We start from the raw sequence: 72,089 nt of genomic DNA, 5'->3' as shown, positions 1-72,089 counted from the left end.
CTATTGTCCTCGGAGAATGAGGACTCACCACTCAAAGATCTTCTTGATCTCATCCGAGAAATTCTGGGGATCTTCACCAGTCTGCGATCCTAAGAACTCTGGAGGATTCATCCTAACAAAGTCACGGACCCTTGCTGCTGCTGATCCACCATTTGCATTCACAGGAGCTTGAACCCGCTGATTGTTCTGGTTAGCGACACTCTGAGCCAACATCTGAAAGGCATTCCTGAATTCAGCATTCGACACTTCTTGATCTGGAACTGGAGGAGCTGCGTTTGCGTTCTTGGCATTCGCATTCCTGACATAAGCTCTACGATGAGGCACGATCACTGAAACGTAGAACGTCTAGTTAGAATGGAATTAGATCATACCTTATGCACGATAAGAGTAACAAGAAAATGAAGATTTTTCCTAAAGACACTTTGTAGCCTCCCTCTCATTAGATGTGGTGCGCACTACACACCCATGAAAAGGACTCTACCTAGTGCGGCTTTTCAGACATCCTAGGACACTTAAACCTAATGCTCTGATACCAAGTTTGTCACGCCCCGAGCTACCCCCAAGACGCGGACACGGGACCTAGGACCACAAGTGATCCCAAGCTAACCCTGCTGGCATGATCATGAGCATACTAAAGATAATAAACTGATGCGGAAGCTAAATCATAAATAAATCTGAAGAGATGGGGAATACCCATATACTGTAACTGAGATATATGAAAACTGATGAGTTTAATATAAAAGAAATATCAAACTCAAAACACTAAGCTGAATCTAACTATGTCTGAAATAAGCCTCTAAACTGATTAGAAATGTTGGGACATGCCCCAACTAGATCTAGCAAAACTGAAACTAAAGACTAAAAATACTGAAAAGAAACTCATGACTATTGTCCTCGGAGAATGAGGACTCACCACTGAATCTGCTGAACTGGAGATCGGGAACCGATCTAAGCATGATCGGGATGCTGAGAACCTGAACCTACATAACGAGAAGATGTAGCGCACGTATACGTCAGTACTTGAAAGGTACTTGGCATGCATGATGGAGTAAAGCTGAAATAACATATAACTGAACAAAGCATACTGAGCAATGATATAATCTGAACATGATATAGATACTGAAATACTGAATACTGAGCTAACTGAATGCAATGACCAATTTATAACATGTTGACTGAATACTGAATGAACTGTAAATGTGGTCAATGCAATAGAGTCTGACTGAACTCTGGGAGCTACTAATAACTGACATAAAACCACATGAGCTAAATGTGGAGTCCGATGTATACGCCCCATCGAGAGGACCCAATATACCTTGCCAGAGGTATAGAGGCATGCTGGCGTGATCACTAAACTGATGTTGCCCACAGAGGGGACTTACACCTACGTGGCTCGTAGTTCTAGGACTATATGGGTACGCTGAAACCCTAGTCCAACTCGGTATTATGCTACTCCCAATGAATTAAGTGGTTAACTAGTTATGACTGAATTTCTGTAAATACTGGATAGCTCGAAACTGAACATGCAAACTGAGAATGCAATAATTAATCTGATAATGATGCATTCATAAACTGAGGCATGTAAAACTGAATACTAAAATATCTGACCTAGCATGTGTAATTCAAGAACTAAAGAAATACATAGCTAGGGTTCTGAAATTCATGTGATAAACTGAGCAATAACATGATAATCTGATTTGGAACATTTAAATAACTAATTCATGATGATCTGTTGAAATTCTAGAAACCCTAGGTCTGTTCATAATCATGGAATCAAGAATCTGACTGAATTCTAGGGACCTAATGGGCGAAAGGAACCCACTAGTGAAATCCCACATACCTGGTGACGAATTCCACAGAGAAATCTTTCGATTTCGGGGCTGGAACTGAAGGAAACTTGCTGCGTTCTTGAACTAGGGTTCTTGACTTCTTTTCTCCTTTTAGCGTTCTAATTCTTCTAAGTTTGATTAATGATTTGACTTAGGTAAGTTCTAGTTATGTTTCTAGGCTTAAACTGATTAAAACCTCATGATTTAGGGTCTAAACAGCGTATCTTAGGGGTTAAACGAAATAGGAAAAGACCAAAGGACCCTTGAATTATCTGTTGTCGGAGTGACCTACGGAGTGGACCTACGGGCCGTAGGTCAATCTACGGTCCGTAGATTGCGTCCGTAAGTCAAGCTTGCTCGACAGGCCTTCACTAAAACGAGCATAACGTTTTACTCGGAAGTCGGAATTTAGCAAACTCAGTGGCGTTGGAAAGATAATTCAATTATCTATCTAACCATAGGTGATGGGACACATAATTCATTTTGTGTTAAAAGTTATGACCATCTGAAGTTGACCCATCAAAATTTTCAGCTAACTGGCTGCTAACCTTCGATCTACGGTCAAACCTACGGACCGTAGATCGAACGACGGTCCGTGCTGGTCAACCGTAGTTCGTGTCAGAGGCTAGGTAAAGGAGGTCTTGATCCACGGACACAGACCACGGACCGTGGTCTGATCTACGGACCGTGGGTCTGTCCGTGGGTCGAGACTTAGCCAATTTTCTAAACTGGCTGGGGAGGGGTTGCAGTGGTGAACCACGGTCCACCAGCACGAGCCGTGGTCTGACCTACGGTCCGTGGATGGCGACCGTAAGTTGCACCTGCAGCTTCTCAAAATCTGCATTTTTGTCTATTTTGAATACGGGGTATTACATTATCTCCCCCGTGGGACCATTCGTCCTCGAATGAAGACTAAACTAGCTGAAATAGAGGGAGAGGGCTGCAATCCCTACCACTAAACACTGAGAACTGAATTTCTGACTGAACTGAGTTCCAAGAACATGCAAATACGCTGAAAATGCAAGTACAAACTGAAGGAACATGATTCTAAGACTGAATTTTCGCATGAATGACTGAAAAGCTGATGAGGAACTATTACCTCAAGCTGGAATGGAATCAGAAGGAAAGAGGTGAGGATACTTGGACTTCATGGCTGCTTCTGCTTCCCAAGTAGCTCCCTCTACTGACTGACTCCTTCACAAAACCTTGACTGAAGCGACTTCTTTATTTCTCAACCTTCTAACCTGACGATCGAGAATCTCAACTGGTACATCCTTATAAGAAAGGCTATCATTCACGGCCACACTCTCTAATGGCACCATGGATGCTGGATCACCCACACACTTCTTCAAAAGAGAAATGTGAAAGACTGGATGCACTGCTGCTAAGTCTGCTGGCAACTCTAACTCATAAGCCACTTTACCAATCCTTTTCAAGATCCGGTAAGGGCCTACATATCTGGGACTGAGCTTCCCTTTCTTGCCAAATCTCATCACCCATTTCATAGGTGACACTTTCAAGAAAACCCAATCATCAACTTGGAACTCTAGTTCCCTTCTTCTCACATCTGCATAAGACTTCTGGCGACTCTGTGCAGTCTTAAGTCTATCTCTAATGAGTTGCACTTTCTCCATAGCATCAAGGACCGAATCTGGTCCTATTAAGGCTGCTTCACCTACTTCAAACCAACCAACTGGAGATCTACATCTACGCCCATACAATGCCTCATAAGGGGCCATCTGAATGCTGGAATGGTAGCTATTGTTGTAGGCGAACTCTATTAGAGGAAGGTGATCATCCCAACTATCCTTGAAGTCGATCACACAAGCTCTCAACATGTCCTCTAAGGTCTGAATGGTACGCTCTGCCTGACCATCCGTCTGCGGATGAAATGCTGTGCTAAGATTAACATGAGTACCAAGACCTTTCTGAAATGACTTCCAGAAATGAGATGTAAACTGAGGACCTCTATCTGAGATGATAGACAAAGGAACTCTATGCAACCTCACAATCTCATTAATGTAAAGCTTGGCATAATCCTCCGCCGAATCTGTAGTCTTGATCGCCAAAAAGCGAGAAGACTTAGTAACCCTATCAACAATCACCCAAATGGAGTCATATTGTCTGCGAGTACGAGGTAAACCTGTGATGAAGTCCATGTTGATCACTTCCCACTTCCAAGTAGGAATGTCAATCTCTTGAGTCATACCTCCTGGTTTCTGATGTTCTACCTTAACTTGCTGGCAATTGGGGCACTTAGCCACAAAATCTGCTATATCTCTTTTCATACCATTCCACCAATAGACTTCCCGCAGATCACGGTACATCTTAGTGGCGCCTAGATGAATAGAATATCTGGATTTATGGGCTTCTGCGAGAATATGTTGTCTCAATTGACCCACATCAGGAACACACAATCTACCTTGATAGCGACTACACCATCTCCCCCTTGGGAGAAAACCTCCACTCTCTGATTGTGGACTGCACCTTAAGCTCAAGCAAGATTGGATCACTATCTTGCATTTCCTTAACCTCTACTACCAAAGAAGATTCTGCCCCATTCTGAACCGTTACACCACCATCTGATATGCTCATAAGACGAACTCCTAGGCGAGCAAGTCTGTGAACATCCTTTGCTAGCTCTTTTCTTTCTTCCTCAACATGTGCTACACTACCCATAAATAGTCTGCTAAGGGCATCTGCTACTACATTTGCCTTACCGGGATGGTAATGCACACTCATATCATAATCTTTGAGGAACTCAAGCCACCTTCTCTGGCGAAGATTCAACTCTTTCTGGGTCAACACATACTGAAGGCTCTTATGGTCTGTGAAAACATCTACGTGAAGAGCATACAAGTAATGTCTCCAAATCTTAAGTGCAAACACCACTGCTGCTAGCTCGAGGTCATGAGTTGGATAATTCTTCTCATGTACCTTTACCTCGTTGCATCAACACACAACATAGGCCGACTCTGGATGCATCACAATAGATCACATAACCATCTGAACCCTCTGGTAGAGTCAAGACAGGAGCTGTAGTCAACCTAGTTTTCAGTTCTGCAAAGCTTTTCTCACAATTATCTGACCATTGGAACTTAACCTTTTTCTGAGTTAACTTAGTCAATGGAGAGGCTATGGATGAAAATCCTTCCACAAACCTTCTGTAATAACCTGCTAGACCCAAGAAACTTCTGACATCTGTAGCAGAGGTAGGTCTGGGCCATTGTTTCACTGCTTCTATCTTCTGGGAATCTACTCGAATTCCCTCACTAGACACAATATGCCCAAGGAAGGCAACTGATTGTAACCAAAACTCACACTTACTAAATTTTGCATATAACTGGCGATCTTTGAGAGTTTGTAGAACAACTCTCAAATGACTCGCATGTTCTTCCTCATTCCTAGAATAAATGAGGATATCATCAATAAAGATGATAACGAACAAGTCCAAGTACTGCTTGAACACTCTGTTCATCAAATCCATGAAAGCTGCAGGAGCATTGGTTAGTCCAAATGACATAACTATAAATTCGTAATGACCATACCGAGTTCTGAAGGCTGTCTTCTGAATGTCACTATCTCTGACTCTAAGCTGATGATAACCTGATCTGAGGTCTATCTTTGAGAAATGACTAGCACCCTGAAGTTGGTCAAACAAGTCATCAATCCTGGGGATATAATACTTATTCTTGATTGTGACTTTGTTCAACTGCCTATAGTCAATACACATTCTGATAGAACTATCTTTCTTCTTCACGAACAACACTGGTGCACCCCATGGCGAAATACTGGGTCTGATGAAGCCCTTATCTAGAAGGTCTTTCAACTGCTCTTTCAATTTCTTAAGCTCAGCTGGAGCCATTCTGTAAGGAGGGATAGAGATAGGCTGGGTATCTGGAAGGAGATCAATTCCAAAATCTATTTCCCTTTCGGGAGGAACTCCAGGAAGATCTTCTGGGAACACTTCTGGAAACTCACCGACTACAGGAACTGACTCAAGAGTTGGGGATTCGGAACTAGAATCCTTAACCCGAACTAGATGATAGAGATAACCCTTAGAGATCATCTTTCTAGCCTTAAGGTAAGAAATGAATCGACCCATAGGCGCTAAGCTACTACCCTTCCATTCTAGAATTGGTTCGTCTGGAAACTGAAAACGAACAATCCTAGTTCTACAATCAACTGAGGCATAACATGAATGTAACCAATCCATGCCTAGAATGACATCGAAGTCTACCATTTCTAACTCTACAAGATCTGCTGAGGTGACTTTCTGAGAGACTGTGACAGGGCAATTTCTGTATACCCATCTTGTTATAACTGGGTCACTGACTGGAGTAGAGACTGAGAAAGGTTCTGAAAGGGTTTCTGGGCTAGCACTGAATTGGACTGCTATATAAGGAGTTACAAAAGACAAAGTAGCCCCTGGATCTAACAATGCATAAACATCAAGATCAAAGACTCGTAACGTACCAGTGACTACATCAAGAGAATCTTCTTGATCTTGACGAGCCTGAAGAGCATAAAGCCTATTTTGGCGCTGTCCGCCACCAGTACCAGAAGAGTTACCCTGCTGAGTCGGGCGACCTGCTGGTGCTGCTGAAGTTGTAGACTGAGCTCTACCATTATTTCCTCCTTGACCTTGTCTTGAAGGACAATCCTTCAATCTATGACCAGATTGGCCACACCCAAAGCATCCTTCCTTACCTGCAAGGCACTCGCCCGGATGGTTCCTACTACATTTCGAGCAAGTTGGGTAGGTTTTGGTGCCTGAAACACTACCTTGAGACTTAGAGCCTAACGCCCTACCTTTCTGATCATTACGGAATCTTGGGGATGGAACACTAGCTGATGAAGGGGCTAGAGTCGAAGACTTCTGCTGAAAATGCGAGCGGTTTCCACCACCCGATTTCTGGTGAGAATACTTGTAGTTACCTGTTCTTGCTTTCTTAGTCTCCTTAGCCTGTTCCCTAAGCTTATCACCCTCAACCTGCTGAGCATGAGTCATGAGCCTAGAGATGTTCATGTCTCCCAACAACATAGCATTCCTGCACTCTGTTTTCACTAAGTCTGACACTCCATAGAGAAACTTATTCATCTGATCCCTGGAATCTGCAACCATGTGAGGAGCATACCTGGAGAGTTGGTTAAACTTGAGCCCATACTCTTGGACAGTCATGTTACCCTGCCTTAAGTTCATAAATTCCTAGGCCCTTGCTTCTCTCAACTCTATGGGGAAAAACCTGTCTAGAAAGGTTTCGCTGAAACATTCCCAAGTAATAGGAGCGGCATCTGTACCCCTGTTCTCCTTCCACTGAGTATACCAGATATGAGCTACATCCTTAAGTTGGTAAGATGCTAACTCAACCCGATCATTCCCAGTGACTTGCATCACCTCAAAGATCTTCTTGATCTCATCCAAGAAATTCTGGGGATCTTCACCAGTCTGCGATCCTAAGAACTCTGGAGGATTCATCCTAACAAAGTCACGGACCCTTGCTGCTGCTGATCCACCATTTGCATTCACAGGAGCTTGAACCCGCTCGACACTCTGAGCCAACATCTGAAAGGCATTCCTGAATTCACCATTCGACACTTCTTGATCTGGAACTGGAGGAGCTGCGTTTGCGTTCTTGGCATTCGCATTCCTGACATAAGCTCTACGAGGAGGCACGATCACTGAAATGTAGAACGTCTAGTTAGAATGGAATTAGATCATACCTTATGCACGATAAGAGTAACAAGAAAATGAAGATTTTTCCTAAAGACACTTTGTAGCCTCCCTCTCATTAGATGTGGTGCGCACTACACACCCATGAAAAGGACTCTACCTAGTGCGGCTTTTCAGACATCCTAGGACACTTAAACCTAATGCTCTGATACCAAGTTTGTCACGCCCCGAGCTACCCCCAAGACGCGGACACGAGACCTAGGACCACAAGTGATCCTAAGCTAACCCTGCTGGCATGATCATGAGCATACTAAAGATAATAAACTGATGCGGAAGCTAAATCATAAATAAATCTGAAGAGATGGGGAATACCCATATACTGTAACTGAGATATATGAAAACTGATGAGTTTAATATAAAAGAAATATCAAACTCAAAACACTAAGCTGAATCTAACTATGTCTGAAATAAGCCTCTAAACTGATTAGAAATGTTGGGACATGCCCCAACTAGATCTAGCAAAACTGAAACTAAAGACTAAAAATACTGAAAAGAAACTCATGACTATTGTCCTCGGAGAATGAGGACTCACCACTGAATCTGCTGAACTGGAGATCGGGAACCGATCTAAGCATGATCGGGATGCTGAGAACCTGAACCTACATAACGAGAAGATGTAGCGCACGTATACGTCAGTACTTGAAAGGTACTTGGCATGCATGATGGAGTAAAGCTGAAATAACATATAACTGAACAAAGCATACTGAGCAATGATATAATCTGAACATGATATAGATACTGAAATACTGAATACTGAGCTAACTGAATGCAATGACCAATTTATAACATGTTGACTGAATACTGAATGAACTGTAAATGTGGTCAATGCAATAGAGTCTGACTGAACTCTGGGAGCTACTAATAACTGACATAAAACCACATGAGCTAAATGTGGAGTCCGATGTATACGCCCCATCGAGAGGACCCAATATACCTTGCCAGAGGTATAGAGGCATGCTGGCGTGATCACTAAACTGATGTTGCCCACAGAGGGGACTTACACCTACGTGGCTCGTAGTTCTAGGACTATATGGGTACGCTGAAACCCTAGTCCAACTCGGTATTATGCTACTCCCAATGAATTAAGTGGTTAACTAGTTATGACTGAATTTCTGTAAATACTGGATAGCTCGAAACTGAACATGCAAACTGAGAATGCAACAATTAATCTGATAATGATGCATTCATAAACTGAGGCATGTAAAACTGAATACTGAAATATCTGACCTAGCATGTGTAATTCAAGAACTAAAGAAATACATAGCTAGGGTTCTGAAATTCATGCGATAAACTGAGCAATAATATGATAATCTGATTTGGAATATTTAAATAACTAATTCATGATGATCTGTTGAAATTCTAGAAACCCTAGGTCTGTTCATAATCATGGAATCAAGAATCTGACTGAATTCTAGGGACCTAATGGGAGAAAGGAACCCACTAGTGAAATCCCACATACCTGGTGACGAATTCCACAGAGAAATCTTTCGATTTCGGGGCTGAAACTGAAGGAAACTTGTTGCGTTCTTGAACTAGGGTTCTTGACTTCTTTTCTCCTTTTAGCGTTCTAATTCTTCTAAGTTTGATTAATGATTTGACTTAGGTAAGTTCTAGTTATGTTTCTAGGCTTAAACTGATTAAAACCTCATGATTTAGGGTCTAAACGGCGTATCTTAGGGGTTAAACGAAATAGGAAAAGACCAAAGGACCCCTGAATTATTTGCTGTCGGAGTGACCTACGGAGTGGACCTACGGGCCGTAGGTCAATCTACGGTCCCTAGATTGCGTCCGTAAGTCAAGCCTGCTCGACAGGCCTTCACTAAAACGAGCATAACTGTTTACTCAGAAGTCGGAATTTAGCAAACTCGGTGGCGTTGGAAAGATAATTCAATTATCTATCTAACCATAGGTGATGGGACACATAATTCATTTTGTGCTAAAATTTATGACCATCTGAAGTTGACCCATCAGAATTTTCAGCTAACTGGCAGCTAACCTTCGATCTACGGTCAGACCTACGGACCGTGGATCGAACGACGGTCTGTGCTGGTCAACCGTAGTTCGTGTCAGAGGCTAGGTAAAGGAGGTCTTGATCCACGGACACAGACCACGGACCGTGGTCTGATCTACAGACCGTGGGTCTGTCCGTGGGTCGAGACTTAGCCAATTTTTCTGAGCTGGCTGGGGAGGGGTTGCAGTGGTGAACCACGGTCCACCAGCACGGGCCGTGGTCTGACCTACGGTCCGTGGATGGCGACCGTAAGTTGCACCTGCAACTTCTCAAAATCTGCATTTTTGTCTATTTTGAATACGAGGTGTTACACATTGGTTCTAAAACACTATGATGAGATATGTTTTGATGATTATATCGAAGGAAAATGGCTCTGGCAATGCCAAAGTGAAATAGTTCCGATGATTGATGATTGTGCCGAAGGAAAATTGTCTCAACTATGTATGCCCCTAGTAGCTCTAACACGATAACAAAAGAAGTATCCAATATCACACCACATATAACTTATAAAAGAATATTCACTGTTCTTCACAAAATAACATATATACGGCTAATCAAAGACTCCGGATTCTCCCAAGCATACGCTCGTCCCAACACATGGACCAAGTAGAGGAAAAATACAATTTTCAAAACAAGTTTGAAAAGCAAGAACTAAAGCTTAAAGTCTCACTTACCTCGCTAATGACAAGTTCCACAACCTTGCACGTGTATAACACCAACCAAAATAGCCTTTGAATTCCTCAATCTATGAAAAATATTAATTAACCATATCAATTGTACTAGTTAGGATCAAGTCTCAATTTCCTACCTTTTAAGATTAGAGTTAAACCTTAATATCTCATACCTCAAACCATGAATTAAAGATGAAAAAAATAAGTAATAGATATCTTAAGTAGAATCTTCATATATTTTCCAAAAATTTCTAAGATTTGCACTTATAGTATGCTGGTCTACATCCTAATGAACCACTGAAGTTGATATATAGTCATTAATACTATACCATGTTTCCCTCTTATCATTTACCAATCATTGGTTCCATTTAAGGCAAAAAATTCATTAAGAAGATAAATAAACAGAAATGCTGAAAACTAGTTGCATCACTAAGGAACAGGAGTAATGATTTCTACTAGCCTTGAAAAATCAATATCTTATAGATAACTCCACTATCCACAAAATTATTGCCCAATCATTGTAAATGTATAGATAAGAAGATCACTTTCTGCACCTCCTATGAAATACATACATATATATATCACTAAAATAGAAGTGATGCAATTACCTGATGCTTATACCCTCTAACAATGGCCCAAGGAATTCTTTGTTATCGTCTATGAAATCTCTAAAACTTCCTCTCGTGGTTTTCTTTCTTTCTTCTAGAATAAAGAGTAATTGCCCTAAATTTTCTACTACTTCAAAAACTAGGGCATAACTAACATCAGATAGAAGATGGGCTTGGCCCACTCTTTCAAATTCTCTTAATAAAACCTATTATTGATGAATTTATCGACTAACCCTTCATTAAAAAAAGTAATTACATTCTCCCCTACTTAAAATAGCTTTCATCCTCGAACGAGTCTAGAACCATACCTGAAGTGTCAAATAGGTAAGGATACTTATTGTAATGTCTCGAGGCTATCCCCTTGACGTAACACAGGACCTAGGATCACGAGTGACCCCAAGCTAATCTTGCACTGGCATATCATAAGCATACTTAAATATTTTACTAAAAATAGAAAAACTGAGCGGAAGCTTAAACATGATATAAAATGAAATGATAGGGAATACCCATTCTAAGTCTGAATATATAAATGATTGAGAGTTCAATAACAACTAAAAGATCAAACTGTAACTAAAATTGAATCAAACTATTATGAATAAAAGCCTCTAACAGACTAGAGATGTTGGACATGTCCCCAACTAACTCTAGCTAAACTGAAACGAAAAAGACTAAAAATGAAAGATAACATGTCCATCGTCCTTAAAAATGAGGACTCACCACTGATACTACTAAGATAGAGAGAAGGAACCGATCTATGCATGATCTGAATGCTGAGGGCATGAACCTACATCATGAGAAGATGTAGCGCAAAGTATTGAGATAACATGCTGAAACTGAATATTGAGATATAACTGGTAACTTGGTCAATGCACTAGAATCTGACTATGGGAGCTACTAATAACTAACATAAAACCACGTGAGCTAAAAGTGGAGTCTAATGTATCGCCCCATCGAAAGGACCCAATATACCTTGCCATGGGTATATAGGCATGAATGGCGTGATCATTAAATATGTTGCCCACATAGGGGACTTAACCTACAAGGGTACGTAGTTCTAGGACTATGAGGGTGACTGACCCTAGTCCACTCGGTATTAAGCCTACTCCCAACTAGAATGTATAAAATACAACATAATTGCAATAAACTGGATAGTTCGAAATTCTGATATCCTAACTGAAAAATGCAACATTAAGTACTAATAATGAAACATTTGTAAACTGATGCATGTATATCGGTATAAACTGGCCTACCAAGTGTAATTCATGAACTAAACGAATCTACACAACCAGGCTTCAGAATTTCATGCAAGAATTAAGCAACATAGTTACGAAAATGTAATATTATAATTTGGATTAGTCTAACATCTAAATCATAATAAGAATGTAAAGTTTTATAAGTCTAAACATAATTAAGGGAATCAAGAATCTGACTCAATTCTAGGGACCCAATGGGTGAAAGGAACCCACTAGTGAAATCCCACATACCTGGTGGTGAATTTTACGAAGAAATCTTTCTATTTCGGGGCTGGAACCGGAGGAAACCGTATTGCATTCTTGGAGAGGGTTGGTCAACTTTTTCTCCCTTTTTTGTTCAACTTGGATGAATTGTGGAGAATGGGTTGACCTGGGTAAAGTCTAATTAAGTTACTAGACTACAACTGACCAAAACAACGTAGTTTAGGGGTTAAACGACGTAGTTTAGGGGTTAAACGATGTAGTTTAGGTGTCCAACACATAGGGAAAAGACCAAAACGACCCTGACTTAAAATCTGACGAGGCCACCGACGGCTCATGATCGATGGACTGTGGATTGACCGATGGTCCATCCTGGTCAAACGTCGTTCGATTTCAAAGGAGGGATGCTGAGGGTCTCAATCCATGGACCAGGACCATGGCCTATGGTCCGGTCGTGGGTCGACCCTTAGCTGAATTTTCTGGAGTTTCTGGGGAGGGGTTGCAGGTGGCCAACCACGGACCCTACCTATGGTCTGTGGGTCACCCTACGGTCCTTAGGTGTCCCCGCTGGTGGCACCTGCAACTTCTGGAATTTCTGTATTTTTTCTAGAATACGTGGTGTTACATTATATCCTCCTTGGGAACATTCGTCCTTAAATGAAAACTAAACTAGCTGAATATGGAGGGAAGAAGATGCAAACCCTACCACTAAGTATTGGAAACTGAAATCTGACTAAACTAAGTTCTAAGAACATGCAAATACGATGAAAATGCAAGTAAAACTGAAGGAACATGACAATAAGACTGAGTCTACGCATAAGTAACTGAAAGGCTGGAGACGAACTATTTACCTCAAGCTGGAATGGAATCGGAAGGAAAGAGACGAGGATACTTGGCCTTCATGGCTGTTTCTGCTTCCTAAGTAGCTCTTTCTACATACTGACTCCTCCACAAAACCTTCACTGAAGCGACTTCTTTGTTTCTCAACCTTCGAACCTGATGATCAAGAATCTCAACTGGTACATCCTCATAAGTTAGACTATCCTTCACAACCACACTTTCCAATGGTACTATATATGTTGGATCACCCACACACTTCTTCAGCAACGAAATGTAAAATATCGGATATACCGCTACTAGTTCTGTTGGCAACTCTAACTCATAAGCCACTTTACCAACTCTTTTCAAGATCTTGTAAGGGCCTACATATCTAGGACTGAGCTTTCCTTTCTTACCAAATCTCATCACCCCTTCATAGGTGACACTTTCGGATAAACTCAATCATCAATTTGGAACTCCAAGTCCATTCTACTTACATCTGCACAGGACTTCTGGCGACTCTGGGCTGTCTTAAGTCTATATCTAATGATTTGAAATTTTTCCATAGCATCATGAACCGAATCTGGCCCTAGCTGCTTCACCTACTTCAAACCAACCAAACGGAGATCTACATCTACGCCTATACAATGCCTCATAAGGGGCCATCTGAATAGTGGAATAGTAGTTATTATTGTAGGCAGACTCTATAAGAGGAAGGTGATCATCCCAACTACCCTTGAAGTCGATCACACAAGCTCTTAACATGTCCTCTAATGTCTAAATGGTATGCTCTGCCTGACCATCCGTCTGTGGATGAAATGTTATGCTGAGATTAACCTGAGTACCAAGACTTTTCTAAAATGACTTCCAGAAATGAGAGGTAAACTGAGGACCTCTATCTGAGATGATAGACAAAGGAACCCCATGCAACCAGACTATCTCATTAATGTAAGGCTTAGCGTAGTCCTCCCCCGAATCTGTAGTCTTGACAGCCAAGAAATGAGCGGACTTAGTAACTCTAACTACTATCACCCAAATGGAGTCATAATGTCTTCGAGTATGAGGTAAACCCGTAATGAAGTCCACGTTTATCACTTCCCACTTTCACGTAGGAATGTTAATCTCTTGAGTCATACCTCTTGGTTTCTGATGTTCTACCTTCACCTGCTGACAATTAGGGCACTTAGCCACAAAATTTGCTATATCCCTTTTCATGCCATTCCACCAAAAGACTTCTCGAAGATCACGGTACATCATAGTGACGCCTGGATGAATAAAATACCTGGAGTTATGGGCTTCTGTAAAGATTTGTTGTCTCAACTCACTCACCTTAGGAACATATAAACGACCTTGATAGCGAAACACACCATCTCCCCCGAGAGAAAACCTCAACTTTCTACTGATGAACTGCACCCTTCAGTTGAAAAAATATAGGATCACTGTCTTGTTTTTCTTGACCTCCGCTACCAATGAAAAACCTGATCCTATCTGGACTGTCACACTACCATCTGATATGCCTATAAGGCAAACTCCCAAGCGAGCAAGCCGGTGAACATCTTTTGCTAGTTCCTTTCTTACTTCTTCAACATACGCTACACTACCCATAGATTGTCTGCTAAGACCATCAACTACTACATTGGCCTTACCAGGATGGTAAAGCACATTCGTATTATAATCCATGAGTAATTCAAGCCATTTCCTTTGGTGAAGATTCAACTCTTTCTGGGTGAACACATACTAAAGGCTCTTATGGTTTGTGAACACCATACAAGTAATGTCTCCAAATCATAAGGGCAAATACTACGACTACAAGCTCGAGGTCATGAGTCAGATAGTTCTTCTCATGCACCTTAAGCTGTCTAGAAGCATAAGCTATAACATTACCTCGTTGCATCAACACATAACCTAGGCCGACTCTGGACGCATCGTAATAGATTACATAACCGTCTAAACCCTCTGGTAGAGTCAAAATAGGAGTTGTAGTCAACCTAGTTTTCAGTTCTGAGAAGCTCTTCTCACACTCGTCTGACCACCAAAACTTAACCTTTTTCTGAGTCAACTTAGTCAATGGAGAAGCTATGGATGAAAATCCTTCCACGAACCTTTTGTAATAATCCGTTAAACCCAAGAAACTTCTGATATCTGTGGGAAAGGTAAGTCTGGGCCATTGTTTCACCACCTCTATTTTCTGATAATCCACTCTGATCCCTTCACTAGACACTATATGCCCAAGAAAAGCAACAAATTGCAACCAAAGCTCACACTTGCTAAACTTAGCGAATAACTGACGATCTTTGAGAGTTTGCAGGACAACACTTAATGAGTTGTATGCTCTTCCTCAACCCTAGAGTAAACGAGGATATCATCAATAAAGACGATAATGAACAAGTCCAAATATTGCTTGAACATCGTGTTCATCAAATCCATGAAAGCTACATGAGCAATGGTTAGTTAAATGACATAACTATAAATTCATAATGAGCATACAGAGTTCTGAAGGTTATTACTATCTCTGACTCTGAGCTGATGATAACCGAATCTGAGGTCTATCTTTGAAAAATGACTGGCACCCTGAAGTTTGTCGAACAAGTCATCAATCCTGGGATAGGGTACTTATTATTGATTGTTACTTTGTTCAACTGCCTATAATCAATGCACATCCTGAGAGAACCATCTTTCTTTTTCACGAACAACACCGGTGCACCCCATGGGAAAATACTAGGTTTGATGAAGCCCTTATCTAGAAGGTCTTTCAACTGCCTTTCAATTCCTTAAGATCATCTGGAGCCATTCTGTAAGGAGGAATAGAAATAGGTTGGGTATCTGGAAGGAGATCAATTCCAGAGTTAATTTTCCTTTCGGGAGGAACTCCGGGAAGATCTTTTGGAAACACTTCTGGGAACTCATTTACTACTAGAACTGACTCAAGAGTTGGGGTTTCAGAGCTTAAATCCTTAACCCGAACTAGATGATAGAGATACCCCTTAGAGATTATCTTTCTGGCCTTAAGGTAAGAGATAAATTGACCCATATGCACTGAGCTACTACCATTCCATTCTAAGACTGGTTCACTTGGAAACTGAAAATGAAAAATCCTAGTTTTACAATCGACTAAGGCATAACAGGAATGTAACCAATCCATGCCTAGAATGATCTAGAAGTCTATCATTTCTAACTCTAAGAGATATGCTGAGGTAACTTTCTGAGAGACTGTGACAGGGCAATTTATGTATACCAGTCTAGCTATAACTGGGTCACCGACTGGAGTAGAGACTGAGAAGGGTTCTGAGAGGGTTTCTGGACTGGCATCAAAGTTCATTGCTATATATGGAGTTACAAAGGAAAGAGCAGTCCCTCGATCTAACAAAGCATAAAAATCTAAATGAAAGACTTGCAACATACCAGTAGCCACCTAAGGAGAATCTTCCTGATCCTGGCGAGCCTGGAGAGCATACAACCTGTTCTGGTGCTGACCGCCACTTATACCAGATGAAGTACCCTACTGAGTTGGCTTACCTGTTGGTGCTGCTGAAGAAGTAGACTGAGCCCTACTAATGTTACCTCATTGACCTTGTTTATAAGAAGGGAAACCTCTCAACATGTGACCAGTCTGACCACACCCAAAACATCCATCCTTTCCTGCATGACACTCGCCCGGATAGTTCCTACCACACTTTGGACAAGTTGGGTAGGTCCTAGTACCTGAAACACTTCCCTGAGACTAGAGCATGATGCCCCACCTTTTTTATTCTGTCGAAACCTTGGGGATGGAGCACTAGCTAATAAAGGTGCTGGGGTTGAAGATTTCTGCTAAACTGTGAGCACTTTCCACCACCCGATTTCTGCTAAGAGTACTCATAGTTTCTTGTCCTAGCCTTCTTGTTGTCATTATCCTATTCTCTAAGCTTATCTCCCTCAACCTACTGAGAATGAGTCATGAGCCTAGAGATAGTCATATCATCTAACAACATCGCATTTCTACACTCTGTCTTCACCGGGTCAGATACCCAAAAGGGAACTTACTAATCTGCGCCCTGGGATTGGCAACCATATGTGGAGCATACCTGGAGAACTTGGTGAACTTAAGTCCATACTCTTGGACTAACATAGAGCATTGCCTCAAATTCATGAATTCCTGATCTTTAGCCTCTCTCAACTCCCTTGAAAAGAACCTATCCAGAAAAGCTCTGGTAAAACACTCCCAAGTCACATGAGCTGCATTCTCACCCTTGTTTTCCTTCCATTGCGTGAACCATATGTGAGCTAAATCCTTGAGCTGGTAGGACGCCAACTCTACTCTATCATTTCCAGTGACCTCATCAATAAAGTTCTACGGATCATCACCAACTTGCGACCCTAGAAACTCAGGTGAATTCATCCTAACAAAATCTCAGTCCCTAGCTTTCACTGGTCCACCATTTCCATTAGTAGGAACTGGCTGATTGTTCTGGTTGGCTACACTCCAGGCCAAAAGTTGAATGACATTCCAAAATTCAGCATTTGAAACCTCATGACTTGGGACTGGAGGAGTTGCATTAGCGTTGCGGGCATTAGCATTCCTTGGGTAAGCTCTACAAGGAGAAATGATATAAAAAAGCATAACGTCGAGTCATAAAAATAAGATCATACCATGCACGATAAAAATAACAAGAAAGTGAAGTTTTTCCTAAAACACTTTGTAGCCTCCCCCTAATAGGTGTTGTGTGCTTCACACTCATGAAAGAGACTCTACTTAGTCTGACTTTTCAGATATCCTAGGACTCCTAAACCTAGTGCTCTGATACCAAGTTTGTCACGCCCCAAGGCTACCCTTTTGATGTAACACGGGACCTAGGATCCGAGTGACCCTAAGCTAACCCTGATCTGGCATATCACAAGCATACTTAAATATTTTACTGAAAATAGAAATACTGAGTGGAAGCATAAACATGATATAAAATGAAATGATGGAGAATACCCATTCTAAGTTTGAATATATAAGCGACTTAGAGTTCAATAACAACTGAAAGATCAAACTCTAACCAAAACTGAATCTAACTATGTCTGAATAAAAGCCTCTAACTGACCAGAGATACTGAGACATGTCCCCAGCTAACTCTAGCAAAACTGAAACTAAAAAGACTGAAAATGAAAGAAAATATGTCCATCGTCCTCGAATAATGAGGACTCACCACTGATACTGTTGAATTGGAGATCGGGAACTGATCTATGCGTGATCTGAATGTTGAGGACCTGAACCTACATCACGAGAAGATGTAGCACAGAGTATACGTCAGTACTTGAAAGGTACTGAGCATGCATGATAGGATAAAGCTGAACAACAATACATAAGTGAAATAACTGAGCAATGATATGAGAATAACATGATGAATATATTGAGCATACTAAACATGAACTAAACTGAATGCAATGACCAAGTACATAACATGCTAAAACTGAATACTCAAATATAACTGGTAACCTGGTCAATACACTAGAATTTGACTGTGGGAGCTACTAATAAATAACATAAAACCACGTGAGCTAAACATGGAGTCTGATGTATCGCCCCATCGAGAGGACCCAATATACCTTGACAGGGGTATAAAAGCATGACTGGCGTGATCACTAAATATGTTGCCCACAGAGGGGACTTAACCTACGGGGGCACGTAGCTTTGGGACTATGAGGGTGAATGTCCCTAGTCCACTCAGTATTAACCCTACTCCCAACAATAATGTATAAAATACAACATAACTGCAATAAACTGGATAACTCAAAATTCTGACATGCTAACTGAAAATGCAACATTAAGTATTGATAATGAAACATTTGTAAAATGATGCATGTATATCTGTATAAACTGACCTAGCAAGTGTAATTCATGAACTAAACGAATCTACACAACTAGGGTGATGAATTTCATGCAAGAATTAAGCAACATAGTTATGAAAACGTAATATTCTAATTTGGATTTGTCTAACATCTAAATCACAAAAAGAATTTGAAGTTCTAGAAACCCTAAGTCTATACATAAGGAAGGGAATCAAGAATCATGCTGAATTAAAGGGACCCAATAGGTGAAAGGAACCCCTTAGTGAAATCCCATATACCTGGTGACGAATTTCATGGAGAAATCTTTCAATTTTGGGGTTGGAACCGGAGGAAACCTTGTTTCATTCTTGGAGAGGGTTGGTAGACTTTTTCTCCCCTTTTTGGTTCAACTTGGATGATTTTTGGAGAATGGGTTGACTTGGGTAAAGTCTAATTAATTTACTAGGCTAAAACTGACCAAAACGACGTATTTTAAAGGTTAAACGACATAGTTTAGGTGTCCAACGCATAGGGAAAAGACCCAAATGACCCATTCTTAAAATCTGACGAGGCCACCGACGGTCCGTCCTAGTCAACCGTCGTTTGGATTCATAGGAGGGGCGTTGATTGCCTCGATCCATAGACCAGGACCACGACCCGTGGTCTGACCTACGATCCGACCATGGGTCGACCCTTAGCTGATTTTTCTAGAATTTCTGGGGAGGGGCTGCAAGTGGCCAACCACGGATCCCACCTACGGTCCATAAATGGTCCCGTTGGTGGCACCGGCAACTTCAAGAATTTTTGCATTTTTTGTTTTCTAGAATACGGGGTGTTACACTTATCTCAGATGTCTGCCTCAGACTCCCAAGTAGCATTCCCAATTGGATGATTGTGTCATAACACTTTGACTGAAGTTGCCTTCTTCAATCTCAACTGATGCAATTGCCTATCAAGAATAGATATTAGAACTTTCTCATATGCTAAAGTCTCATCAAGCTCCACCTCTTATAGTTGAATCTTATGGCCAACGTCATGAACATATTGTCTAAGCATGGACACATGAAATACCAGATGTATAATAACCAATCCAGGAGGTAAAGCAAGTCGATATTGTAATGACCTGGTCGGTCATTTATTGTTTTTTTATGGAAATTACTATTTTTTTCCTCCCGATATTGACCCCGAGTCATTTTTGATTGATTTTGAAAAGTTGGTTTTTAACTTTGAGTTAAAAGTTGAGAATTTGGTAAATTTTGAGTTTGAAAGGCTAAGTCGATAAGAAAGTAGTTTTTGGTGTCTTTTGGAGTTTTGAGTGTCAGAATGGGATTCTATCGGTTCCATCAGTCGCAAAATGTGAAATCTGATATGTGAGAGTCATCGGTTTAGTTTCCAAGTCTTTTTGAAGATTTGAGGTCCTAAGTTGTGAAATTGTGGAATTTTAGTCTTTCGATTGACTTTGGTCAATTCAAGGTTTAGATGCTCGGATCGAGATTTCGAGAGTTCTATTAAATTTGGGGTATGATTTTAGGCCTAGGTGAGGTCTTGGTTGATTTTTTAGATGTCCGAAGTTTGTTTTAGCCTTTTCAGGCATTGAGTTAATTTTTTGTGGTTTTCACGGATGTTTGGTCAAGGGCACCTCAGATTCATATTTTGACGGTTCCATTGAGTTTGGAGCATCGAGAATAATTATTTTCATATGTGGTTTGTGTTTATAGGGTTTCGAATGAATCCTAAGGGTCCTTTTGGTATTTTTGAGTTGGCAGATTTTTCTATGTTGTAGTGCAACCCTCCGCGTTCGCAGAGCTTGTGGCATATTTGCGGTGAAGAGGGGGTGAAAACCCCGCATCAGGGTTCTCGACCGCGTTCATGGGAGGTCAAAGTGTTGACCTCTGCATTCATAGGAGACCTGTCGCATTTGCGGAGGTCCAGTCATTTAAAATCCACGTTTGCGGGTAGGGGGTTCGTATTCCTGGAGGACCCGTGGCAGTGTTAAGCCCAAATTTCGGGGTTTCTTCCCCATTTTTATTTTTTGAATCTTTGAAAACTCGGTAGAGGCAATTACAAGTGGGTTTTTCAAAATAAAATTATTGAGTAACATTTATTAACTCTAAATCTTCGATTACCCATTATTATTATTATTGAATTAATGAGTTACGTCAAGATTTTGGGTTGACAAATTGGGAGTTCTTCATGAACTTGAATTATTAAGTAAAAGAGAGTTATGAAATGACTTTCAAGTCCATTTTTGAAATGATTTTCCCTAATGAGTTCCTAAAGTCTTGAGTAATATTTTCAAGTATTGTTTTTCCAAATTTAAACCTTAATTTTTGAAAATGGGTATTCTATTGAATGACTGAAATTTCAAGGGAATTGTTGTAGGTGTTGTCTTTTCCGAAATGTGTTTGTGAATACTTTCTTATTAATAGATTGTGTCGCTCCGAAAGTGATTCAGAAGGGGAAGATTCAACTTTTAGGGTGATTGTTTATTGATTTAAGGCAAGTAGCTTCCTAAACCTTGTATTCTAGTTTGAATTCATATGCTTCCTTTGTTGATTGTGTGTTAAAAGTAATGGGAATTAGGTGAAGGGTTTAAATTGTCCACTAGCTATATCTAAATGAATAAAAAGAGGTTGAAATGAAAAAAGCTATGTGTGATGATGTGAATTTCCTTGATGTAAGGATTGATTAATGAAATGCTCATAAATGTGGACTTGAATTATGCAAATTGTTGTCTCTTCTATGTGGTGTGATATTGCTTGTGTGCTTTGATAATTGAACATCGTGATGAGACATGTGATGAATTATTATGTCGAGGTCTTTACCGGCGAGTATTATTAGGCCGAGGTCTTTGCCGGTGAGTGTTATGATGTCGAGGTCTTTGCCGGCTAGTTTTGTTCGGTCGAAGTCTTTGCCGGCGAGTGTTATAAGCTAATGGGAAATGGTTCTCTCTAGTGATGATCATTTTTACTTGATACACTTGATGTTTATGAGTGACTTACTTGTGAATTGTAATTGATGTTCTTGTTATGTGCGACTGAACTACTTGTCATTGAGATTGACTTATTTGATTTGTTAGATTGTTGATTTGTGAAGGTTGAAATGTGAATATTGGGTCTGTGAGCCATGTATTTTAAAATTGCTAGGTTGGGCTGATTTCTGTGCAGGTTGTAGTTTGAGGAGGTTCTGTTGGAGTGTAAGGGGTATTTAATTTCTAGCTAGTTGTTTTATTTAGTAGGTTGTTGATTTGAACCGTAAAGCTACCTGAATCTTTCAGTTTGGTGGGCAACTTATTTGGGATTTGGGAGTTGCACTCTTCAGTAAGTGCTACAGTTTCATATTCAGTCAGCCTCGTCTTGTTTGCCACGATCTCATTCACATACTTCGCATTCCTGGGTATACCCTGCAAAATATCTACCAATGGCAAATTAGTATGAACTTGCTTTAAAAGAGAAAGAAACTTACTGAAACATTTGTCCTCTTTCTGTTTTTTAAACTTTTGAGGAAATGGTGGAGATGGTTTCACTATTGGTTGCACCCTTTCTTCTTGTGCAACAGTCTCACTCTCTTTGGGTTCACTCTCTTTGCTAGCATTTTCCACATTTCGTTTCTTTGGAGCCAACTCCTCCAACTACAACCCGTTGCATGTACCTACCACATTCACTTGCTTGGGATTAGGATCAGTGTTTCATGGCAAACCTCCTTGAGGTCGTGAGTTCTGGGCACTAGCAAACTTCCCAAATTGTTTCTCCAAGTTCTGGTTAGGTAACTGATTATGTCTAACGTCAGCAGCTACATGAGCTTGATCAGCCATGATCTTCTTCAGCATCTCCTCCATGCTCATGTTACTTTGCTGATTGTTGGGCTGCTCCTGTTGAGCCTGTTGTTGGTACCCATGTGAATCCCCCTGGGGTCTATATTGATTCTGGCCAAGGGCCTGAGTTCTGCTTTCCTCCCCAGAAAAAATTCGGATGATTCCGCCAACTAGGATTATAGGAGTTCCAATAGTTCTGATGACCTTCTCCACATTGTGCATTTCCTACAAAATTTAAAGAATCCGGGTTTGCACCATATACCTCTGCATTGTGATCTTCTCCTCCGCAAATTTCACACCATATGGGTGGCTGTTGGACTGCATTCACCTGAGTTGGTTGTTGTCCCAGCGATAGGTTGTTGAAGTGAGTGTTCATCATGTTCTGCATTGCAACAATTTGTGCAGTTAATGCAGTCACTGCATCTACCTCCACCATTCCAACAGTTTTCTGTATCACGGGTTTAGCTCCTCCTCCATTCCACTTGGGGTTCCCTTGTGAAATCTTGTTCAACAGGGTGAACAACTCAGCATAAGTACTCTCCAAAGCTTGTCCACCTGCAGCTGAATCAAGTAAAATCTTGGTGTTAGGCTCCAATCCTTCAATGAAGGTATGGACCAACACCTTGTTAGCCTGATGATCATGCAGAGAGCTCAACAACATCGATTTGAACCTGTCCCAAGCACGGTACAAGTTCTCTCCTCCTTTCTGTAGAAAGCTCAGTATGTCACTCATTCGCTTAGCTGTTTTCCCAGATGGGAAAAACCTAATAAGGAACTTCTGTGCAAGATCTAGCGGGCTCAAAATTCAACCATCTTTTTGCTTCCCCAAGCAGAGAAAAGGGAAATAGCATGAGCCTCACATAATTTACGTCCATTCCAGCTGGAGTGTAAGTGTCACTAATCTCGAGGAAATTTTGGATATGAACTTGTTGATCCTCGTGCGATAAACCAGTGAACTGTCCATTTGTGTGCAATAGTTGCACCATACTCTGCTTCAGTTCAAATCTTTTACCAGCTTGAGGTTTCTGAATGCATAAAGTTACACTGGTGGTAAGTGGGATTGTCGTGTCTCTCACTTTCATCTCAGCCATCAGTATAGGTTCTTCTCGCTTAGTTCTTGCTACAGGAGTTCTGGATTCACTAGCAGCAAGAGTGATTGGGTAAGTGCGTCGTATTTACCTTCTCCGGTAATGAATGAATCTTTCTGGATAAGCTAGAGGCTCTACCAAGTCCTGATCATCTTCCAGTTTGAGAATTCAACACAACCTGCGAAATGAATAGCTAAGATCAAGTTGTCAACACTTGCTTTTTAACTTCAGAAATTAGACTAATCAAATGCTTCCTAATTCTAAAGTCCCTGACAGCGGCGCCAAAAACTTGTTGCGCCTAGTCGCGCACGCAAGTGTACGTGGTCGTTCAAGTATTAAAGTAGCTCTTATTAAGAGCGAGTATCGTACCCACAGAGAATCACGATTAATATAATTTGATTTTTCCAATACTTTCAATTAAATACAAGTGTTATCAAGGTTAAAAGAGTGATTGATTTAGTAATCTAAAATTTAATGAAAAGCTAAACAAAAGCGATTCAATTTTTAAAGGGTTTGAACAATGATTGGGTAAAGTCCAGGGATATAGCTCACATGATAGCTCAATAGTGATCAAGCATGAAATATGAAAAACATGAACATAAGAGAGACTCATATGATAGTTAATGTCAATCAATAAAACTTCAATAATTTACAATCATCTTGTAGCCGCAGCCCTAGAACTACTTATAATAGGAATTTCGAAAGTAGAAGAGTTTAGGAATGAACCCTAAAAACAGATGAAATAAATCTCCAAATCGTGGTTCTTCAAAACCCAGAAAAAGAATAATTAATAAATAAAATATTAGTCTATTTATAGTTAAGTCGAATTGGCCAAATCTGACATTTTGGGGTGCGACACGGAGGAATTGTTAAACTCAAGTTTGAGGACTTCTTCTCTTCTCCGCAACGCGGGGGTGTCACGGACCATTCTGTCCCAAATTGTTAATTCATGCAAATTTAGCATTCAGGACACAGACCACTATGTTTCACTTTCCTTTCTTGAACCAATGATAAAATCCCTCTCCGGATCCTTCTGGATATTCATTTCTTCATTCTTCATTCTTCTTTCTTTCTTCTTTTCAACTTGGATCCTTTCGTGTTTCCCAATGCCCATTTCAATGGTCGTTCTTCATTTAAGCTCACCTACACAACTAATCATGTTGGTTAGTATATATGTAATCAAAAGACTCAACACGACTATAAATTAACATAAAATGATTCCAAACTTAGCCACAATGAGGGTGTTATTTGGTTCATAGGCATAGAAATCCACCTAAGATCAGTTGCTTGTTGGGTATTGTGTTGTTGGTACTCACCCTTGCTCTACACTTGTGTAGCATTTGATCCCGGATACGTGTGATGTTTTTTCCTTCTATTGATCTCGACGCTCGTCAAGGACTTGAAGAGGTAGTTGTTTGTCATTCAGCGGGCCCATTTTTCATTTTCTTACACTTTGTTCTATTTGAGAAACAAAGATTGAGATGTGTATTTATTTCTTAATTTCGCACTTATGTATTTAGTGGCTTGTACACGTGTCAACCCAATTTTCGAGGTTTTAGTAAAAGAACAAGTTTTTCGCTTTATCTTGCTCTTGTTTTTACTATTTTCTTTTTTTCTTTCATGTTCGTTGGGTTGAGGCTGACTTGTCTTTGTGGAAAAGTCAGGTGCCATCACGTCTATTTTTGGGTCATGAAAAAATGGTATCAGAACCCCAGTTTCATAGGTCTCATGTGTGTACAAGTCTAGTATAAGTAAAGTTTTGAGGATCGGTACAGAGATGTCTGTACTTATCTTCAGGAGGCAACAAAGATTGATAGAAAACTTCTTTTAATTCATCATTTCTAATCGTGTGTGGTTACCTTCACTAGTGTTGAGTTGTCACGTCTTGTTTTGGCAATGTCGAGGACCCGAGCTTCTATTTCTGGAGGCAATCCCCGAGGTTGTTGTGCAGGCCCCAGCTAGAGGTAAAGGTAGGGCCCGAGATAGAGGTCATTTTCATAGATTAGAACCGGTTAGAGGTCGTTCTCGCGGGGTGGCACCAGCCAGACGTAGAGCTAGAGAGGTTTCTCTTAAGCCACATGTTGAGATTAATAAGGATCAGGTTCCTTTCGAGTTTGGAGCTCCGTTATTTTAGGAGACTTTGTTAAGGATTTTTGGTGTGGTAGGGAACCTTTCTCTCGAAGCGCAGACCCCAGGTCGACAACAAACTCTAGGGGTTCATATTTAGGTAGGCCAGCCACTCGTGGTTCCTACACTGGATGTGGGCGTAAAGTTTGCTCTTTAGGTTATCCTGACAGTGGTTGATCAACAGTGTTATGAGAGGTTAGAAGATAAAACCACCCAAGTTTCAGGGTGGTAAGAGCGAGGATGCTCATGAGTTCTTGGCTTTGTGCCATAAGATGCTTGAGGATGTAGGTATGGTGGATGCTCGTGGTGTTCGATTTGTCGCCCTTCAGCTTCGTGGTCACGCCAAAGAGTGGTGAAGGACTTTTGTGAGGTCTAGACTAGTTGGATCTCCTCCGACAGAGTAGGATGTGTTTTCTAGTGCTTTCCAGGACCACTTCATTCTGTGGAGCGTGAGAGAGGAGAATCGTCTAAGATTTGAGAACTTGGTTCAAGGAAGTTTGTCTGCGACCGAGTATGATGCCCAATTTTTGAGCTTTCTAGGCCTTCTACGACTATTGTGTCGGATGAGGCTGATAGAGTTCATAGATTTGTGAAAGGGTTGATTTTTTCTATCAAATATTATATGTTTAGGGAAGCTAGAGAGAGGGCTTCCTTTGAGTCCATTGTGAGCACCACCAAGGAGGCGGAGTTGATGTTTTTATAGAAGTTTAGGCAGCCCAAGAGGGCATGTTCTTCTAGGGCCTCATCTGGAAGTAAACGTCCACATAGAGGTAGTGGTTCCTTCCAGTGTCGTGGGTCGATTAATACTTTTATGCCAGCATCTAAGAGTGGACAATCAGCCCGAGGATCCTCTAGTTCTGGCCGAGGTGGCCATGCTAATTCGTATGGTTCACAATAACAGTTATATGTGTTGAGATCTTGTGTCAATTGTAGGGATCTAAGTCATATTATGTAACAGTGTCCTCTACAGACTCATTTAGTACCTCTAAGTTCTTATTCAACTGCTCCAGCTAGGGATTCAGCACCTCTGAGTAAAGGTCGAGGCAGATCTCAGTCTGGTAGAGATGGCAGGACTACTGTAGGGGTACTCTATCTCCACAAGGTGAAGGTAGAGGTTCTACTCAGACTATAGGCGGCCGAGATGGCCAGTGTTATGATTTTCCAAGAAGGCCTGAGGTTGAGACTTCTAATATTGTGATCACAAATATCGTCTCAGTTTTCCATCGACTTGCGTCTATATTGTTTTATCGAGGATCTACTTTCTCATTTATGTCTACCTATTTTGTTGTTGGGTTTGATATGTTTTTTGATTGCATGCATGTGCCTATTCATGTTTCTACACCAGTGGGTGAATCCTTAGTGGTGGATCTAGTATATCGATCATGTCTTGTTTCTTTGGTCGGGTATGATACTTGGGTATACCTATTCATTTGGGGAATGGTAGACTTTTATATTAACTTAGGTATAGATTGGCTTTCTCCGCATCATGATATTCTTGATTATTATGCTAATATTATGACCTTAGCAATGTCGGGTGTCCCGAAAGTTGAGTGGACGGGTGCTAGTGGTTCTTACCCTAGCAAGGTTATCTCTTTTATTAGAGCTTAGAGATTGGTTGATAGAGGGTGTTTTCCCTACTTAGCTTTCATTCAAGATACTAGTGTTGAGCTACCTCCTATGGATTATGTTTCCCTGGTTCGAGAGTTTGTAGATGTCTTACCTACTAATCTTCTAGGTGCTCCTCCAAATAGGGATATTGACCTGAAGCAGGGCACCAAGTCCATTTCTATTCATCCTTATCATATGACTCCAGCTGAGTCGAAGGAATTAAGTGATCAATTGTAAGATTTGTTGAGTAAGGGGTTCATTCGCCCTAGTGTCTCTCCATGGGGTGCTCCTATGTTCTTTGTGAAGAAGAAAAATGGATCCATGAAGATGTTTATTGATTATCTACAATTGAACAAAGTGAAAGTGAAGAACAAGTGTCATTTTCCTCGTATTGATAGTGTGTTTAATCAGCTTCAGGGTGCATCTCTGTTTTCTAAGTTTGATTTGAGATTTAGTTATCATCAGCTAAAGATTTGAGCATCGGATATCCCTAAGACAACTATCATGACTCGTTATAGTCATTATGAGTTTCTTGTGACGTCGTTAGGTTTGACTAATGCCCCCGCAGCGTTCATAGAGTTGATGAACGGGGTGTTTTAGATTTATTTGGATTCCTTTGTGATAGTGTTCATTGATGACATCTTGGTGTACTCCAAGATTGAGGAGGATCACGATCAACATTTGATGATTGTACCCCAGAGATGAGGGTAGATAAACTTTATGCCAAGTTCTTGAAGTATGAGTTTTGGCTTGAATACGTGGAATTTTTGGGACACGTGGTGTCCAATGAGGGTATTTGGGTTGATCCAACCAAGATTGAGGCAGTGATGGGTTGGACCAGACCTCTATCGATTACTGAGATTTGGAGTATTGTGGGACTTGCGGGCTATTACCGACAATTTGTGCAGAGCTTCTCAATTATTGCATCTCACTTGACTAGATTGACTCATCATAGTGTGAGTTTTTAGTGTTCTGACGAGTGTGAGGAGAGCTTTATGAAGCTCAAGACCTCATTGACATCGACTCTTTTTTAGACTTTACCTGAGGAGGGTGTGGATTTCACCGTTTATTGTGATGCTTGTGGAGTCAGGTTAGGCGTTGTTCTATGCAGAAGGATAAGGTGATTTCCTATACTTCTAGCAGTTGAAGGCCCATGAGAGAAACTATTGTACCCATGATTTAGAGTTGGTAGTCGTAGTGTTTGTGCTTTAGCTATGGTGAGAATATTTGTACAGGGTTTAGTTTGAGGTCTTCAAGGACCATAGGAGTCTTCAGTACATTTCCACTCAGAGAGATCTGAACTTGAGGTAAAGCAGATGGCTTAAGCTATTGAAATAATATGACATCACCATCGTGTATCATTTAGGGAAGGAAAATGTGGTGGTCGATGCTTTGAATAGGATGACTTCTAGCATGGGGAGTTTTGCCCCTATAAGTGTGAAGGAGAGACCATTGGCTATATATGTTGAGAGGTTAGCCACCAGTCTCATTCGATTATATTTTTTTAGGATACAAGTGGTTTGATTGCTTTTATTGAGGTTTCTTATTCCTTAGTTGAGCAGATTCGTGAGCGACAATTTGATGACGAGAAACTATGTCTCACTTGAGACAAGGTAATGAGAGGGGAATCCAAAGAGGTTGTCCTTGATTCTTAAGGTGTCTTACAGGTTGGAGGTAGGATTTATGTGCCTAAGGTGGGGGAGTTGATTAGACTGATTCTTGAAGAGGCCCATTGTTCCCGATATTCTATTCATTTGGGTGCGGGGAAGATGTATCATGACCTGAGCCAACATTATTGGTGGTGTGGTAAGAAGAGGCATATTGCAGATTTTTTTTGAGGTGTTCAACTTGTGAACAGGTCAAGTGTGAGCACTAGCGACCTAGAAGTATATCTGAGAGGATGCATATTCCTACTTTAAAGTGGGAGTGGATCACTATGGACTTTGTTGTGGTACTACATACCACCGCGGGTGTTTATGACTTCATTTAGGTGGTTGTTGATAGGTTGACCAAGTCCGCCCATTTCATCCCAATTCGAATGGTATACATCGGAAAAGTTAGCCGAGCTTTATATCAGTCAGATTGTGTGATTGTGTGGAGTCTCGGTTTCTATTGTCTCTGATCGAGGTTCATTATTCACTTCCCATTTATGGAAGGCTTTGCAACATAGTTTGGGTACTCAGTTAGATATGATTACAACCTTCCACCCTCAGACAGATGTTCAGTCCGAGCGGATGATTCAAGTGTTGGAGGACATGCTTCAAGTTTGTGTGATTGTTTTTGGTGCTAGATGAGATCAATATTTTCCCTTAGCAGAGTTCGCTTACAACAATAGTTGTAATTCCAACATTCAGATGGCCCCTTTTGAGGCGTTCTATGGAAGACGGTATAGATCTCTGATCGGATGGTTTAATTTAGATGATATGGATTCATTAGATACAGACTTGCTTAGAGATGTTATAGAATAGTTTCATATTATCTAGGGTAGACTGTTGACAGCTTAGAGTCCACAAAAGAGTTATGCGGATCAGAGAGTTTGAACCCTAGTATTCATGGAGGGTGATCGTGTTTGGCGCTGAGTGTCACCCATGAATGGTGTGATGAGGTTTGAAAAGAAGAGCAAGCTTAGCCCTAGATCCATTAGACCCTTTGAGATTTTGAGTCGTGCGGAAGAGGTGGCATATAAGTTGGCTTTGCCACCTAGCTTATCAGTTGTACATCCTGTGTTTCATATTTCCATGCTTCGGAAGTACGTGTCGAATGAGTCCCAAGTACTTTCTCTTGATTTAGTTGAGTTGGGTACAAACTTATCTATTGAGGATGAGCCTAGAACCATTTTTAGATATGCATGTCCAAAAGCTTAAGACCAAAGAGATTGCTTCAGTGAAGGTGAAGTGGAAGCGTTGTTCAATTGGTGAGGCGAGACAAAGTCTGATATGCGTGCCAAATAGCCTCATCTTTTCGAAGCTCCGGGTACTTTCTTTTGCCTTATGTTCGAGTACGAACATGGTTATTATTTGTTACGGCCCCTAAAACTAGAAGCCTAAGCTAGAGCCTAATGTGTAAACTAGTAGCCTAATTTGGGGTTAACACAAAGGTTAGAGTCGTAAAATAACCTCTGGTAGTCAATATAAGTATTTTTGGGTGTAGACGTCAAGGTATGACCCCCAAGGACCAACCAAGGGTCCTTGAGGAGGACCTTGAGACAACCCAAAAAGTTGTCAAAAGACAACCTACCCACGAAGGGCATCCACGATCGGTGGATGGAACCATGCCCCGTAGTTGGGGGTCGTGGGTCAAGGCTGGACCTCCCCTATTTTTCTAAGCTTCTAACTAGCACCCACATTTGACCAGTACGGTCTGTGGACCCACCCATGGTCCGTAGCTGGGGGCAGTTTTTGGTCATCAGTTATTTAGTTGGGGGGTTAAGAGAGGGGCATAGGATTAATTAATTAATTAAGTAGGGTCGTTTAATACTAGTTAGACTACCTATATAAACCTAATTTACCTCTAAACTAAGGCAATTAATTCATTCTTTTCAAGACCTCAAAACAAACTCATTCCCTCCCAAATATTTCTCTAACTAAAACCTCCATTGGAGAAGAAGAAGAAGTTGAAGTCTAAGGTTCAAGAACCCACCTTTTCTACCCAAATTCATGGGGAATCTTCATCTAAGGTATGGTAGTCTTTGATTCATGGAATGTTTTCTTCCACGGAGTCCTCAAACTTCCAATTTCAAAGTAGAAAATTCACCAAAACATAGGGTTTTCACTCCAAGTCATGGATTCTTTCTCAAAACATTTTCAATGATTTAATTGTTTTATATTATGGTTTAATTACTGTTTAATGGTGTTTTTATGATAAATTATCTCATGAATTCATGAAATCCCCATAACCCTAATTTATGACTTTTGATATGGGTGAATTGTAGTAAGGTCAATTGTGTGGAATTGTATTGTAATTTAGTTCTTTGATCATATTATTATCCATGTTGAATGTAGTAACCCTAGGTTAGTTGGGAGAATGTGATCCTTGATCTAAGAAGGGTAAAACATGATAATTATGCCAAAATTTGGGCTTCATGCATATACACTTTATGAATATGATTATAATCTAATTATTGTGTTAATTGAAAGTTCATTCTCATAAACACATAATGATCATGATGTGAAAGTTCTTCTCACTATACGATGGTTCTAAGGTTGAAATTCCATTCTTACCTATTGAACCTATGAGCTATTATTATGAATTGTGTTGGGTAGAAGGTAAGACACTCCTTCATGCACGTAAATTCAATTTAAGACTAAATATGAAATTGTAGGAAGTAATGCTTAGCACCAAGTGGATATTGATTATGAGATAGAGGCTCCTTCGTTAAGAAAGGTCGGGTTTCTAAGGTAAATCTCATGAGATGGAAGTCCCCCGTTAAGTAAGGTTGGGTTTCTAGTAACAATCTTCGTATCCCATAACTATGTTCCCTCATAGTTCTTTAGCTAGTAGATCCACCTAAAAGCTAATGCATTTAGTTCTACCTTAGGAAAGTAGGACACCTCTTTTCAGTGTGGGGCATGACACCGGATTCCATGTTAAGCTCACATGGTCTATGTCGGTTAAGGATTATTCCCAATGTAATTAAAGATGAATTATTAACTATGGTTGCTCAAGGAGTTCTACTTAGCATGGGTAGGATTATGGGATCTTACTTATGCATGGCACAAGTAGACTTTGAGGGTATTCATAGTAGGCTTCTATTATGATGTGATGACTTATATATTGAATATGCTCACAAATTATGCTTTCACTCTACTTTTCATGATGATTTTCAAACTTGACAAAGTGCATACTCTTCAACTAAATTGTCCCTTTTTAGCATATTTTCGTGGTTTTGTGCATGACTATCATACTTGGTGCATTTTTATACTAACCCATATTTCTTCTACATTTTTCCACAAAGTGTAGGTTCCGGCGTTTGAGGTGATTTTCCTTCTTGTTCAAGCTTGGATTGACTATTATCCAAAGCTTGTGGTGAGTCCTCATGGATTCGAGAACGAGTGATGTTTAGTTGTTCCTGCATAAAGGGAAGATCGCTCGGGGTGAATAGAAATGCATTGTTTTCCATATCCAAAAATAATAAGATTATTTTTTCTTTTTTCATTTAATTGTACTCCATATCGGATGTCTATTGTTAGGGCTGTGACCCTATTTTGAGACTTCGATTGTAATAGATGGCTAAATGAGATAATGTCTAGACTTCCGCTTTGCTTTTATGAAAACTTCCTTAGACTTGAAAAATGTCTTTTTACTTTTTATTGTTCTTTACTTATGTGATGATGATGCTAAGTGGCTTACATGGTGCCTTTAGGGGCATTGTGTGCCTTGTTACGTCTAGGGGGTACCCTTGGGTCGTAACATTATTGGTGGATAATGTAATGACCAGTCAGTCATTTCTCATTTTTTGTGGAAATTACCATTTTTTCCCTCTCAATATTGACCCTGAGTCGTTTTTGATTGAATATTAAAAGTTGGTTTTAAACTTTGAGTTAAAAGTTGAGAATTTTGTAAGTTTGGAGTTTGAAAGGTTAAGTTGTTAAGAAAGTGGTTTTTGGTGTCTTATGAAGTTTCGAGTGTCAGAATAGGATTCCATCTATTTCATCAGTCCCAAAATGTGAAATCTGGTCCGTGAGAGTCTTTGGTTTCAGTTTCCGAGTCTTTTTAAGGATTTGAGGTCCTAAGTTGTGAAATTGTAGAATTTTAACCTTTGGATAGACTTTGGTCAATATTTTGGGTTCAGATGCTCGGATCGGGATTTCGAGGGTTCTGTTGGATTCAGGGGATAATTTTAGGCCTAAGTGAGGCCTTGCTTGATTTTTGAGAGGTTCCGAGTTTGTTTTAACCTTTTTCGACGTTGAATTAGTTTCTTGTAGTTTTCACAGATGTTAGGTGAAGAAGACATTTGATTCATGTTTTGACGGTTCCATTGGGTCTAAAGCATCAAGTATAATCGATTTGCATATGTGGTTTGTATTTACGGGATTCTGAAATCCTAAGGATCTTTTTGATGATTTTTAAATGGCTGATTTTTCTGTGTTCTGGTGCAATCTTCCACCTTCACGGAGCTTGTGGCGCGTTCGTGGAGGGGAGAGGGTGAGAACCCCATGTTCACAGAGTCTCGACCACGTATACGGGAGACCTATTGCGTTCGCGGAGGTCCAACCTAGGTCTTTACCGACAAGTTTTATACTCCGATGTAAAATGGTTCTGACTAGTGATGATCATTGTGACTTAATGATTATGTGTGACTTACTTGTGAATTGTAATTGATATGCTTATTATGTGTGACTGAACTACTTGTCATTGAAATTGGCTTATTTGATTAGTTTGATTGTTGATTTGTGAAGGTTGAACTGTGAATATTAGGCCCGTGAGTTGTGTATTTTAGAATTACTAGAGGTTGGGCTGATTTCTGTGCAGGTTGTAGTTTGAGGAGGTCTAGTTGGAGTGTAAGGGGTATTCGATTTCTAGCTAGTTGTTTTGTTTAGTAGGTTGCTTGTTGGGTACCTTGTTGTTGGTACTCACCCCTGCTTCTAAACTTGTTTAGGTTTCGAGCTTGGACTCATGTGATCTCTTTCTCTTTTATTGATCTTGAGGCTCGTCAAGGACTTGAAAAAGTAGTTGCTTGTCATTCGGCGGACCCTCTTTTTCCTTTTATTACACTCTCTTGTATTTGAGAAATAAAGATTGAGACTTATATTTATTTCTTAATTCCGCACTTATGTATTTATTGGCTTGTACACGTGACAACCAGATTTCGGGGGTTTTAGTAGAAGAATAAGTTTTCCACGTTATCTTATTCTTATTTTACTGTTTTCCATTTTTATTTCATGTTCGTTGGGTTTAGAGTGACTTGTCTTGGTGGGAAAACACAAGTGTCATCACATCCTTTTTGGGTCGTGACAGATGCGCCAACAATCCAATCTGATCTAAAATCTCATAAGGCCCAATGTATCTAGGACTTAGCTTCCCTTTCCACCTGAATCTCATAACTCCTTTCATATGGGAAACTTTCAGAAAAACCTTTTCGCCCTTCATGAACTCTAAATTATAAACTTTCTTATCTCTATAGGACTTTTGTCTACTTTTTGTTGTCCGTGGTAGTTCTCATATCAATGCAACTTTCTCTTAAGCTTTCTCAACCAAATCTGTACGTAACAATTGTGCTTCGCCAGGTTCAAACCATCCAACATGTGATCAACACTTGCGACTATATAAAGCCTTATATGTTGCCATATGTAACTTGATTTAATCAAATTCTGTCAAAGGTAACTGATCATCCCAATGACCACCAAAATCAGTTGTACAAGCTCTAAGCATGTCCTCTAAGATCTGAATAACTCGTTCAGACTATCCGCTAGTTTGGGGATGAAAGGTTGTACTCAACTCAACCTCTGAATCCAACGACTTCTGAAAAGACATCCAAAACTCAACAATGAATTGTGCACCTTGATATGATATTGTTGAAATAGGCACCCATGAAACCGAACCATCTTTCGAAAGTAAACATTGCTAACTGCTTCGCGGTATAAGAAACTGAACTTGTATAAAATGAGTAGATTTTGTGAGTCTGTCCACAATCACCCAAACTAAGACTTGTTTCTTGAAAGTATTTGGCAACCCAACAACAAAGCCCATAGTAATCATTTCCCACTTCCACTATGGGATAATCAAGTTTTGCATTACTCCACCTGGTTTCGATGTTCATATTTGACCCCTTGACAGTTTAAGCAACTAGTTACATGTTTCAAAATATCATAATTTGTACCTTTCCACCAGTATAATCCACATAAGTATTGATGCATCTTCATAGCACCTGGGTGGATGAAGTATTGTGAACTATGAGCTTCTTCAAGTATTAGTTGCTTCACATTACCCACCATGGGAATACATAATCTATCATTTCGATGTCGAACACCCTCACCATCAATAGAGAATGACTTTACACCCCTATTCTATACTCGATCTCGTAGCCTAGCAAATTGGGATCGTCATATTGGCAAGTCTTGACTTCTCCAATCAAGGATGATTGCACCACCATACTTGCAAGAAACCTTATAGGAAATGTATGATCAATTCAAACTCCATGATTGGTTAAAATCTAAATATACATAGCCACAAGTCACCATTCCGCAACAATCCATGCCAAGCTAGCCATAGCTTTCCTATTCAAGGCATCTATCACCACATTTGGCTTTCATGGATGATACAAAATAGTCAGATCATAATTTTTAAGTAGCTCAAACAACCGTCATTGCCTCAAATTTAGATCTCTTTTCTTGAATATGTATTGCAAACTCTTGTGATCAATATAGATTTCACACGGCTCACCATAAAGATAGTGATGCCAAATCTTGAGTGCAAATATGATTGCAGCCACTTATAAGTTATGTGTTAGATAATTCTTCTCATGAATATTTAGATGTCGAGAAACATATGCTACCACTTTACCATTTTGCATTAAGACACAACCCAAACTGATTCTAGATGCATCGCAATAAATGTTGAAACCACCCTCCATGGTAGGTAAGGTCAAAACCAAAGTTGTAGTCAATGCAATCTTTCATTTCTGAAAACCTTCTTCACATCCATATGACCATTCAAACACCACACCTTTTTGAGTTAAACATGTCAATACCAAAGGTTTGCTTAAGATCATTTATGATCCTAAACATCGATCACAACTAGGATGCAGACTCAAATCGTGACATCGATCATGTTTTGATAAGTGAATACCTATAGCGACTTAATAAGACCATTATAGACAACTTGCTTTATTGTGATTAGACTTAGCTATAGTAAAGTCTTTTATGTTACTTGCTTGGGCACAATCAAATGTTTTAAGTTGGGGGTGTTGATGTGCCTTAAAATTAGAGCACATATGATGTCTTTTACTTAAGTTATTTATGTCATTTTGCATGTTTCATGTGTTTTTAATGTTAGATTGTTGTTTTATAGGTATTCAGAGTCAAAATGGACAAAATAAGGACAAATTGAGATTCTTTTTTTCTAGGAAGTGTCTCAACTTTTCCTTGTTTTGGTTATTTTGATTCTGAATACCTTCAAAACAATATGCTAACACAAAAAACATACCAAAAAAATGCAGAAAGGATAAAGAAAACTCAAGTAAAAGACATATTATGTGCACTCATTTCAAAACATATCACCTAAACTGACCCCGACCCATCCCCTTTCGTACATTGACATGTTAAAACTAGTAGCTCAACTTTTTAGCACTTCAACACACGATACAACACATGGATCATATGTCAAGCATATGGTTCATATGTTGTTTTGTATATGGATACTTGTAGCCTCATGTTATAAAAGAAGAGGCGGCAATAGGTCATACATATTATATATGAAATGATTTTTGGAAAACCACTTAGATTGCTGAGAAGATATTGTGATAATTGCCCAAAATCATATATACTGATGTATGTTAAGCTGACTTGGGTTGAAGTCCCATCACACCATGTGAAACTGACTTGGTTAAAGTCCCGTCGCACCGGATTAATCAAACTTGGGTTAAAATCCCTTCGCATTCAGATAAGTTGTTAGATTGAAGTCTTGTCGGTCTCTAATCAAATACCACCTATTACAAGTGCTATCGCTATCGGCTCATGATACGAGTTATGATATGTACTCACACACGACATTATGGTAAGACTACCTATTTCGATGGGTGAAAGATTGGACACCATGTTGTATACATATAGTAATGTTATTGTCGCCATTTAGGTGATTCCCACATAAAAAGCTTATGCTTATGATTTTTTATTTCTATTTATAAATGCCCTATTCTTAATTAGATGAACTTATATTTATTGAAAGGTTTTCTACACTACTATGATACTTGATTTTATGAGGTAAAAAGTATATTTATTTTCAAGTTTTGAGGTTTATTTGAAGTAATGACTTAGAAGAGTATTGGTTCCACTCTATACCTTATTCCTCAAGTTTCATTATAATTATGTAGCATGTTCTCTTTATATGATATCATATTCCCTTATTGAGTTGATTATATCTTATCATACAATTATCATTTTACGGTACTTACATTTTTTGTGTCGGGGGTGCTGCACTCAGAATGCTAATTTTGGTATTTAAGACAACACATTTCCTCGATTGGCATTCCTCTCTTAAAGCAGCTCCTATTGGTGAGCCTCACTTACTATATGAGGACAATTCATGCCACTTAGTGTAATTAGGTCCTTTGGGTACGTTGAGACCTGTTCTGATATTTCTATTTTGAAACATGTCTTAGAGTCATCATAGTCAATTGTACTCATATTATGCACATGCTTTGGAAACCATCCCACATGGTCTTTATCCAGAATTTTAGTTATGTATATGTTGAAAAGTTCTTTATGCTATTTTATGAAAAAGTAGGCTCAAAGTATGCTTGTCATAGTGTTTTAAATTTATAAAAGAGGTATCTTATGAGACTCAAGTCTACCCGTCTGCTTAAAAGTATATTTTCTTAAAAAATACTATACCATTGTATGCATGTAGAAAGGTTCACTCGATCATGTCAAGACGTCGGTTACCTTTTCGTCCCACCAAGGTTCAAGACATGATATTTCTTACATTATATTTATATTAGACAGTTATAAATATACCAAAAAACATAAACATATACTTGATTTATACATTAAACTATACCATCTAATGTCCCATGAAATATACGTAACAAGGGTTGGGAAAAGGAGATTTTAAGTGTTATTTTCTTATACAAGGTAAGGTGGTATAGGAAGGCGTAGAAAGGAATTGAGTGTTCATATAAAAAAGGGTTGAATAACTATGTGAATGATCTAACTTGTTCTTAGGTATTGTCGTTTGCCTATAAAGGCTATATCGAGCTACTTTAATAATCATGGGGTTAGGAATTATATACTTTTTTAACGGAAGTGAAAATGATTTTTTCTTCTTTTTTCATATAGTTGGGGGGGGGGTATTCTTGAATTTGTAACCTACTAAGTATCACACAAGTAGCTACATGTAATTTTGAGAGAAGCACAATAGGCTAGTCAGGACCGTCTCAACAGGTTTGGGGGTCTAAAGCCAAACTTTATAGAGATACCTTATTTTTTGTAGTTGTTTTATATAAATTCAACAATTATAATATACTCATTATAATTCTACAAGCGAAGTTTTGAGAAAGTAGAATGAACACATACTTTACGAAGTAAACATGTAAATAATGAAAACTTTTAATGACAAAATATAATATATGTTAGAATAATAAATCCTGACTCAAAAATTTAAAAAGTTTATATAATGATATTGAAATAGTTGCGTTGAATTTGATAAGTTGATATAATGATATTAAAATAATATTGATTTGTTGCAGTGCTTGAAATTTAAAGAATACACCAAAAATTCAATTTATTTATTTTTATAAACACACAACAATAGATTTTACATAATGCAAAAGATTTGACCGTTTGATATACTTTAGAATACTCAATAAAAAGAGAATAAAAATAGAAAGGGTGATAAAAAAGATAAAATGCATAAATAGTAATGTTGGTTCATGATAATTGCCAAGATATGAATAAGTCAACAAATAAGGTAACCACATAAGAAATGATACGACAATTAACTACACACTATTCCATTTCTCAATTATTACAATGACCTCCACATTAAATAAAATAAACATTTACTATTATATTTTTTACCCAATTTTTTCTTTTAAATCTATCAATATATAACACTATCCCATTTCTCAATTATTATAAGGATTTCTATATTTAATAAAGTAAACATTTACTATTATATTTTCTATCCAAAAAATTCTTTTCAAATTTATCAACATTTATATATAAAAAAAATTGGGGGCGCCAAATGATTGCTTTAATGCCTAGATAACATGAGGCTAGTTAGCATATTGCTAAAAGCAAGAGTTTAGGGTATAAATTGCCAAAACTTATACAGGTTTTGGGTGCGAACTACATTCTATCCAAAAGTTTTCTGCAAATCCAAATTTCGGCGCTTGTAAATTCTATGTGGTAGTATTGTTTCTTCCGAAAATTCATATTTGAATGATCAAAGGATTTCTTCAGAACTTGTAATTTCACAGTGTTGTTGTTGTTGTTGTTATTCATATATCTGGAATTACATGGCATGTCATCAACTGTTACATTGTCAAATTCAATCTCTGTGGAGGACTGTATTTCACTTAGGGAGTAAGCTACGTAGTTCCCATTTCCGAAGGTTGCATCCCATTTATCCTCTATCAACATCTCTTGATAAGGTAAATTGAAAAACTTCATCTTCATTTAACAAACCCCTTTTACTTCTCAGTCTAATGCTTTATTTTGTGATATGTGTTAGGGTTACTGCAGGGTTTCACAACCCATTTATGCAAAAAATATTGATACAGACCAAGTGTTACGCAGAGATGGGCTTTTTGATTCTCCTCATACTGAAATTAGGTCAACCAATATTGATCCTTCCAATGGCAAACTCATGCTCATCGACGGAACCTCAATAATATACCGAGCTTATTACAGATTACTTGGTATGTTTTTTTTTTTTCTTGTCTATTTTTAGCTTTATAGGTTATGTTTACTTCAAGTTCTGACTTTTTGTACTCTTAACACTTTATGTACTATATCATCCTTTGTTGGATATTCTTGTAGATGTTTGTGGTGTATTCGATCTACTAAGCATCAATAACTTCTGCTTTAGTTATGTATTCCTTATCTTGATGACCTTAATTTTCCAACAGTGAAGAAATTGTTATACCATCTGAATAGTTTTGGAAGTTGGTGTTAGGTCTCATAGAAGCCACCCCAAAAGGCATTTTGTGATGCTTAAATGGTATTTAGGTTAATGATACATTTGGTTTGATTACTTCTGCAATATGAAAATATAGAAAACTAAGGGAGGGGAAGGGGTGGACTAAAGTAAAGAACAAAACCGATAGAAGTTAATGGACAAATCAATATATTGAAAGAGAAGAAGATTCTGGAAGAAAGGATTACTGAAGTTGCTTAATGAGTTTTATGGTCTCTTGGAGAGTCACATTTTTATGCAGGCCTTGTACGTGGGAAATTTCGCCATTATGTTGATAACCATGTGTAAAAGGAAAAGGTCTTTGGTTGGAAACATCAAGTATCAGTAAGTTTCTTTAGGAGTGAATAATGCATTGATCATTCAGTTAATGATGATGACAGATGTTTGAACTCATCACTGAACACAACTACTACGAAATCAAGTGATTGTTGAAGAAAATCCTGTAATATATTCTAAAACATAAGAAACAAGACATCCTGAAAGTGCTGAGTCCTCAATTAATGGGTTTTCCAGGCTAGAACCATACGCTCTGAAGTTCCACCGATAATGAGAAGTAGCAGAAATCTATATTCAGCTAACAACTACACATTTGAAAGCTGCTTAATCAATAGTAGATCATATTTACCTCCTTGAGCTCCCAATAATTTTGTGGTGCCAAATACTCTCTATAGGAGCCTCTAGGACCTTCACATTAGTTATTATTTTGTGAAAAGAAGTATTTGTTATGTTTGTTGCTGTAACTTCTTTTCTTCCTGCTGCAACTTGCACAAAAGTTCTTTTTCTTTTTTTGTTAGCTGCATATTTGGAGAGGACTAGGAGGGAAACGAAGAGAGATGAAGGAACAAGAGGTAGAAGAAAACATGAAGAAAGAAGTGAATGGACATTTTCTTTCCTATCTTTGCTTTAAGAGGATATGAAGATATAAATAGAAAGGATATTAAGCAGCAGGGATAGTTACCAATATATATCATTCGGCCATCTAGTTTACCGAACATGACCAAAATGTATACACTACATATATTCTCGGTTGTATATGTTGTGTATATGTATGTATATTATATATATATAGGTATGTATATTATTTGTATAAGTATGTATAGATATGTATAATATATGTATAGGTATGTATAGTATATGTATATGTATGTATATTATATGCATACTAGTATAGAATATATACTACCATTGTGTATATATTTTGTAAACTAGATGACCCAAAGGTATTTGACTGTAATTTTTTCAGAGCATTGACTTATTTCCTTTAGTCACTAAGTAGGTGGGTCAATCAAAAAGGAATATGACACTTTTTGTGTCACGGTGAAAAAGGAAAAGAATTTTGTTGATATAAAAACTTCTCTTTCCCTTGTTTTCTATTTGCTTGCCTCATGACTAGGTAGGATGCGTTGAATAAAGGAACGATAAAAACTTTTAGTTATATATGGAGCATTGTATGGGATCAAAGGCCCAAACCAAGAAAAGCAAAAGGTTTAGCAAGAGGCCTCTTTCCTTTTTTTGGGTGGATAAGCAAAACACGATTTCTTAATATGGTACTGTCATTTTGAGTAATCAACTTTAGTTTTATGTGCCTGCATACAAAATTTGTGAAGAAATTTGCTTTTCTTGCTTATACATTAGTATTAAATCTTGTGGTGTGGTGTATTGCTTAAAGCTAAGTATTTGATATTAAAAGTGGTACTACACATTGAAATCCAACATTTGTAGAAACCAATGCTCTAAGGCCAGGGTCTCTAAAAATAGGGTGACAAAAAGTTATATTCTCAAATACAAGTTGCTATCGTGAAGTATGTTATCATCGTTAATAGACCTATGAAGTGACTTCAATAATGTGATCAAAATTCTATTAGTTGATGAAGCTTTCTGCGAAAAGGCTTAAAATGATTGCCTGCATAATTTTCAAAAGATGAGGTGTTAGTATTTTTTTAATTTTTTTTTACTATCTTGTAGAATCTACTTATAGTCACCCTTCAGGGTGGCCCAGTGGTTTGGGCTTGGGACTTCCATGTTGGAGGTCTCAAGTTCGAAACCCCTTGCCAGCGAAAGCAAGGGGTTTGCCTTCTGGGTCGAGCTCATCGCACTGGGCATGCCTAGTGCAGGTTACCTCTCCTATGTGGTTTGCGAGCTATTGCATAGGAGCGGGGGTTTTACCTTGTGCGCATCCAAAGGGTAGCGGCTGCGGGTTTCCCTTATCATAAAAAAAAAAGAATATACTTATAGTCCAACTCTATCTAATATGTTAATTTTCATTTTAAGCCATGTCTGATTTGCTAGATGGCATAAGTCAAAGGTTCTTTTTTGTGCTTAACGGCCAGACTAACTTTGAACGATGGATACTTTCTTCTACTTGGCTTATGTTAATAGTTTTTTTTCACAATTATTTACCCTTTGCTAAGACATCAATGAGATGCATATTTTGCTTCTGAAACATAGTTAAATTTCTTGGATTGGAAAACTGAAAAAAGAAATTAGAGAACACTCGAGTCAAGTTAGTGCATGTCAGTCCCTTCAAGGACATCCGATAAAATTGAAATGATACAAAGAAGATCAGCATGGCCCTTGCGCGACAAGCACATATCAAGAAATGGTCCGAATTTCTAAAGAAAAAAAAGTTAGTGTGTGTTAGGGTTTTGTGTTATTTGACTTGGTAACTTGAGAGTCAAGCTGGTCCTTTTATCATGAGCCTATTTGGATATGGACATGTATTCTTCCTCTTCAAGTCTGGTGAAATCTACATTTACTGATAACTATTTATATATGTTTGGACAGCTAAATTGCACCACGGTCATCTTTCACACGCTGATGGCAATGGAGATTGGGTACTAACAATATTTACAGCATTGTCACTTGTAAGTCTTTACTTCTTTAGCTCCCTGATGTTCCCTGTGATTTTTTAACATGGGAAAAGTTAGGCAGTTTCATATCTACATTGTGGGACTACCCTGTCTACCCTAAATGAAGAGCTTTTCTGTCTTAAGGAACTCCTCCATACTTGTTTAATACCAATGTGAAGAATGTGAACTTCCAAAAAACAATTTAATATATCCAGAATCAAGAATTCCAAGATTTCTTTAAATTGCTCATTTTAGCTTAAGCTACTTGCTAATGTTAGCTCTTCCCTAGTTGCTTGAACTTGTTTAGATCTACTATATGGATCTATGTTTGTTGCCTTCTTTTGCTTATGATTCGTATATTGATCTAACCATATGCTTTTCTTGCAGATTATTGACGTTCTGGAATTTCTTCCTTCACATATAGCGGTATACCTTTTTTTCTCTTTGATTTCAAAATTACTCTTCAGTATTAGCCAATTGGTTTACTTCTTTAATCTTAAATCTGTGACAAATTGCCTTCAAATCTGCAAACAAACACTCAAAAAAAATTGGGTCATTTAATTACTGTAAGAAGGGCAAAGTTGTGAGGGTATTCAGCAAAACGCCTCAAGGCTTACGTGTGAAGCTTATGCCCTAAGCACCCGATTGTACGCCCTAAACACGCCTAACACCTTATGCCTAATGCCCAAAGCTTTGGGCTTGCCTAAATGAATGATGCTTAATACCTTTTTTTTCATCTATGGAAATAAGAAGATTGAGAGTAACAATAACAAGTCGTAATGTTGGATTTTTACTATATATTTAAGAACACCATGAGGATTAATATCACTTATATTTCTTTTAAAAATACATAGATGAATTTACAACTTCACGTGTCATTAGTCTTCATGTTTTATCCTATGTTTCAAAATGATCTTATTTCATTACAATAACATACCCATTGAAATCCCTCACAAGTTGGGTCTCAGGAGGGTAGAGTGTACCCAATCCTTACCACTACCTCTTTGAGGTAAACAAACTGTTTCCGAAAGACCCTTGGCTCAAGCAAATCACAACAGTAATAAAATTAAAAAGGATAGTGGGGAGAAACATGACAACTAATAGCAAAAGTATTGCGGTGCATATATACAAGGTACCATAGCAACAACAAAGTGCGATCACCTAAACACAGTGGACCACATATGATATCAAATACCAAAAGCCAAAGACTACATAAATACTACAACCCACATGGCCACATGTGCTCTATACTACCACTGCACCAAATACATGAATAAGCTAGTAATAGGACAACTCTTAACTATCTACTAACCTTCTATCGTTATCCGCGACCCCCAAACCCCCTATCGAAGGTCATGTCTTCGGTAAGTTGAAGATGTGCCATATCGTGACTAATCACCTCCCCCAATACTTTTTCGGCCTACCTCTTGCCTTTCCTCGATCCCACTATATCCAATCTTCCACACCTACTCATCGGGGCATCTGGACATCTCTTTTTTCACATGTCCAAACCATCCAAGTCTTAGCGACTAACTTAATTGCCATTATCCTAGTCTCCAAAGAATAAAACAAATGAATTTCAAATATTGGCATCGTTGTAGAACCCAAAATATAAATGGATGGAATGCCCATTTTATCCTAGTCTCCTCATAGAATATCTACTTGAAGTTGAACTTATTCTAGCTTATGGATGATTAATAGTTTTTGTCATCGAATGGGAGTCTCTGCATAATATCTTCTTCATTTGACTTCTTTTGTACAATTTCTTTGATCAGTTTCTTTTCTTTTTTGCATTTGCTGTGATAAATACTGTCTCATGTTCTGACTTTAGTTGTATTCTTTGTAGGTTGTTTTTGATCATGACGGTAAGAGTTGTTATTGTTCCATTTCTTTCTCTTTGACCACTCTCAGTATGTTGTCATTATGTGTTTAGCTTTTGTGTCCACGCTCTTTGTTTTTCGTACAAATGTCCAACACTTGCAACCTTTTGATAAAGTTTCTTTTATTGCATTGCCATCGTTCTATGCATGTGACTCTTTGATTAGACGGGGCATATGTAATTTTGATATGTGTTTCCTTGCTTTATCTCATTTTTATTATGACGCAATTCCTTCTTGTTACTTCACTTGTTAAATCATTTGGTAGATTTAGAATCATAGTAATTTTTATTTATCAAAAGTAGTATGTTATTCAGAATGTGCAAATGATAGAAACTGAGGTTTTATACAGGATAAAAGCAATAGAAAATACAAAGAGAGACGCAAGTATCTCATATCTCTTGAAACAATAAAAAACACAAAGAGAGACAAGTATCTCGTATCTCTTAGAACAAGAATCTTTTTGCATTTAAAAGATATATTGTATCCTGCCTACACATTACTAGATCTACTATTATATAATAGATAACTAGAACTACTTCATAACTATTTAGGATAAAGACATATAACTTCTAGTAAGCATAAGGTATTGCCAAATAACTCCTAATAACGGTAAGAAACTGCTCAATCCTCAATCCCCAATGTGTGAAACCTCCAGGAATTTGAGAAGAAATAAATGAATCAGCTAGTCAAGTGTCACGACTCGATTCCTCGAGCCGTGATGGCACCTACTATATCCCACCAGTAGGTAAGCCAACCTGAAACCTAGAACAACTAGTAGTGGGTAAAAGGGCAGAAACTAAACAAGAGTAGGCAAAATTTAAGATAACAATATAAACAGGCGGAAGCAAACCAAAACATATATATACAAATAAAGATCCCTCCCAGAACCTGGAAGTCACTAGTACAGAGCTACTAACAAAATGAGTACAAGTCCCAAAAGTGGACCACATAAACTGGACTGTCTCGAAAGGCAAAAGACAAGTCTATATATACAAATGGAGACTGAAATAGTACAAACGCTGTGTGCTCACCCCCGTCTCTGGATCAGACTACTCCAAGCTCGATATCAACGCTGACCACTGATGCTCGGGCCTGCATCACGAAAACAGATGCAAAGCGTAGCATGAGTACCAAAACAAAAGGTACCCAGCAGGCATCATAGGCCGACTGCGCTTGAAAAGTAAAGGCAATATGACAAGAAGGAATAGCACAAATAGGGGCCAAGAACGGAAGTCTAAGTAAATAATGGAATGCACACGAGTGTAGAAAGAACTAACTAAAGTAATATATAAGCTAACTATACCTAACTGGACCCCTATAAGCCTAAAAGGTACACTTGTGCACAAGTTTAAATAAAAACCCGAACGGACCCCCATAAGCTCGACGAGTACACAAAATAACTATAACTAAAGAGAATTGTATCAGAGAACTCAAGATTGGAGAACATCGAACCAGACTCTCATCCCCAATTAGTAGAATTTGACAGTACCGAGGCCGGACCTCGAACCGGATGCTCACTAGAAGTACCCAAGTAACCAATCACAAGTATCAAGTAACTGAGGCCGGACCTCTAACCGGATGCTTTCCAGAAGTACCCAAGTAACCAATCACAAGTATCAAGTAACTGAGGCCGGACCTCTAACCGGATACTCTCCAGAAGTACCCAAGTAACCAATCACAAGTATCAAATAACTGAGGCAGGACCTCTAACTGGATGCTCTATATAAGTATCCGTGTGATCGAGGCCGAACCTTGAATCGGATGCTCTTCGAAAATATCAATGAGGTCGAGGCCAGAGCTTGGATTCAGATGCCCAACAAAGGTGCCAATATAGTTGCTGAAAGAGTCCCAATCGATCCATAATCATAAATGTCTGTGGAACGCCATCCACACTTAGCCAATCAAAGTAAGTCCTTGGAACCGAATCGAAAACCAACTTCAAATCGCAGAGCAAAACTCAGTGTCGCTGACGTAACTCGTGAAGCCGTAGTATCGGAAAATAAGTATAACTATCGTTGGAGCAAGCGTATCACCTAGCTAAGGCCCAAACTATCAGACTCAAGTCTGCTACACCAGTCTACAGGGATCTAAGCCGATCGAGCGACGTCAGGGCAAAACAAAGGCCTATCGGTTCCGAATCATGCATTTCTAAGGCAAGCCATAGTCAAACCTAAACTAAGGCCCAACATGCTTCAAATAAACAGTAATCAAGCATACAAGTACTCCACATAGAAAAGAGGGTCAATTAATAACACATAGCATGCTCACAGTTACCCGATAATTCCCGAAATAGGCCAAAAACATGATTTCTAAACACCTATGCATGATTCAATAACTACCCAACCCAAATCCCAACTAATCAACATGCATTCAGATTCTCGAGCTCAATCTAAGAGAGGGAAGCCGTAGCCTACTCATAGGCCGATCACGCGCGCTCCAAACTACTCCGCCGGAGCTTTTCCCTCCCAAACGGCCTCGGATTGCTGCCACGCTGTCAAAAACAGAATCACAATGTCGTTACGGTCGTTTAGACACTAAATTCGTAAGAAATGGAGGCCGACCAATTTCGAAGTGGGGCCTGCGCCGGAAATTTCGGAATTAACCCCAAAAATAGGTTCTAAACAGCTCCCCGAACTTGTGTTCCATATTGGAACACAATTCGGGGATCGAAACAGTCCCAACATGAACATGCAACGAAAAACCCAAAATTACACTAACAAAAAGAACAACAATGGCAGCTGCTATTTACAAGAAATTACCAGAAACGAGGGCCCAATTGCTGAAACCAACCACACCACGATGATCCTCACGAAAAACCCCACAATCTAGGCTCTTGAATCACCAAATTTGGACCTAAAATAATCAAGAAATCATCTTCCAAAATTTCCCAAAAATTGAGCTTGAAAATGAGCTATGGCAGCATCTAAAACATAATTCTTACCTCCAACAAAGCTTCAAATACGAATTCCAACCACGCCAACGCGTTCTCCTCGGAAAACCACTCAAGATAGCTCCAAGAATCACTGAAATCGGACCTAAAATGGCTGAGATATCAAGTCTCAAAAATTCCCAAACTCAAGCTCACAAAAAGGGCAGTGGCAGCAGGTATTTCACGAAATTTACCTCAAACGGAGACCCCAAATCAGTTTCCGAGCTCATCAACGCGTTCCTTGCGAAAAAACCCACAAGATAGACCTTCGAATCAGTGAAATCGGACTTGAAATGAGAGAGTTAAGACCTTTTAAAGTTTTAGAATAAGTGCTGATTTTTCTGCATAAATACACCAGATTTTCAGCATTTTTCGGAAACTAAAAAAAAACTCCGACGGGGTGCTCCGAACTCGTTCGGAACCCCGTGCACACAAACGAGATATGCAGCCATACCAAAATTGATATTACGGACTCTATGGCGCAGTCGAAATTTTCATACGAGGTCATCTTGACAAAAAGTGGGTCCCACACCCAAAGGCCATTCTAACCAAAATCCACCTAGGGGCTCAGAATGAGTCCGGAGGCCTCGGGAGTCAAACAAAAGGTCGTTCTAGACCAAACTCGAAATTTCGAAACTAATTGCGCCGACGGAATTTTCATCCGGTACATTTTCCAAGAATGTTGACCAAAGTCAACATTAGGCCAAATTTCGAAGGCTAAAACGCCTAATGGTCCAAACTCGCACCGAAGGCCTCGATACTCATGTCAACCATGCTACTAGCCTAATTTGGCCATTTCGAAGCTTCATTCTAAGGTCGTTAACCTGATATTTTGACTAAAGTCAACTTTTTAAGGTTCAGAAGCAACAAAGCAGGGAAACGGGCCTGAAACCCAAACGAACGACTAGGTGACCGAACAGTCAGTGCCAGCAAGTCATAAATAACTTGGGGTCGCTATAGGAACGCTCTAAATGCCGAAATGAATGCATCAACTCAAAAATGACCTGGAGGGTCATTACAACATCCACTACTAAAAGAACTTTCTTGTCCCGGTTCATGCCACAGAGCGTCAGGGATAGGCTTTGCAATCAGTTCTCCAGGTTGGAGCAGGGCCCTATGACCGTCTCAGAGTATGAGGCGAGGTTCCATGAGTTGTCTCGCCATGCTACCATGATCCTGCCCACATAGTAGGAGAGAGTTCGTTGTTTTGTACGTGGGTTGCGGTACCGTCTAAGGGTCGACACAGAGCATGGTTTCAGCCAGCCGTTCAATTCTTGATGTGGTTGATCATGCTCGATCCATGGAGCATATTCATCGCGAGGCCCAAGGGGCATCGATAAGAGGGCACGCTACTAGGGCAACTACAACGGGTCCCAGACTAGAGAGAGGGACTCCTATGATAGGCCCCGCCAAAGGTTCCAGCAGGGTCAGTCTAGCCGGCCTGTAAAGGCGGCATTACCTGCTTCTGAGAGAAGCTAGCATCAGCAGGGTGGTCCTAGTACGAGCCAGGGTTCGAGGGGATCAGATTCCCTCCCTTCCTACCGCGGTCGGGTTACTAGAAGGTGTTCAGCTCCGAAATGACCAAATTACGCTAGAAGGTTGACTGTAGTCCTGAGGTTTTCGGTGCGAGTTTAAACCATTTTTAGCGTTTTAGCCTTGAAAATTGGCCAGCGGTTGACTTTGGTCAACATTCTTGGAAAATGTGTCCGAATGAAAATTCTAACAGCGCAGTTAGCCCTGGAATGTCGAGTTTGGTCTAGAACTACCTTTCGTTCGACTCCCGAGGCCTCCGAACTCATTTTGAGCCCCTCGGTGGATTTTGGTTAAAAATGACCTTTGGGTGTGGGACCCACTTTTTGTCAAGATGACCTCATATGGAAATTTCGATTGCGCCATCGAGTCCAGAATATCAATTTTGGTATGGTTGCATATCTCGTTTGAGTGCACGGGGTTCTGAAGGAGTTCGGAGCGCCCTGTCGATGTTTTTAAGTTTCCGAAAAATGCTGAAAATCTGGTGTATTTATGCAGAAAAATCAGCACTTGTTCTAAAACTTTAAAAGGTCATAACTCTCTCATTTCAAGTCCGATTTAAGTGATTCGAAGGTCCATCGTGTGGGGTTTTTCGCAAGGAACGCGTTGGTGAGCTCGGAAACTGATTTGGGGTCTCCGTTTGAGGTAAATTTCGTGAAATACCTGCTGCCACACCCCTTTTTGTGAGCTTGATTTTGGGAATTTTTGAGATTTGATATCTCAGCCATTTTAGGTCCGATTTCGGTGATTCTTAGGGCTATCTTGAGTGGTTTTTCAAGTCAACTTTTCACGGTTCAGAAGCTCCAAAATAGGGAAACGGGCCTAAAACCCAAACGAATGACCAGGCAACCGAACAACAGTGCCAACAAGTCATAAATGACTTGGGGTCGCTATAGGAACGCTCTAAATGCCGAAATGAATGCGTTAACTCAAAAATGACCTGGAGGGTCATTACATCAAGTTAGTTAGCTTTGCCTTATCAGTAAGTTATGTTGTTGGATTAGTTAGAAGCAGTTAGCAAGATAAGATTCTTTCTCATTTCTATAAAAGACATTGTATCATTACAGATTGAATCATCAATTGAATTTACAAGTACACTTTCCTATTGAATTTTATTCTTCATCTTCTATCTTCTCATCCACCATAGCTGAATAACTCGAGCTTCTCCATTAAGCTCCTGTCCAACTCCTAGAAACTCCGGTTCTATCTTGAATCACTGCCTTTTAGGTAACAATTTCTTTATAGTAACATCGGAATTTCTATTTTGTACAGTTAATCTTTTATTGGTATGCATTTGATGAAATTCAGGTTGATTCTTTTTTTTTTTTTTTGATAGTCCTTGGGCACATCGATTTCTTGATACAATTTTTCTAGCAATACCATTGATCTACACAAACATTGATAATTGATTAAAGTTTTTAAGAAATAACTGGGAGTAAGCGAGTTTCTCTTAATAATGCTTGTCAAACCAAATCCTTACAGGATTTTCACTTGGCCATACGTCTCTTTCAACCAAACAAAATTTTGTTGCAAAAGGTATGTTTCATTATTTTTCTTCTTTTGTCCTTTTTCATAAGTGAACTACACTGAGAGCCAAGTTGGAACATTTCTTTGGTACTGATGCAGCTAGAGATTTTAGAGAATTGAACAATATCTTATGTATGAGATAACACTTCTTTTATTGAAAATATTAACACTTACTACAAGCCTATTCCAGTGCGACACTGTCCCTAACATAAACTGCAATGGATTTCACTATCCTATCAAAAATACAAACAAACATGTACTGCAATGAAGTATATCAGTTTCTTATGGTATCTTCTTGATGATTACTTCATGCCATTTTAGTATGCTACACCATTATGTCAATTTTTCTTTCTCTTAGATTTGATACCAGCAAATTTGTTTGTTTCACTTTATTTTGTTTTGAACGGAGAGGGAGGATGTAAATCTAATTTGGAAGTGTCTTGGTTGAGCACTAACCTTTAACAGTGAGCGTTTGATGTTAGTATATAACTTAAAGTCGTCAAGTTGGTAAAAGTTCTTTCTGGAAACAATAGGATAATCAAGTTTATTTTAGTTCTGAAAATGAAGTTCTACTGAAGATATTCGTTCTCTAGCAGGTTTCTCTTCCGGTTTTGCTAGTTGATGTGATTTTATGTATATGAATTTCTTTCTTGCAATATAATAGATAGTGCATGGCTTGTACAGAGAAGAAGATTACATGTGCATTGGCAGTATTATTTGTAATTTTTCTGAAGAAAATGAAAGTAGTAACTGTTGAATAATACATATAGGAGATATTACTTCCAATTCTGCAAATGTGCCTTTAATAAATTAGTGTGTTTTTTTTCGGGATAAAGCCATTAACAAATGACTAACATTGCAGACCACATTGATAATTTAGGTCTTGCGTTTAAGCCAAAATCATTTGAAGTATTATTCTCTTGTCAATAGTTCCATTCGTAATATTCTAAATTAACTTTCATAGGCCTGAATTTTCGTCACAATATGTATCCCTCTTACAAGAGCAATCGTTCTCCAACACCTGATACAATTGTTCAAGGACTTCAATTTTTGAAAGCTTCTCTCAAGGCCATGTCTATCAAGGTGATTGAGGTGAGGTTTGTCGAGCACTGGGTCAAAGATCAATCCTCTAAGCTTGCGAGATGCTAGGTTCATTAGTTTCTTCAGCAGGTGCCAGGTGTTGAAGCAGATGATGTAATTGGAACCTTGGCTGTTAGAAGTGTTGATGCTGGATTCAAGGTAAATGAAGAATCTTTATAAATTGCTAAGCAGGAACAAAATTACCTGACATTAAGAATTTCATACACATTTCTACATTTTCATCTTATGTCAACCCTAACTGTTAGAATCCAAGTTGTTACTTTAACAACAATAAAGAAATAAAAAAACTGCTTAGGCGTAAGAAAAGAATTTTGAACCTTCTTAGAATTTCTCTGACTAATTTGCTGAATTAATACTTGGCCTCATCTTACAGTATTTGCATTTTCCTTCAACAAGCTTGTCTTGTCCTTGAAATGTTAGAAAGCAAAAAATTATTTTTTACGAGAAAACTGATGAAATCTGGTGGAAAAGTGAATGGGGATATGGCAGTTGTCTGGGAGTGGAGCAGATGTGGCAACATCACCATTGAAACCCTTCACTTGTAACCCCATCTCCACCATGATGGCTCAGTCTCTCTGTGCACTCGCCCATCCATAGGCATGTATCGCCAACATAGCATACAAGTACAACAAATTTTACTCTTTCAGGTTATTAGGTTAATCCTAACTAATCTTATTATAGAGAAGAAATGTACTTAGTTCTTTGAGATAGAAGTAAAAAATTGTAATGGTGATCAGTGGAGCTCAAAGAAATGTACTTAGTTCTTTGAGATAGAAGTAAAAAATTGTAGTGGTGATCACTGGAGCTCTATTGATGGCCAAAAACAAATTTGGAATATACTGAAGAGATGGAGGATTGTCCCAACTTGCGTTTGGTGGACAATTTAATTTGGAAGGAAAAGAATCAAAGATGTTTTGAAGGAAAACGGAACAATATTCAGAAGATAAAGACAAACTTCCTAGGGCTTTACTATTGTTGGTGTAAGCAAGTAGTGATAGGAGATACTGAAGATGTGTTTAATGTTATTGACTGGCTGTAACAAGATCTTAGGAATGATGTAAGTAAAACTTTTTGGAGGGGGACTACACTTTGATGTAATATACCTATGGATATATAGAAGTAAATGTTACCTTTCTAAAAAAAATAATATATGTAGGGGTAGCAAAATCAAGCCCAACCCGCCCAACCCATTTAAGTTTGGGTAGGTTATTGACCCACCCATTCATTACCTCAACCCATGAAAAATTGGGTTGAAAATGTAACCCTAATTGGCTCATGAGGAATCTTGTCAAAATATTTTTAAAAACTTTTTTCAATTTGATATGTTATATATTGCCATAATAAAGGAAAAAATAATTTTATTAGGTACTAAAATAGTTTAGAAGAACAAATAAAACAATTAAGCTTCGTAAAAAATGGGTTGGGTTGGGTCTTGACCCGATTGTTGTCTTAACCCATTATGACCCGCCCAAATTTAACGAACCTGCCCAATTGCCATCCCTAAATATATGGGTGTGTTTGGTTTCCTATGTATGGTTGGTCAAAATGTTTGGAAAATATTTTCTCTAGGAAAACAAGTTTCTTCAAAAATGAGGAAAATGACCTCACTAACGGAAGTAAGGAAAACAAGTTGCATAAGTGGCATTCCAAGTTTATTGTCTCCTCCCCACCCACCTAATTCCCCAACCCTCACCCCTTGACAATCCCACCCCCGCCACCCTCGAACCCTCACTCCCCATCCCATCCCACCTCCGTAGTGATTTGTTAGATAACATATAAATACTCTAGGGATAAGATTTTCTTGTTTACTTACCAAACACTAGAAAATAAGTAAGAAACCCACTTATTTTCCAAAAAAACTTTTTCTAGGAAATCATTTTCCGTAGAAAACATTTTCCTTCATACCAATCACACATATAATTGTAGCATGAAAAAGGTATGTTAGGTGGCCACTTGGACAGTAGTGACCTTTTGTATCTCTGCTGCATAGCTGGAGAAGAGAGCTGATAGTGCCAGTAAAAAGTTATTTCGTATTCAAAGTATTTGTGGGCTAAGAGATCCTTTCAATAAGTGAATCTGAAAAGCATTCCCCTGTGAATTGATCTTCTTAAAAGCTTTTCGTTTTCCAACATCACTTTGTCTTTAATAATGAAAATTACTGTCATCTGGACATAAATATTGAATTGTAATATGAGTATCCTGTATTTTGTCGTGTCTTCATTTTGAGATCTCAGCGTTGGCATGTCTTCTTTGTTTTCATAATCTCTGCATTGATTTTTTCATTTGTTTATATACCCAAAATTTGGGCTGCAGAATTTCATCAGCTTACGTATAGTCCGTTTCTTATATTTTAGGGATCGATGTGGTCAGTTTTTCTTGCAAACAAGTTGTATCTTAAGAACCCTGATTTATTATCTAGCTGATATATTTGTTGCTTGCTCTATTATTTATACAGGTACGAGTTGTTTCCCCGGATAAAGATTTTTTCCAGATTCTATCTCCATCATTACGCCTTCTACGAATAGCTCCTCGTGGATTTGAGTTAGTTCACTTCCCTTCAGCATGTTGATTAATTTGTGCTGGTTGAGCCTTGAATCAGCTCATATTACTTTGCTTCTTGATGAATATCTTAGCACTACATCCTTTTCTTTTACCTTTGGGATTGTATAGGATCAAACTGGTGTAGATGCTGTAGTTAATTACAACTGCTGGAGCTATTATGCTAAATTTGGAGTGTCATGAGATGTATCACGCCATGAACCTTGGGCTGGGTGGACAGACCTGCAATTCCTTCAACTTGCCTGAGTGAACTAGCTCTACATAACATAGGACTTGAAACGTACATAAAGTAGATGAAATAGATTCATAAGATAAAGTCATTAAAAGAATTCCATTCATAAATACTTGCTTTAAATTCAAAACTTGTCATAAAAATCAAAAACTGATAAAGTATGTATAACCGAGCACCTAGGCTCGTCTATATATGAATCCTCTAAGCATAATGTGAATAACAACATTTATCAAGACAAGACTCTGACATACCCTCAAGCTATCGAAGCTAAATAAATAAAGACTACACCCCAAGATCAAGTGGGGTTCACTAATAGCTGAGTGTGCAGAAACCTAGTGAGTAGCCTTGTCGTCCTGGGTGTTTGAACCTCCATTGTGAAATGCAGTGCTCCCAAGAAAATGGGTGTAAGTACATGTGGAATAGTACTCGTATGTAAAATATATTGAAGAAACGTAAGAGCTGCATGAAGGGAAAAAGGACAACCCAAAGCATAGTGAAAAAAATGTGAGGAGAATCAAGGAATACATACATTAGAATAAAATTAACATTGTCATCATTTACATAAAGTATCCCTTTTATAGGAGTTTCTTAAATAACCGACATATCCACCATGTGAGCACATGGAGTCCGATCTCTGCTCGATTGGCTAAGCCATCCCATTACCTTGTTAGGGTAATGAAACATAGATATCATAAGTTAGCATTTAAAATACTCATATTGAGGGTGACGTAGAGGAAAATTAACAGTACCACCCTTATCGTACATTGGCATATAGTTTCAAGCAGATGTGTATCCAGGATTTCAAGAAGATGGGTGCACAATCACCTTTAAGATAGATGTTCGGTTTAATTATATAAATTTTTATGATGAGAAAACCTTGATGAACAAACTGTAATTAATACTATTATTATAAGTTTGATTATATAAATTTGTACATTGACAAAAAGCTGATGAGCAAACTATAATTAATACTATTATTACAAAAACCTATCATTCATTTTACAATTTCCCTCAATGAGTTTTCATACTTTGAAAACTATCAGTAAGAGCATTAGTGCTTAGAGTTTTGAATACCTTACATTCTATATACCAAACTAAGAAACCATAAAACAATTCTTCAACAAACACCTAATTCGTTATGAGTAATGATCTTCAAGAGAGTGTTTGAGGAGAATGGTCATGGTTATTAAAATTATTTGGTCCAAAATACTTTATCATTTAGAAAGATAAGATAGAATTCATTAATTTTTTCTCATTTTGTCATTAATATTATTTTTTCTTGAGTGTAAACAATATTGATTAGATATAAAACACATAAATTGAGTACACATCTATTATAAAAATAAAGACAAATTAGTCAACATTATTTCTTATTTATAACATTTTAAGATATGTCCAAAACAAAAATGTGGGAAGTAAAAGATCAGCAAAAGTATAATGTTATATTAGGAGATTTAAGAACCCAAGTCAGAATACAAAGAAAGAAAGGGGAAAATGTATAGAAAGCGGGAGTAACCGAGTGGAAAAAATTTATGTCCCTAGCGATTATGGAATTAAAAATTCAAAAGACTTACCATCACACAGTAACCAAGGTACAAAAGAAAACAATAAAAAGACGGAAGAATGTTATTGTAAAAGTTACACATGGGGAATCAATCTCTTGACTTTCAGGTTGAAGGTGCACTCAGCAACAGCCGAAAGAGGTCACATGAGCCTGGGTTCACATGCCCTTATTTAAGTTTTTAACTCAAAACAATACTATTGTTATACCTAGTCTAAGGAAGGGAGCATGGGTTCACATGAACCCACTTCCTCCACGTAAATCCTTCCCTGGTTTCGGCCGCTTGTTGAAGAACTCATGCCTTCTCGGTTAACAATAATCCTCCGAAACTGTTTATGTGATAAAATTTAGCCATAATCATAATGTATATTCATCGTCATGTGTATCATAACATAAAATCATCAAGTTCATACTTTTTGAAGAAAATCATATGATCATTGTTTTATCATTATCATAGTGAAATCAATAACATTCATGGGACATGAATATTGTTAGAATCTAGGGATATCATAAGGAGTTCATGATGTTCATAATGAAATACATGAACTATACATAATATTTCAAAATTCAAACCCTAACTCGTCTCATAGTGGAGAAATTCACGTGATATGAAGAACGCGATGTAGGGAAAACAATAACACTTCCGCATGAAGAGAGTTAGCCTTACATACCTTAATCGCTCCAAATTACTTGAAGAAAAATCTGAACTTTGACGAAGAACATCAAAAACTCTATGTTTAATCCTTTGAGAGGGGTTTTCTTGAAACCCTATGATTTGAGAGATGATTCTTGTTAACAATCCATATATTAACGATAGAATAGCTTAGAAACACTTAGAATAGACTTAACTTGATGTGGGAGGATAAGGAGAGGAGAGAAATATTGTCCTAGGGTCCAGAGAAACGAAGTAAAATTTCGAAAAAAACTCGCATAGGGTCATAGTTATAAGTTGATGACTGGGCCTGGGTTTCGATATGTTGCTTTCTCCACTGGCGATGGGTGTTGCATTGCATCATGCATCACATCGAAATGAGCCATGACATCCACTACATCCAACTTGGACATGATGGGCGATGTGCTGCATGTCCCATCGCATTGAATACTTTCCGTAACGAGCTCGGATTGACGAATGGTTTGAAGCATTGAAAACTAGACACAAGCATGGCATCTATTATAAGTTTATAAGCATACATCCTTATCAACGCCTCATAACCCATCCAAATTGAACTTTAACTCTCGAGCGCAACCATAATCTCCGTGTTCGGATCAAATTACTCATTTCGAATGGGTCAACCGTTAGGTCGGAAGTACGAGGTGTTACAAGATGCACTTAGAATAGGGTAGGAGATACAACTTTTGCTGAAGTGATTGAGAGCTAATTTACTGCTATACCCAAAATCAACTGTCTATGTACTTCAGAATTTGTTTATGAACAAGTGTCATTCTGACTCTGATCAGTAAAAGGGGCGACATTCCAGTTATTGGATGGACTAAGGATTTGTGGAAGTGGTGAATTTGATTCATGTGTATAAGAAAATTTAATAATGTGCCCATATTTTGATGTTTCTCGCACTATAACTGTCGAGGGAACTTTTCATGAAATCAGTGTTCTGAAGTTGATAGGATGGATTCTGAATCCCCAGATTTCCTTAAAAAGGGGATCGGGAAATTAATGAACCAATATATCATATCATGGAAGTACACCATGAATTTTGATGATTGATTGAGATAGGTGAATCCTGGACTAGCTTTGCGTATTATAAAGTTGAGGCAGCACTATGTAGGGATAACCACAATGTTTAGTTCCGTTATCTTCAAGGAAAAGGTATAGTTATTGCTACAGATAATCTTTTCCTCTCTGCCATAAGTTTTTCTATGATTTTGATGTTGTTTGCTGTTTCATTATGGATAATTCTGAGTCCCATCTCCTTCACTTAGAAGATACATGGTAATGGGGGTATCACGAAATTGTTTATTTTTCAGTCTTCTGACATGTGTCTGAAATATTTACCAAGTCCCTTCTTGCTTCTGGCCTTTTGGCAGGATGGTCTCATTTGGAATGGAGGAGTTTGCTGGAAAATATGGAGGACTGAAACCTTCTCAGTTTGTTGATTTGACCTCACTTATGGGTGATAAATCTGATAACATACCAGGTTCATTTGTGCTTCCTTATGTAATCTTTTCATTAGATTGAAAGGTAGTCAGAAGATGCACTATATCTGGAGATGCATTGCTATCTTTTATTAAGTTACCAGTAAAGTCAAGCTCACAGATCACCAAGTATATACAAGATGGATAGACATATAACACACTATGTAAATCATAGTTTAGCATTAGCTTTTCTAATTTTAGCCAACTCCAATTTTGAACACTATGTAATTAGATTTATTTTCCTGTCTGATTAAATCAGTAAAATAAGTCATTAGGCTCTGCCTATCGAATATTATTTTTTTTAAAATAAAGGTAGATTGCCGGACTTCTCTTTGTTTTCAATTAAACTCACTCAGTCCCTCCAACTTCTGAACGGCATTACCCAGAAGTATTCTGTCAAGTGCTGTCAAGAAAGTATAACATTGCGCCAGAAGCCTTTATGCCTAGAGCAAAAGAAAAGCATTAGCAAAATATGTTAGCACCCTTTTAGTCTACCAATAGTTTACACGGGGAAAATTCAATCAGAAAGTAGATTACTTTAGCAGCTATTCATTATGTTTTCCTGTTTTCTCTGTTGCAGTTATAAGCAGTAAGGACAATTTATCTATTATTTGTGTTTTCCTATTTCTTTGTAGCAGTAAGGAGGTTTTTCCTCCACTTTCTCATTTCAGTGGCAGTAGGAAGTTATTTCCTAGTTATTAGGTGGGTGGTTAAACCACCAATGTTGTATTTAGAGTTGTTGTAACTCAATGGAAAGATAAGCAGAAAATATTCCAGTTTTTGAGCACTTCAACTCGAGATTGCAGGTTCTCTTTTAACGAACCAGCACCATAAGTCATAGAAAGAAAACATCAGATTTCATCTTACAACGTCCCATAGTCCATAACAGGGGACCGCGACAAAATACTTAGGTCCTTCTTTATTGGAGGTCTGAGTGACTGACTTAAAATCATTGCTGGCCTATTTAAGCATTCTGAAGGTTAAAGTTCAATAACGACTGATGCAATGACGAGACACAGAAAAGCTGTGAGTTCTAAAAAATGGAAATGGCTTGAGAAATTTTACCTATTTTACTCGGACTCTTCAAAAGTGTCAATGGGTGCATGCCGTATTCTCCAAAAGTAGTGTATTTTTGGAGAATCCGACACGAGTGCGGCATCGAAAGTGAAGAGTCCACCCAACTTAGAATTTTACTGGGAAGTTCATGGCACCTCCATTCTCATCGTAAAAGTCCAAATGAAGAGGAGAAAAGGATGTCATATCCATATCTCATTACTTCAGAATGGTGTTGTATAGATCACTTATAAAAAATGGTGCTGCTAGTTACATGTGCGCTGCCTACAGACAGATTCTGGTATTTTTCCAATATATCAAGTCACAGTAGATAAGTCTGTCTCACTGGACTTATAGGAAGTAGTTTATTAGTAGATACAAATCAGCTTCAGCTTAATGGTAGACTCCATTGGAATCTTTCATTTTATAAAACTCAATTTTCAAAAGATCTGGCACTATATTCCTTCTTCTTTTTTTTCATTTCTTTTGCAGGAGTTCACGGGATTGGAGATGTACATGCAATTCAACTTATTGCAAAATTTGGTATGTTAATTGTTGTTAGTAATATACTCTGGGGAACCTTAATTTTGACGGGCTGTTACAAGTTAGAACTGCTTCCCCTGCTTTAGAAGGATAAATCCTTTCCATAATCCTCCTTTCCTGCATGTTACTGCTGCACTTATAATTGTTCGCAAATGTAGTGAACGTGAAAATGCTTATAATCCGGAGTATGCCTACTTCTAATTCTGATTCTCAGTGCCTATAGGTTGCTTGGTTTCTAGACAAATTATTAGTGTGATGCAACAGACTGGCATGCAAAATATTCCCACTGACTAAAAAAATAATATCTTATTCTCCATTTCTGTTAGCTCTGTTTACTTCCCTTAAAGGAAAAGTTCAAATCCATTTTATATAACAAGAAATGTGAGCTACAATTACATTTCTTGCTCCCATTTCTTCCTGTATTCTTTTCTTCAGAAACATGGAAGGTAATACAAGGCCTTCTGCGTTCCTACAATGAGTGGAAGCACAGAAAAATATTATTAAGATGTGTATCTTCTTTATTCTGCTGAGCCCTATTCATAGTTATATACTACACAATACATAATAATTTTTTTTCATATGGGATGCTATAATAATCCTTTTCCTTATGGGACACTATATATTTATATTCTAGCACTTCCCCTCAAGCTGGTAATAATTATACAAAAAATGTTACCTTCTCAAAAAAAAAAATGTAACTTATTCGAGGACCAGTGAAAGACTTGGTGAAAGTGAAGATTTCAAGAAGAAGAAAAAACTTCTTTGTTTATTGATAAATTTACTTCCCATGAGAATGGGTACTTGTACAAGGAATCCTAAGACTAAATAAGGGAAGACAATATTACTCAATCAATTACATCTAATTACAATATAAATTTAATCCTATATATTATAATTTAGCTAGGATATCAATCAATCAACACACCCCCTCAAATTGAAACAAAGACTTCACACATGCCCAACTTGCAAACAAGTGTATGGAAAGTCCGTTTGTTGAGGCCTTTGGTAAACACATTAACTAGCTGCTTTTCTGATGATACATGGAACAAACTCAACACACCACTCGTAACTTTTCTTTGAAGACATATCAATCAATTTCAACGTGTTTTCTTTGGTCATGTTGGACTTGATTATGAGCTTACACTGATTGGGGCCTTGTTGTCACAATACAAGAAAAGTTTTACTTTTTCAGACAATCTCAATTGCTCTAGTAGCTTTTGTAACCACAAAAGTTCCCAAACACCCTAGGCCATAGCTCTATATTCTTCCTCCGCACTTGATTACACTTCGCTTCTGGCTTCTCCAAGTGACCAAGTTTCCTCATACAAGTGTAGAGTAATCATATGTAGATCTTTTGTCATCTAGAGATTATACCCAATCCGCATCCATAAAGGCTTTTATTTGAAGGTGACCGTGTCTGAAAAAAGGTAGACCTTTCCGTGGAGCACACTTCAAATACTGCAAATGTGAATGACAACTTTGCATATCAGGATCTCGGGGATGATGCATGAACTGACTATGTTTGGTCTAGTGTGAGAGAGATTAATGAGTCTTCCAACCCTCCTTTGATATCTCTCCTTGAAAACTTAACTCTCCAATTTTGTTCGTAATTTATGATTGCTTTCAGTGGTGATTTTGCGGGTTTGCAACCCGTGATACCTTTTTCTTTTAAGATGATTCTCAAAGTCACAATGGAAATTATATGATTGATCCTTGTACTCTGAATCCCTGGCCATTCTCTATGGGACAGAGGGATGATTTGCCTTTTCCTACAAAGAAAGCGGCTAATTACCTGCAAATTATGACCTGGAGCCTTCTCGTACACAACTAGTATAATCCAAAATCACCATTACTCGGACATCTTTCCCCTTGGCCAAAATATGTTATTATCATGTCATAAATGTGGTACCATGGTTCTTACAGTCATCAGAATATTTTTGCAGTGTGTTTAAGTGTTACAATATTCTTCATTAAAAAATGAATTGTTTGTACCCTTCAGGGTGGCCCAGTGGTTTGTGCTTGGGACTTCCATGTTGGAGGTCTCAAGTTCGAAACCCCTTGCCAGCGAAAGCAAGGGGTTTGCCTTCTGGGTTGAGCTCGTCGCATCGGGCTTGCCTAGTGCGGGTTACCTCTCCTATGTGGTATGCAAGCTATTGTATAGGAGCGGGGGCTTTACCCTGTGCGCACCCAAAGGGTAGCGGCTGCGGGTTTCCCTTGTCATCAAAAAAAAAATGAACTGTTTGTTAATAAAAATAAGACGTTCATTTATCTCCTTGAATGGTATTGGGTTTTTTATCTACTCTTCTGTGTTTGCTTTTCTATCTTCCTTCATTTATTTAGTAGTTTTTGTTTCCTTCAATTCCGTCTTAATTTAGGTTGCTTTTAACTTGTTTCTATTTTGGTTTTATTTAATAGGTACACTAGAAAACTTGTTAGAATGTATTGAACAAGTTGAGGAGGAGCGAATTAGGAAGGTAATTCCTGCTAATTTATGATTGTGGTCTATTTAGCTTTTCTTGGTAGTGACTTGTCACATGAGATTCACCATTTCCAATTATTCTTTCTTTAATTTGTCCATTCAAGTTGCCTCCTCCAGAGGAAGCCTGTGTAAATTTGTCATCTCAGGGTATCATTTTGAAACAGTAGCTGAGCTTAGATTTAATAGTACTCTATTAACAAAGTAGTATATCACAGTCTTGAATCCACATCTGCTGATCCAGTATTACTGGTGACGTGAACAGGATCCAAATTACTCTGGCTGTGAATTATTTACACTTTAACTGTTTTGTCCATTTTATTCCCTTAGCTTAAATTATGATACGATTTCCCAATTGTTTTAGACCATGTCTGTTCAATGGACTACCATTGGAATTCACTCTGCTAAAAAAAGAGAATATGTACAGAAGAGAAGAAGAAAACTAGTTTATCACTTGTGATTTCTGACAATTAAGATATGTTATCTGCTAAATACCATCTTTTAGAAATTGGAGTCACCTTGCTTTTTACATGGATCACAGCATGTGTGTGTCTGTGTTGGTTTTGTATTTTGCAAGGAGCTGGATCTTGGGCGTAACTCAACCCCAAAAATTAGCTCAAGAGGGGAAGATTGCCCAAATCATTTAAAGAGACCACCAATCCTGTAAATCCTTGATGTGGGAACTCTTCGATCCCCCCCTCCCCTTCCAGGGTTGGACATTTGAAGCATCGACAATTTTTTTAATATGGTGGCCCAACATTGGGTAATAAGATTTGGGAGGAGTTCTGCTTTGATATGTAAAGAAATGGATTTTATGGATCAAAATTTGAAGTAGGCCATAGCGAGTATCAATCTTATGGATGAAAGCTATATTTGAAAATGGTAAGAATATGGTAGCTACATGTTTGTCTGTCTTCCCCTTCTAAAACAATTCTATTGTTCTCTCTTTCTGTCTCATCACTTATGCCAGCTTGCCAACCTGTTTTCCATTTTTTCCACAATTCCTTGCCATACTCCCTGTGACCTATGTTTGTCACCTAGAGAGGCCCAACTTCAAGTATGTAGTTGGAAAACCAGCAGTTCTGCATCCAAGGATCTCAGCCAGTTCCAAAATATTGGCAACATTATTAACTGTTGCATCTCTATCTGCCAAATGCCATCTTTTTGGAATTTGAGTCACTTCCCTTTGTATATGGAATCACAGCATGTGCATGTCAGGGTTGGCTTTGTATTTCACAGTTCACCAAATTATAGGATGTGCATAACCTGAAGCGGGCTATAGCGAGTAGACACAGTCAATCTTTTGGATTAGACCCATCTTTGAAAGTGGTAATAACGTGGTATTCATAGGTTTGTCTCTCTTCCCCCTCCAAAACAATTCTACTGTTGCATCTCTATTGCAGCAATTTTCAATTGATCTTTGAATGGAGCAACTGAAGTATGCAACTGTCTTACATCTAAACTCTTTTGGTTGAGTCTTAGAAAGGGTTTGGCATTTCCTTTTGTAGGACCTGACAGATTAAAATATAAACCTAATTAAAATGAGACTCTATTCTTTTTAGTTAATCTAATACTTGTATTTTCCTTCTTAGTTTTGTTAGAGACTTGTATGTAAACCAAGTCTTAAGAGAACTCCTAAATTGCCTTACAACAACACACCCAGTGAAATCCCACTAAGTGGGGTCTGAGGAGGGTTAGAGTATATGCAGACTTTTCCACTACCTCGTGGAGGTAGAGAGATTGTTTCCGAAAGACCCTAGCCTCAAGTGCATCAAACTCAAGTAAAAGAAGAAGAAAACAATGAAGAAATCATAGAATTTAATAAGAAAACAGTGTAAAGTCTACAAGAAAGAACAATAACAACTACAAAATAGTGTGGTAATCAAACCACAATAAACAACATATGACCAGAACTACAAGGGTACGACTAGTACTATTAAAGGAACTAACAAGCCTAAACATTCGCAAGGCAATACAACTACTCCTAAATTGCCTAAGTGTCCAATTATTCAATATTGGAATAAAATAAGCCTGAATAGAACTGATTGCTTGCTTGAAGTTTGTTTGAGAACGGAAGATGCTAGGATATCACCAAATCAGTAGATATTGACTTGCTGGTTTCAGAGACGTGCTGATTTTATTTTCCATACCATTTATTCAAATCTAGAAACTTAGGAAAGTTAATTGTAAGGTTATCTGTGATTCTGTAGCAGTTTTCGCTGCTAGTATTTTGATCTTGATCTTCATTCTTTTATTATAAGAAAATGTGTACAACATTCTTTAACAAGAAGTGATCAAAGAGTTCTCCTCAAAAATATTTCTCTTTCTCATGGTATGAAAGCTTAGTTGCTCTTTTCTGTCCTTTTTTATAGAGGCTGGCATGTTGTCCACCATGTGAAGTTCCATCTGACTCTTCACGTGCAATCTTAGTAAAAACTAGTGTCCACACTCTGTCCAGATTATGACCACTCCATTCATGAAGTGAACTTCCTACAAATCTTGACAATTTTATAAACACTAAGCAACTCACGCCGAAAAAGGTCTCAATCAAGGCACCGGCCTTCTGCTTTCTTGTTTACTGTCTCGTATTGGTTGAGGGACACATATGACCTTGGACAATCATCATCTTATGAGCTAGCTTTTTGGGGTTGAGTTAAGCTCAAGGTCCTTTTTTTAAACATGATATCACAGCCAGACCAATTTCATTTCTTTTTTACCCAATCTTGGTCCCCCATATCAAGTTATCCATGCTCCAATGTCCATCATTTTTGTTAAGTGCCCCTCCTAAACTAGAAACATCAAAAAGGAGACTTGCTGATGACTTTGATATCAAGGACTTGGGGATGTTCAAATATATCCTTATGCTGGAGTTTTCTACGTCTAAGGAAGGTAAATTTGTCAGTCAATGCCCATATGTGCATGACTTGCTCACTGAAACAAGCTTACTTGGTCACAAAGCTGTTGAAACATCGGTTGATCTTAAAGTTACAGTCCGTCAATATCTAAGATGTGGTGGGTGCGATACTTAAAGCTTGTCGAAAATAGTAAATTTGCTCCATACATGTCCAAAAATAACTTCTGCAGTAATCTTGGTGAGTCAATTCATGCATTCACTAAAAAAGCAACTCTTTGATGGTGAGTGCAAACTGTGAGATACTTGTAAGTTGCAAGGGACTCGTGGAAAAGGCTAGTTATTTAAGATATGGACATCTATGAACTGAAGTCTATGCTGATGTAGATTTGGGATAGCTAATGTAAGATCCAATTCTGGTTGTTGTAACCTTTGTCAGAGAAAATCTTGTGACATTGTAAGTACTAAACAAAATATGGTGGCCAGGCGCCGAGAGGTTGTGCAATGGTTGAATTTAGACTAGTTGCTCATGTGATTTGTGAAATGTGAAGTAAACAATTCGTAGAAGTTTTGAATATTTTCAGTATTCTTTGCAATAATAAAACAACAATCTCTATTGTGTATAATCTGGTTATTCATGACAGAACAAAGCATGCAGAAGTGAATAGGCACTTCAGTCAAGAAAGACTTGATAATGGGCTGTCTTGTATGCCATACATACCAACTGCCTGTCAAATTACTAATTTACTTACAAAGGACTACAAAAAATGCAAATCGACAGTTTGATAAGCATGCTGGCAATGAAGCTATCCACAAGCTGGTTGGGTGGAGTGTTGGAGAATAGAAGATTCAACTAGGATATTACTAGTAACTAAATCAGTGTACATTGTTTGTTTGCTGTATTATTTCTGCAGATTTACTCAAATCTTGTAGATTGGGATAGCTCATTATAAGTTAGCTCGTTTGTTTAGCTCCTCGTATTTTGATTTTTTTTTTCCTCCATCAGAAGTAGTTATGTACTGCATTCTTTGACAAGAAGCAGTCAAAAGTTCTCTTCATGACTTTTATCTCATAGATCTTAAAGTTAAATTTGCATTAATTTACTGGCCTTTTAGTATGACGTAATGACATTCTCAGGAAATAATATTTTATCATTCCTGTGCTGGGATCTGTAATAATACCTCTAACAATCTCATTTGGCAATATGGTTTAAGTAGCTCCCTGGTTTCTTCTTCAAAAGGAACTCCTTTATCAAGATAAGCGCAGAATTGTTCTTGTTTGTGCTACTGATTTTTGAATCATGATTCCTTTTCTTCTAATATCAAGATAAGCACAGAATTGTTCTTGTTTGTGCTACTGATTTCTTCATGGAACTACTCATATTCCTCCTGTCTGTATGTCATTCCTTCCACGTTCTTGATTCTTCTACTTCTGAAGAGTAGATGAGTAATAAATTAATCTCTTAATTTGATTGGTTAATCTGCTTTCAGGCATTGCTATCCAATGCAGAGCTGGCTAGACTTAGCAAGGATCTAGTATGTAGCTTTTTCCCTATGATATGTTGTTCTGACCTCATAATTCATCCCGCTGGATACTGACTAATTCTGTCAATTTTGCAGGCAATACTACGATGTGATCTTCCATCCTACATGGTTCCTTTTGTCCCTGATGACTTGATATTTGAGAAACCAGAGGTGAATCAATCTTAATATTTTCCATTCTACCTCTATAAATCTAAATGCTGTCTATGTTTGGGTGCGACTCTACAATTCACTTAGAATCAATGTCCTATAAGTATCTCCATGTTCGTTGATGTTTAGAAGCTATTTAAGTGTTGACTAGAGGCCAGCATCCAACCATCCAAGTTTGCACTGCTTAGTGGTGGGTGTCAAATAGTAAATTGGTTTTCCTAATTCCTAGAGTGAGGAAAGGGGGTTGGAATTAAGACTTTTAAATTTCTCGCACCATATTTCTAATATATACGTAGTTATTGATTGGAAGGTATGTTGGCCTTTTAGCCCAAATTTGGTGGGAACTTTTTTCAGCCTATAGATGCTCCGAATGATAAAAAAATTGACTTGTAATATGACTTCACATTGCTCAACGATACATGTTCCACATCCAATGGCAAATTTATTGGCCAAATCATGGGGTTCGTGAACCCATGGTCTTTCCGTAAAACTAGGTATTTTATGTATACATGTTTTCTAAAATTAATATAATATTATCTGCTAGCACCTGTGATACAAGAAGGTCAAATGGTGCACATGTTAAATATTGAGTTGTTCACCTAGAGGATTAGGATCAATTCCCATTGTATACATTTTTTCCTTCTTTTTTTTAGTGGTGCACCTATGTTCTAGAAATCCTAGATTCGCCTCTGTCCACATCAATGAATTTCAAGGTCCACATTGGCAGAAGCTTGAGCAGTCCATACATTTAAAAGCACCTTGTCTTCCTTAGTGTTTGTGAGAGTTTTGATTAGACTGATGCCTGAACCTTGTGACGGCTACTTCTATTTTCCGAGATTGGCTATATGTCCATTGATAGCTTTTCCTATGAGTGAGTATATTATATTGAAGCTTGAATTTATATAGTTGGCAGCAAGCATTAGAAAATCAGTTCAGGAACTTGTCAAAAAATATAACTAGTGCTGATGCTTAGATGTTTGCTACAATCTGAAAGCTGAGATTTTTTATGCAGGATGGTGGGGAAAAATTTACTAGCCTCTTAACAGCTATTAGTGCTTATGCGGAAGGATTTTCCGCAGATAACATAATTAGAAGAACTTTGTATTTGTGGAAGAAACTTGAGAAGCAAACTGTAGATACCATTCACCAAAAAGTTGCATCTGCCTGATAAGAGACTCGAGTCTTGAAAACTAATGGTGATGTAAAGAGTTCCCAATTCTGTCTATAGCTTTTTTGGGTTGTACTTATATTATAGTGAGATATTAAAGAGTAGTTTAGCAATGTTAATTGCTTTTTTTTCCTTGGAAATCCCTGGAAACGCACAACCTCTGCCGTTTGGGTGAGCATTCTGTGGTAAGCACTTTGTGGTTTCATGCTCAAGTGCTCACTATGCAATAGTTCGCAAACCACATAGGAGATGTAAACCACATTAGGCATGCAACAAGCTCATCTCTTCAAACTCTCTATGCAACTCCTAAAATATGAAGGTTGTAGATGGATTGCATGAAAATGATTCCTTCATTTCTCAACTAGAATAGCTGCAATTGACATGGTATCAGAGTCAAGTTTATCTCAATATATTGTTTCATCTAATGTTGAGGAAAATGACTCTCTTAGTGAAAGTAGGAAAAATATTTTTTATTGAATGAAGAAAATGACTTTCCTAGTAAAAGTAGAAAAATCAAGTTCCACAAGCAATATTTCACATTATTTGTGTACTCCTCACCTTCCAACACAATGCCTTAAAATTATGCATTGTGGAGTCTATTGATGAAAATATTGTTTTTGGTGAAGAACAAACAAGGCCTGGTAGTTGGAACATATTTGAAAAGTTCAAACAAAGGTGGTGGAAGAGATAATGTTAATAGTTGATATTCCATACTAATCAATGGCCAAGCACAAGGTTTCTTTCACTCTACTTGTGGTGAAGCTAGGGGATCCCCTCTCTCCAGCTCTCTTCATTTTATTTACAAAGGTACTAACCAGATCACTCAATGATTTATTTGAGAAGGGGTTGCACATAGGTTTTGACATGCCAAAATGGAGTGCAAACTTTAGTTGTTTTATGGAGATAATACAATCATCATTGTCCATGTGGGGCACAACATCTTACAAGTCATCATTCACATGCTTCAGCGAAGGTCGTCATAAAATACATGCTACCTAGTTTCTTGAATAGAAAAGGCCCCTCCATAAAAGATATAAAAATTATTGCTCAAGTAGATTTTGGCTGCAAGATTAGCTACTGGAAGTAGGGGTGTACAAAACCGAATCAAACTGAGTCAAACCGGAAGAAAAAATCCGACTATACTTGAGTTGGTTTGGTTTAACGAAAAAAAGTCAACCCGAGACCAAACCAACTTGATATTATATATATAATCTTTAAAATTTATTTTATACATAAAAGTATTTACTTTAATGTAATTTCTAAATATTATTTATACGTTTTCATAATTTTTATCTTTTAACATATTTTTTCAGGTTTTTTTAGACTAAGAATTTTGAATGGTCCAATAAAGGTTATAGTCCATAAATATTAGTAACTCTATTAAAGTTCAATTCAAAATCAAATCAATACTAATGTTAACAAAACAAATTAATTCAACACTAAGAATGGCAATAATGTTGAATATTTGTTCTTTAGTTTTACATTGATTTAGACATTTAAAATACACTAGTTTTTTGACACGTGCGTTGCACGTGATTACCAATTTCAAAAATATATGTTCTAGTAAATAGTATTGCTTATTTAAGCGAAGATTTGAATAATAAGTTTAGCAAAAAATAATATTGCAGATTCTTTTGTGAATGTTCAATGTGGATCGTCATATATATCTCTTATTCACGCAAACCTATGAAGATTGTCAGCGAATTTTTTTATTAGTTAGATGCAATTATGTATATATTTATTTCAATGTGTTGAGGTTCAATAATGTAATTAGTCTTATCTCACTAATATTATCTTATAGACAATATTTGTTTTGTATTTTTCTTGCCATCTAACCATATGTGCTTTACATGTGTATTCTACGTTAAATTGTTTAGATGTCATATGAACGTGTGAAGAGAACAACTACATTTTATATATTCACATATTTTCATATTTGTTGTGAGTTTTTTTTTAAAAAGAACTCGGAACATTTTAAAATAGTATAATTTGAAATTAGAAGATCTTGTTAACTTGATAATACATTTGTGACATATATAATACTTTAATTTAAATACAAATACCTACCCAAATTTAAGTATATATTTGCATTAATGAAAATATTTATCTCATAAAATTAGCTATTAAATAAATAATAAAAATTAAACTAATACAAACTTTAACTGGCGTTCTTACAAGTCAATATGAACATTTTTTTCGTCTAAAATACTGAAATATAAAGGAATAGTAATAAGTAAAACAAAAGGGCAATGTTTATATAGTATAATAACTATTTTGAAGCAAACTTCCTGGAATTCTAAATCACATAAGTAACATTAATAAATAAAGTCATTCTTTTGTCTTGAGTATCAAAAACAAATCGTGACAATTCTCTAAATTTTAGAAAATACATCACAAGAGAAATTGTTAACAAAATCAAATGAATTTAGTCTACATCATCTTAACTTCATATATTGGAACATTACATACTAATGTGTATATTAAGCAAAAAAATAATTATTATATCATCAAAATTATATTATTTTCCTCAAGTACTCGAGGTTATGGAGCCCTCTTAGGATAGAACAACTTACTTCATCAGAATAGTGGTACCTCATATTCCGCTAAACTTTGAACTCACTCAACAACAATAAATCACACAAAAAATTAAAATGCAAGAAGAAGAAGAGTAGAAGATTAGAAAAAATTGTGGTTGGAAAAGGAGAGGAAGTCCCTCTATTTATAGTCAACAAATGGTAGAATGAACAAAAAAAATTTTGTCTTATTTGAAAAGTCATGACATATTGAAAAGTCACAATACTTTAGAAAAGTCACAACTTATTAAAAAAGTCGCAACTCTTTGGAAAAGTCACAACTTATTGAAAAAGTCACAACTCTTTGAAAAAGTCACAACTCTTTGGAAAAGTCACAAATTATTGAAAAAAGTCACAACTCTTTGGAAAAGTCACTACTCATCGAAAAATCACAACACTTTGAAAAAAGTCACAACTTATCGAAAAAGTCACAACTCATCGAAAAAGTCACAACCTATGTTAGGGATATTTTAGTAATTTAACATTCAAGTTAGGAGTTCATGCTTTTAAGGTAATATAGATAACTTGATTTTAATTTTTCTTTAATGTTTAATCATGTAATTAATACATATTAGACTTATTTTAGCATGATTTAGTACTTTTAAATTATAATAATTTTCATTACGACTTATCAATTTGCGATATTTATTTTATACAATTTCATTATTATTTTTTATTGAATATTTTAGGGTCATCACTCATCTCGTATTTTGTGTTATATTCTTAAGAAACACCTTACATTGTTGTATTTTGGTTGGACTAAAGAAATACTTGGAGTTCAAGTTAATTATATGTTTGTACGAATACTTTACCGGAAAAATTCAAGGTTTATTAGTTTGTTGTGATTTAAAAATTCGACACAAATGGCTTGGTTTGGTATTTGAATAATTCGAACCAACCCAAAAAATCTGAGATTGAAAAACACGAAAAAATTCGAGTTTTATTAGTATGGTTTGATTTATAAATTTAAAAATTTGACACAAATGGTTAGGTTTGATATTTGA

The 72,089-nt window shown here is 38.0% G+C and overlaps 2 protein-coding genes and 1 pseudogene across 3 annotated transcripts; 2 read left to right on the top strand and 1 right to left on the bottom strand.

Moving 5' to 3' along the window:
• Window positions 1-17,516: 17,516 nt before the first annotated feature.
• On the bottom strand, window positions 17,517-23,824 carry LOC125830110 (uncharacterized). The gene is made up of 5 exons (XM_049509320.1): window positions 23,603-23,824; window positions 23,062-23,511; window positions 22,619-22,958; window positions 22,184-22,333; window positions 17,517-17,695 (listed from the first exon to the last, which is right to left on the bottom strand). Exons 1-5 carry the CDS (start codon window positions 23,822-23,824, stop codon window positions 17,517-17,519), a joined length of 1,341 nt encoding a protein of 446 aa, XP_049365277.1.
• A 15,866-nt stretch (window positions 23,825-39,690) lies between these two features.
• LOC125830047 (uncharacterized) lies at window positions 39,691-68,666 on the top strand. Of its 2 annotated transcripts, XM_049509263.1 has the most exons (15): window positions 39,691-39,866; window positions 39,947-40,133; window positions 43,196-43,275; window positions 43,648-43,686; window positions 45,107-45,125; window positions 51,082-51,135; window positions 52,091-52,218; window positions 52,297-52,365; window positions 54,683-54,768; window positions 58,623-58,732; window positions 60,276-60,326; window positions 62,742-62,800; window positions 67,144-67,188; window positions 67,273-67,347; window positions 68,357-68,666. In XM_049509263.1, exons 1-15 carry the CDS (start codon window positions 39,732-39,734, stop codon window positions 68,510-68,512), a joined length of 1,293 nt encoding a protein of 430 aa, XP_049365220.1. In that variant the 5' UTR covers window positions 39,691-39,731; the 3' UTR covers window positions 68,513-68,666. The 2 variants fall into 2 exon arrangements, with proteins under 2 accessions (XP_049365220.1, XP_049365222.1); XM_049509265.1 differs by lacking the exon at window positions 51,082-51,135.
• LOC125830121 (U6 spliceosomal RNA) lies at window positions 42,929-43,025 on the top strand (annotated as a pseudogene).
• Window positions 68,667-72,089: the final 3,423 nt, after the last annotated feature.

This window comes from Solanum verrucosum, unplaced genomic scaffold (genome assembly GCF_900185275.1).
Source record: "Solanum verrucosum unplaced genomic scaffold, falcon-dt-bn FXZP01000151.1, whole genome shotgun sequence".
NCBI classification, from domain to species: domain Eukaryota; kingdom Viridiplantae; phylum Streptophyta; class Magnoliopsida; order Solanales; family Solanaceae; genus Solanum; species Solanum verrucosum.
This window is presented reverse-complemented; position numbering and strand designations above follow the sequence as displayed.

Excerpts from the sequence above, each read along its gene's own strand:
- LOC125830110 (XM_049509320.1), bottom strand. The coding sequence starts at position 23,824 with ATGGCTGAGATGAAAGTGAGAGACACGACAATCCCACTTACCACCAGT. Across the intron at positions 22,959-23,061 it reads TGGGACAACAACCAACTCAG|GAAATGCACAATGTGGAGAA; the intron begins GTGAATGCAGTC and ends TAAATTTTGTAG. Across the intron at positions 17,696-22,183 it reads CACCAAACTGAAAGATTCAG|CTTACCCAAGGAATGCTAAT; the intron begins GTAGCTTTACGG and ends CTCCTTGTAGAG.
- LOC125830047 (XM_049509263.1), top strand. The coding sequence starts at position 39,732 with ATGGCATGTCATCAACTGTTACATTGTCAAATTCAATCTCTGTGGAGG. Across the intron at positions 43,276-43,647 it reads TATTTACAGCATTGTCACTT|ATTATTGACGTTCTGGAATT; the intron begins GTAAGTCTTTAC and ends CTTTTCTTGCAG. Across the intron at positions 67,189-67,272 it reads CTAGACTTAGCAAGGATCTA|GCAATACTACGATGTGATCT; the intron begins GTATGTAGCTTT and ends TCAATTTTGCAG.